Below are 72,089 nucleotides of genomic sequence, written 5' to 3'. Positions count from 1 at the left end.
TGACTACCAATTCTAGTAAAAATTTTCAAAATTTTCAATTAAATGAATTCAAAATCATGTTTATACATATTTATGAACGATAAAACTAGGTGTTAACACCGAAATTATTGTTACCTCGGAAAGGACATAAATTGAGAAACAAACCAAAATGTTAGAATTCATTTAAAATGGAATAGAGGACAATAAAAAGGAAAATAAAAGCCAAGTGTAGGAAAATTTTACCAAGTTCTTTAAAACATATATCACATATTTTTGTACAAATAACTGAAGATGCTTTTGTTTTGGACTAAATTGACTGTTTTACCAGTAATATTATAATAAAGATAAAAGAAATGATGGATCTACATGATGAATCAATTCCATCATTAAAAGGAAGTAAAGTCTTCCGAAAAAGACACGCGCTTCTTGATTTAGGTCAGGAAGTTGTCGTCCAGACCAGCTGTGTAACATCCCGCCTTTTTCCATTTACTTTTCCGTTTAACTATTTAAGTTCCGTTATATGTTTATAACACATCCCGTTAATATGCGTTGAATTATCTCGTTTAGGTAATTCCCGCACCCGGTTTAAAGTTGAGGGACCAAACTTGCCAAAGGTTGAAACATTTGACTAGGTCAAAGAGTCAACCCTTATTCTCATCCATTCATTCATCCCTTTCATTCTACTACTTCACCTTTTCTCTCAAAACCCTCAAACCTTCAATCATCATCCAAATTCGTTCAAGAAGGATTCGATCAAAACAAATTGCATATTTGAATTCCTCGTGATCTCCTCTTCGTTTCCATACCGATTTCATCAATTTTGGGTAACTTTCTAAAATCACTAATTCTTGTGTTCTTGAGATTTTTAAGTTATAAGGTTGTTAATTAGTGTCTATGGCTCGAGTCTAGTTTGTTTATGTGATTTGTATGCTCGTTTTTGATATTTTGATGTAACTAGTTCATATTGAAAGATGACATGCTTAATCTTGAAATTTGAGTGTTCATATGTTGTTTGATGCTAAGAGTTCATGTTTTAATTGTGTTTCTAGTGTTACTAGCTTCATTATGATGTATAGTTTGATTAATGAAACCTCCTAAACTTGATTATGAAATTTGGTGAATTTAGGTTAAGGTTTCATGAACTTAAAATGGACTTTTAATGATTTGAATGACATGGAATGTTAGTTGTAAGTGTTAGGTTGTGTTGTATGCTTAATCACCTTCGAAACGGCATATTGTTCATGTAATTTGGTTACCGAATCATTAAATGGCATTTGTGACTTGTATACATTGAATGAGGAACATTGATGGCGGTTTTTGGTAGTTGTAAGTGGAATTTTGATTAATGAAAAGTGCTTAGTTATGTTCCTCGTCAAATTACCTTTCCGATGATATAAGATACATATCTTGATTGTTTGCGGGTCATGAAATGTGTTGGTTTGTGTTTTGATTCGTGCACTTAGGAAATACAGCAAACAGGGCCTGGAAACCCCCTTGGACGCCGTCTAGCTCCTCAGGACGCCGTCCCACCTTTTGAACCGGGACGCCGTCTAGCTCCTCAGGACGCCGTCCCACCCTTAAAACCTGGACGCCGTCCAGCTATATGGGACGCCGTCCCGTTTGCCTAAAACTGGCTGTTTGCTTGATCTTTTGACGAAAAATGTTTGGCATGTTCTAGACCTCCAATTTACATGTAACTTATTTTAAAATGCTTATATATGAATAACTAGCATAGAAAATTTGTCCGAGACCCGACCCGAATGTGTTGACTTTTTGTTGACTTTGACCGACCAAAGTTTGACTTTTTGTCAAACTTAACCAATTAATTATGCAATCTTCCTAACATGCTTTTATACTTGTATCTTGCATGAAACTTGACAATTTGCTTCACATGCTACATAATCGAGTCGTGTCGAGCCATAGGACTAATTGAACAACTTTGACCCTTCGTGACTATCGTTATTGATACAACCTAATTGTTTAGGTCGAGACTAGCGTTGTCCTTTGCGCACATTACTTGTTGAAGTACTTTTTGTTCGTGCATACAAGGTGAGATCATAGTCCCACTTTTACTCTTTTTGAACTTACTTTTGGGATGAGAAAACATAAACGTTCTTTTAAACTACGTGAACACAAGTACAGGAAAAACAAACATTCTACATACGAGTTTGAACACAAATCCTCAATTCGATTATCATTAGTTACATCAGATGGTGTAAGCGAGAACTTATGTTATATGGCCATATGGGTTTGACAAACCCTCATTCAAACGGTTCGCTACCGTTTACGAATGAAATATATTTTCGGGAACAGTGTTGTTCTAGCACTAATTGATGGGGTATTCAACGGATGGAACGTTAAGCTTTGATAATTGGGTGCTCGTGAATATTAACTTTTAGAATGTACTATGGCTTTATCGATGTTGCAAATCTTGTGGTTCAACTTACTATTACTCATTTACTTATTTAAACCTATGATTTCACCAACGTTTTCGTTGACAGATTCTCTATGTTTTTCTCAGGTCCTTGAACTTAGGTGATACATGCTTCCGCTCATACTATTTGATACTTGCATTGGATGTCGAGTATACTTGCATACGTGGAGCGTCTTTTTGACTACTTTTAATCGTGTCGCACGTGTTTCATACAAACTTTAAACATTGTTATGTACTTGCTATGGAAACTACTTTTGTAAACTTTGAAACACCCTTATTTATGAAATGAATGCGACATACTTTTCGGTCAAACTTTGTTATAAAGACTTACGACCATGTAATGGGACCATACGTAGATGACGCCGTCATTTGACGATTTGTCGGGGTCGCTACAAGTGGTATCAGAGCTTTGGTTGTAGGGATTTAGAGTTCATTGGTGTCAACCCCGAGTCTTAGGGTACATTGGTGAGTCTAGACTACAACCGGCATATAGACTTGACGTAGGAATTACTTGACTATTTGTGCATTTATACTCGAACTCTCTTACTCATATCTACTCTTATCCTATCTAAATCTTGCGTTGTATAATTTAATTGACACGCAACCTTGACTATATGATGTAATGTCGAATGCACATATGAATTAGGGTAATATAATTCCCGGAAATTATATTACGGTGACTCATATGAACATACCGACATTATGACATAAAGAATTTAAGGCGGGTCAAGGATAATTTTCTCTCTATCTTTATCCCATATCACGGTTAGTATTATTTAGAATACTAACCAACGGTATTCTTTTGTTTTGAAGGAACAATGGCTCCTCGTCGTGTACGCCGCAATGAAACTCCCGAACAAGCTCTCGAACGGATGATAGCTACCGCCGTAGATGCGGCCATGGCCGGTCACTCTTCCAACAACAATAACAATAACAACAACCACAACAACAACAACAACAACAATGGGGCCGGTAACTCAAACGAGGGATGCTCCTACAAAGCTTTCATGGGGTGCAAACCTCACACTTATGATGGAACCGGTGGACCGGTTGTGCTTACTCGTTGGTTTGAACAAACCGAGGCCGTCTTTAGCATAAGCGGTTGTCGGGATCAAGACAAGGTCAAATACTCCACCCACACGTTCTCCGGTGTTGCTCTCACTTGGTGGAACACCTATGTTCAATCGGTGGGTACCGATGAAGCTCATGCCCTCTCTTGGGCCGATTTGAAGGAAAAGATGATTGTCGAATACTTTCCGTGCGAAGAAACCCGAAAGCTCGAGGAAGAACTAAGAGCTTTGAAAGCGGTCGGAAACGATCTTAAAGCTTATAATCAACGCTTCGCCGAACTATCCTTGATGTGTCCTAATCTTGTTAACCCCGAATCTCAAAGGATTGAGCTCTACATGCTCGGTCTTCCAAAAAGCATCAAACAAGGGGTGATGTCATCCAAACCCGCTACTCATCAAGCCGCTATGAACATGGCTCGTCAATTAATCGAAACGGTTGACGAAATCGTAGTGCCGGCTCCTAAGGCCGAGGACAAGTCAGGTGGCAACAAAAGGAAATGGGAAGCCACTCCATCAACCAACTACAACAACAACACCTTCACCAAAAAGCCTTTCAACAACGACGGCAAGAAGGGTTATGTCGGAAACTTACCTTTTTGCAACAAATGCCACAAGCATCATCACGGCGAATGTAACAAGCTAGTTTGTCACCATTGCCAAGGTGTTGGTCATAGGGCCAACAATTGCACAAGTGCCGCCCCCGTTGCTCGAAAGGGGCCCAATCCTCCAAAAACGGTCACTTGTTACGAATGTGGCCAAACGGGCCATTATAAGAACGAATGCCCGAAAAAGAAAACCAACCCCAACAACCGAGGCCGAGCCTTTAACATCAACACCGAGGAAGCCCGAGATGACAATGAACTAGTCACGGGTACGTTTCTTCTCAACAACACTTATGTTACTTGCTTATTCGATTCGGGTGCCGATAAATGTTTTGTGTCTAAGACTTTGGCTCCTACTCTTTGCACTCCACCACACCCCTTAGATACTACTTATTCTATCGAAGTGGCCGACGAAAAACTCTTAAGTGCCGACACATATTACCGGGGGTGTACTTTAAACATTTTGGGTAATGAATTTGAAATTGACTTGATACCCATGGAACTAGGGAGTTTTGATGTAATAATCGGTATGAATTGGATGGTCAAAAATAAATCTCACATTCTTTGCGATCTTCACGCAATCCGAATTCCTATCGAGAATGGTGAACCATTGATTGTCTATGGCGACAAAAATTGCACCGGACTCAATCTCGTATCGTGCCTTAAAGTTTGAAAGCTACTTCGCAAGGGTTGTTTCGCGATTCTTGCTCACGTTAAGAAAGTCGAGGCCGACGAAAAGCGCATCGAAGATGTGCCAATTGTTAGTGACTTTTCCGATGTATTTCCCGACGAATTACCGGGTCTTCCACCTCATCGACCGGTTGAATTTCAAATCGATCTTATTCCAGGAGCCGCACCCGTAGCGCGTGCACCGTATAGACTCGCTCCATCCGAATTACAAGAATTACAAAGTCAAATCCAAGAGTTACTTGACCGTGGTTTCATTCAACCTAGCCATTCACCATGGGGCGCTCCGATTTTGTTCGTCAAGAAGAAAGACGGATCCCTACGAATGTGCATTGATTATCGTGAACTAAACAAATTGACGGTTAAGAACCGATATCCCCTTCCTCGCATTGATGACCTTTTTGATCAACTACAAGGTTCTCGTGTATACTCAAAAATCGATCTCCGTTCGGGTTATCATCAACTAAGGGTTAAGGGGGAAGATGTCTCCAAAACCGCTTTCCGGACTCGTTATGGTAGTTATGAGTTCCTTGTCATGCCTTTCGGTCTCACTAACGCACCGGCGGTGTTCATGGATCTCATGAACCGCGTGTGCAAACCTTACCTCGACAAATTCGTTATCGTGTTCATCGATGATATTTTGATCTATTCTAAAAACGAAGAGGAACACAAAGAACATCTCCGACTCGTGCTCGAGCTCTTGAGAAAAGAGCAACTATATGCCAAGTTCTCCAAGTGTGAATTTTGGTTAAAGGAAGTTCAATTTCTTGGTCATGTTGTAAGTGATCAAGGCATTAAAGTCGATCCCGCAAAAATCGAAGCCATTAGTAAATGGGAGACTCCTACTACTCCTACTCAAATTCGTCAATTCTTGGGTCTCGCTGGATACTATCGTAAATTCATCAAGGATTTCTCCTTAATCGCTCGCCCTCTAACCGCGTTAACTCACAAGGAACGAAAATTCGTTTGGACATCCGAACAAGAAACCGCTTTTCAAATCTTGAAAACTAAGCTAACCACCGCTCCTATCTTGTCACTTCCCGAAGGCAATGATGATTTTGTTGTATATTGTGATGCCTCGAAAAACGGTTATGGGTGTGTATTAATGCAACGAAAGAAAGTCATTGCTTATGCCTCTCGACAACTCAAAGTCCACGAACGAAACTACACGACACATGATCTTGAACTCGGTGCCGTCATCTTTGCACTTAAGTTATGGAGACATCATCTTCTTGGTACCAAAAGTACTATCTTTACCGATCACAAAAGTCTCCAACACATCTTCGATCAAAAGCAACTAAACATGAGACAACGAAGGTGGATTGAAACCTTGAACGATTATAATTGCGAGCTTCGTTACCACCCCGGGAAGGCAAATGTAGTGGCCGATGCCTTAAGTCGAAAAGAAAGAGCGGTGCCTCTTCGTGTCCGAGCTTTAAACATCACCATTCACTCCAACCTTAATAGCCAAATTCGTGTAGCCCAAGAGGAGGCTCTTAAAGACAACAACATCGCACGCGAACTTTTAAACATTCTCGTCTCCCGATTCGAAGTTAAGGAGACCGGACTTCGATATTACGCCGGAAGAATTTGGGTGTCTAGATATGGCGACTTACGAAACCTCATCCTAGACGAAGCCCACAAATCGCGATACTCGATTCATCCCGGCGCCAATAAGATGTACCACGACCTTAAAGAACGATATTGGTGGCCGAACATCAAAAAGGAAGTCGCTACTTACGTTGCCAAATGTTTGACTTGCGCTAAAGTCAAAGCCGAACACCAAAGACCGTCCGGGTTACTTCAACAACCCGAGATCCCGCAATGGAAGTGGGAAAGGATCACGATGGATTTTATCACCAAACTACCGAAAACGTCGGGCGGTTATGATACAATTTGGGTCATTGTTGACCGTCTCACCAAATCCGCGCACTTTCTCGCCATGAAAGAAACCGACAAAATGGAGAAACTTGCACGACTTTACATTAAAGAGATTGTAGCCCGACACGGAGTACCGTTATCGATTATCTCCGACCGAGATGGTCGTTTCGTTTCTAGATTTTGGCGTACGTTACAAGAAGCGTTGGGAACGCGTTTGGACATGAGCACCGCATACCATCCCCAAACCGATGGGCAAAGTGAACGTACAATACAAACCTTAGAGGATATGTTACGAGCCTGCGTTGTTGATTTTGGAAAAGCTTGGGACAATCACTTACCTCTCGCCGAATTCTCTTACAATAATAGTTATCACGCGAGTATTAAGGCCGCACCTTTTGAAGCGTTATATGGTCGAAAATGTCGCTCTCCTCTTTGTTGGGCCGAAGTGGGTGACGTGCAAATTTCCGGGCCCGAACTCATTCACGAAACAACCGAAAAGATTCTTCAAATCCGAGATAGGCTTCGGACGGCCCGGAGTCGTCAAAAATGCTATACCGACAAAAGACGCAAAGACCTCGAATTTCAAGTCGGTGACCGCGTCATGTTAAAAGTCGCACCTTGGAAAGGTGTCATCCGTTTTGGGAAACGGGGGAAACTAAACCCGCGGTACGTTGGTCCTTTCGAAATCTTAGAGCGTATTGGAACCGTTGCTTATCGTTTAAACCTTCCGCCTCAACTAAGCTCCGTCCATCCTACTTTTCATGTATCTAACTTGAAGAAGTGTCTCGCCGAGCCCGATATCATCGTCCCTCTCGAGGAACTTACTATTAATGACAAACTCCATTTTGTGGAGGAACCGGTTGAAATTGTGGACTACGTCGAGAAGGAATTAAAACAAAGCCGGATCCCGATTGTTAAGGTCCGATGGAACGCCAAAAGGGGACCCGAGTTTACTTGGGAAAGAGAAGATCAAATGCGAAAGAAACACCCTCATCTATTCTCGGTCCCGGAAACGTCAGATTCCGAGGAAGAAACAACGACTACTACGCCTACCTAAATTTCGGGACGAAATTTCTTTTAAGGTGTAGGTAATGTAACATCCCGCCTTTTTCCGTTTACTTTTCCGTTTAACTATTTAAGTTCCGTTATATGTTTATAACACATCCCGTTAATATGCGTTGAATTATCTCGTTTAGGTAATTCCCGCACCCGGTTTAAAGTTGAGGGACCAAACTTGCCAAAGGTTGAAACATTTGACTAGGTCAAAGAGTCAACCCTTATTCTCATCCATTCATTCATCCCTTTCATTCTACTACTTCACCTTTTCTCTCAAAACCCTCAAACCTTCAATCATCATCCAAATTCGTTCAAGAAGGATTCGATCAAAACAAATTGCATATTTGAATTCCTCGTGATCTCCTCTTCGTTTCCATACCGATTTCATCAATTTTGGGTAACTTTCTAAAATCACTAATTCTTGTGTTCTTGAGATTTTTAAGTTATAAGGTTGTTAATTAGTGTCTATGGCTCGAGTCTAGTTTGTTTATGTGATTTGTATGCTCGTTTTTGATATTTTGATGTAACTAGTTCATATTGAAAGATGACATGCTTAATCTTGAAATTTGAGTGTTCATATGTTGTTTGATGCTAAGAGTTCATGTTTTAATTGTGTTTCTAGTGTTACTAGCTTCATTATGATGTATAGTTTGATTAATGAAACCTCCTAAACTTGATTATGAAATTTGGTGAATTTAGGTTAAGGTTTCATGAACTTAAAATGGACTTTTAATGATTTGAATGACATGGAATGTTAGTTGTAAGTGTTAGGTTGTGTTGTATGCTTAATCACCTTCGAAACGGCATATTGTTCATGTAATTTGGTTACCGAATCATTAAATGGCATTTGTGACTTGTATACATTGAATGAGGAACATTGATGGCAGTTTTTGGTAGTTGTAAGTGGAATTTTGATTAATGAAAAGTGCTTAGTTATGTTCCTCGTCAAATTACCTTTCCGATGATATAAGATACATATCTTGATTGTTTGCGGGTCATGAAATGTGTTGGTTTGTGTTTTGATTCGTGCACTTAGGAAATACAGCAAACAGGGCCTGGAAACCCCCTTGGACGCCGTCTAGCTCCTCAGGACGCCGTCCCACCTTTTGAACCGGGACGCCGTCTAGCTCCTCAGGACGCCGTCCCACCCTTAAAACCTGGACGCCGTCCAGCTATATGGGACGCCGTCCCGTTTGCCTAAAACTGGCTGTTTGCTTGATCTTTTGACGAAAAATGTTTGGCATGTTCTAGACCTCCAATTTACATGTAACTTATTTTAAAATGCTTATATATGAATAACTAGCATAGAAAATTTGTCCGAGACCCGACCCGAACGTGTTGACTTTTTGTTGACTTTGACCGACCAAAGTTTGACTTTTTGTCAAACTTAACCAATTAATTATGCAATCTTCCTAACATGCTTTTATACTTGTATCTTGCATGAAACTTGACAATTTGCTTCACATGCTACATAATCGAGTCGTGTCGAGCCATAGGACTAATTGAACAACTTTGACCCTTCGTGACTATCGTTATTGATACAACCTAATTGTTTAGGTCGAGACTAGCGTTGTCCTTTGCGCACATTACTTGTTGAAGTACTTTTTGTTCGTGCATACAAGGTGAGATCATAGTCCCACTTTTACTCTTTTTGAACTTACTTTTGGGATGAGAAAACATAAACGTTCTTTTAAACTACGTGAACACAAGTACAGGAAAAACAAACATTCTACATACGAGTTTGAACACAAATCCTCAATTCGATTATCATTAGTTACATCAGATGGTGTAAGCGAGAACTTATGTTATATGGCCATATGGGTTTGACAAACCCTCATTCAAACGGTTCGCTACCGTTTACGAATGAAATATATTTTCGGGAACAGTGTTGTTCTAGCACTAATTGATGGGGTATTCAACGGACGGAACGTTAAGCTTTGATAATTGGGTGCTCGTGAATATTAACTTTTAGAATGTACTATGGCTTTATCGATGTTGCAAATCTTGTGGTTCAACTTACTATTACTCATTTACTTATTTAAACCTATGATTTCACCAACGTTTTCGTTGACAGATTCTCTATGTTTTTCTCAGGTCCTTGAACTTAGGTGATACATGCTTCCGCTCATACTATTTGATACTTGCATTGGATGTCGAGTATACTTGCATACGTGGAGCGTCTTTTTGACTACTTTTAATCGTGTCGCACGTGTTTCATACAAACTTTAAACATTGTTATGTACTTGCTATGGAAACTACTTTTGTAAACTTTGAAACACCCTTATTTATGAAATGAATGCGACATACTTTTCGGTCAAACTTTGTTATAAAGACTTACGACCATGTAATGGGACCATACGTAGATGACGCCGTCATTTGACGATTTGTCGGGGTCGCTACAAGCTGTAGGTTGACGAAAAATCTAGAAAAGTCATCTCTAAAATCAGCAGGAAATCCACAGACCTCAGCATCAAACAGGGTCGCCAAGTGGTCAGACTTATCCTAACCATGAGAGGATCTGTCTCGTAAAATGGGGAGGACGTCGTGCAAATTAGCTTGATAAGACTAATGAATCAGACCCCCAGAAAGGATAATCTCCTTAAAGATTAAAAATCAACTTTTAAGACTAATATTACTCAATCCTAGAGATTGACCTTAAAGATTGAGAATTACAAACTCATGGAATTCGATGATATCTAAACTCGAGCTTGAACAAGAAAATATTTTGATCAAAATTACAAACCGATTTGTTTTCTGAAAACCCATTTTCAATGCGTTCATCACCATTGAACGTAAAATCCTATGAATTCACCTGGAATTCATTAGGTCACTTGAACCAAATCGGGTGTCAACCGTAAGAACGGTGGTTGCATAGTATGGTCAAAGACAGGACCTTGTGCCAGACCGAAAAAAATATAGGGTGAGCTTTACTATTGCTCCTACATAGGATAGTAATTGCATCTGACACGTTATAGACCATAATTAAAAGCATGTCAGGGGACATTGCCTTAACAGTTGCTTGTTCAACGCTTTCCTTTACAACCGGACGGTAGTTTACCGAAAGGTAATATACGGAGCAAGTATACTGGACGTGTTGCTTTCCCAATACAAGGTTAGCAAGTGGGTGACACAAAACCATAAGTTTTGAGCTAAAATTTTCAAATCTGAAACCCACCAAACCCACAAAAACATTTTGCAACACCGGTGAAGGGTTATTCCGAAAAACCTGTCTAGGGTAAAATCTAGCTTGAATTTTCAAAAGATCAAATGTTTTTATAAAGATCCAATTTCCTTAAGGATCTAAATTTTTATAGTCATGTGGGACTGTAAACCACAACGTTACAACCATTGTTCATACCGCCGTATAGAAATCACTGATGTACAAAGTGTGAAGAATAAAGAAGTGATTCTAGTATTTTTATTTCAAGACTATATTGCTTGAGGACAAGCAACGCTCAAGTGTGGGAATATTTGATAATGCTAAAAGCGAACATATATTTCATAGCATTATCCCTCAAGAAAGACAAGCTTTTAGTTGCAATTGTTCAACGTACAAGTGATATTCGTTTAAATAATAAAAGGTGAAGACAAAAGACAAATTTGACGAATTGAAGACGCAAACGACCAAAAGCTCAAAAGTACAAAATACAATCAAAGTGGTTCCAATTATTAATGAGAAACGTCTCAAAATTACAAGAGTACAAGACGCGAAACGCAAAATACAAGATATTAAATTGTACGCAAGGACGTTCGAAAATTCAGAACTGGGACCAGAGTCAAGTCTCAACGCTCGACGCAACGGACTAAAAATTATAAGTCAACTATGCACATAATATTTAAATAATTCTTAAAATTATTTATATATTATATATTATATTTAAAACCGTCGGCAAGATAGAAACAAGCTCATGTGAGCTGGAAAAAGAGGCCATGCGATCGCTTGGCCTGGAAGCTATAATTCCATGCGATCGCATGGCAGTAGGTAGCAGGCCACATCTATAAATTTCGCGTGTTTTGGCTCAGTGTTATATACCATCTATCTATCTCTCACTCGTAATATATATATATATATATATATATATGTGTATATATATATATATATATATATATATATATATATATATATATATATATATATATATATATATATATATATATATATTATTTTAATTTTAATTTTAAATTTAAATTCTAATAATAAGGGTATGTTAGCGAATGTTGTAAGGGTGTAAGTCGAAATTCTGTCCGTGTAACGCTACGCTATTTTTAATCATTGTAAGTTATGTTCAAACTTTTTAATTTAATGTCTCGTAGCTAAGTTATTATTATGCTTATTTAATGCCGAAGTAATCGTGATGTTGGGCTAAATATTAAAATTGGGTAGTTGGGTTTTGTACCATAATTGGGGTTTGGACAAAAGAACGACACTTGTGAAAATTAGACTATGGGCTATTAATGGGCTTTATATTTGTTTAATTAAATGATAGTTTGTTAATTTAATATAAAGATTTACAATTGGACGTACCTATAAATAACCATATACACTCGATCGGACACGATGGGCGGGATATTTATATATACGAATAATCGTTCATTTAACCGGACATGGGAATGGATTAATAGTTAATAGATTTATTAAAACAGGGGTGAATTATGTACAAGGACACTTGGCGTAATTGTTAACAAAGTATTAAAACCTTGGGTTACACGCAGTCGATAACCTGGTGTAATTATTAAACAAAGTATTAAGACCTTGTTACAGTTTAAATCCCCAATTAGTTGGAATATTTGACTTCGAATATAAGGATAATTTGACGAGGACACTCGCACTTTATATTTATGACTGATGGACTGTTATGGACAAAAACCAGATGGACATATTGAATAATCCAGGACAAAGGACAATTAACCCATGGGAATAAACTAAAATTAACACGTCAAACATCATGATTACGGAAGTTTAAATAAGCATAATTTATATATTTCATATTTAATTGCACTTTTAATTATCGCACTTTTATTTATTGTCATTTTATTTAATTGCATTTTTAATTATCGTACTCTTTAATTATCGCAATTTTATTTTATCGCACTTTTATTTATCGCAATTTCATTATCGTTATTTACTTTACGCTTTAAATTAAGTTATATTTATTTTTAATATTTTACATTAGGTTTTAACTGCGACTAAAAGTTTTAAAATCGACAAACCGGTCATTAAACGGTAAAAACCCCCCTTTTATAATAATAATACTACTTATATATATTTTTGTATTTTTGCAATTATAAGTTAAAACTAATATAGCGTTAAACTAGTTTAAGTCTCCCTGTGAAACGAACCGGACTTACTAAAAACTACACTACTGTACGATTAGGTACACTGCCTATAAGTGTTGTAGCAAGGTTTAGGTATATCCACTCTATAAATAAATAAATTACTTGTGTAAAATTGTATCGTATTTAATAGTATTTCCTTGTAAAAAATATAACTATTTTATACACCACCTCGCACACATCAATTACACCCAAAGATCCTAAGGTGATTATAACTCACCTTCTTACCTTGCCATTCTTCCTCGGGAATTCAAAAACCCAACGGTGTTGAGGGTCCCCTATTTATCAAATAAGCCGCCGTATTAACCGCATCTGCCTAAAATATCTTAGGCAAACCGGCATGTAATCTCATACTCTTAGCCCTTTCATTTAAAGTACGATTCATACGTTCGACGACCCCATTGTGTTGCGGTCTCCGGTACCATTTTCAACATTCTAATACCGAGCTTTGCACAATGGTCTTTAAACTCAAGACTACCATATTCTCCTCCATTATCCGACTTCAAGCACTTGACTTTCAAGTTAGTCTCATTTTCTACCATAGCTTTCCACTTCACAAAAGTATTAAATACATCGGATCTAGCTTTAAGAAAATAAACCCATACCTTTCGAGTGGAGTCGTCAATGAAGGTGACATAATAGCGAGAACCTCCATGTGATTCTACATTTGTTGGACCAAACACATCCGTATGAACGAGCTCTAATTTTTCCAACTTAGGTGCATTCCCCGATTTCCCAAAAGTCACCTTCTTTTGCTTCCCATATACACATGGTTCGTAAAACCCAAGTTCTACCTTTTTTAAATCCGAAATTCTCCCACTCGAAACAAGCATCTTCATACCCTTCTCACTCATATGCCCGAGTCTTCGGTGCCATAGAGTTGATTCGGACTCAACATTAACCGTAGCAACCACCGTGTCTTCATCAAACACTTCAACCATATAAAGTGTTCCCCTTTTATGTCCACGAGCCACAATACTACTACCCTTAACCACCTTCCATTGGCGGTTTTCAAAAGTAACCGCGTTACCTTCATCATCTAATTGACTGATAATGCTAAAAACGAACATATATTTCATAGCATTATTCCTCAAGAAAGACAAGCTTTTAGTTGCAATTGTTCTAGTTACAAGTGATATTCGTTTAAATAATAAAAGGTGAAGACAAAAGACAGATTCGACGAATTGAAGACGCAAACGACCAAAAAGCTCAAAAGTACAAAATACAATCAAAGAGGTTCCAATTATTGATAAGAAACGTCTCGAAATTACAAGAGTACAAGATTCAAAACGCAAAGTACAAGATATTAAATTGTACGCAAGGACGTTCGAAAATCCGGAACCGGGACCAGAGTCAACTCTTAACGCTCGACGCAACGGACTAAAAATTACAAGTTAACTATGAACATAAATATAATATAATATTTAAATAATTCTTATAATTATTTAATATATTATATTTATTTAAAACCGTCGGTAAACAAAGAGCCAAACTCCTCTGAGCTGTAATTTCAAACTCCGCGACTCGCGGAGTTTGAAGGCAAAATTGGCCGCGAGTCGCGGAGCCCCAAAATGAGAAACTGCCTATAAAGCCAACCGAATTCTGATCATTTTAATCATCTTTTTCTTCTTCTCTCATAATACTACGTAAATATTTATATTTATATTTTAATTTTAATTTTAATTTTAATCCTAATAATAAGGGTATGTTAGCGAATGTTGTAAGGGTGTAAGTCGAAATTCTGTCCGTGTAACGCTACGCTATTTTTAATCATTGTAAGTTATGTTCAACCTTTTTATATTAATGTCTCGTAGCTAATTTATTATTATGCTTATTTAATCCGAAGTAATCATGATGTTGGGCTAATTACTAAAATTGGGTAATTGGGCTTTGTACCATAATTGGGGTTTGGACAAAAGAACGACACTTGTGGAAATTAGACTATGGGCTATTAATGGGTTTTATATTAACTAAACAATACCTTGTTAATTTAATATACAAACTTATAATTTGACGTATTTATATATAACCACATACGCTTGACTGGGTACGGTGGGCGGGATATCTATAAATACCAATAATTATTCATTTTACCGGATACGGAACTGGATTAATAGTTAATAAACTTGTTGAAACAGGGGTGAATTACATTCAAGGGTAATTGGTGTAATTGTTAACAAAGTAGTAAAACCTTGGTTTACACGCAGTCGATAACCTGGTGTATTCATTAAACAAAGTATTAAAACCTTGTTACAATTCGAATCCCCAATTAGTTGGAATATTTGACTTCGGGAATAAGAATAATTTGAAGAAGGCTTTCGCTCTTTATATTTATGACTGATGGACTATTATGGACAAATCCGTATGGACATATTAAATAATCCAGGACAAAGGACAATTAACCCATGGGCATAAAACTAAAATCAACACGTCAAACATCATGATTACGGAAGTTTAAATAAGCATAATTCTTTTATTTCATATTTAATTTCCTTTATTTTATATTTAATTGCACTTCTAATTATCGCACTTTTATTTATTGTTATTTAATCGCACTTTTAATTATCGTACTTTTTAATTATCGCAATTTTATTTTATCGCACTTTTATTTATTGCAATTTCATTATCGTTATTTATTTTACGCTTTAAATTAAGTCTTTTATTTATTTAATATTTTACATTAGGTTTTAACTGCGACTAAAGTTTTAAAATCGACAAACCGGTCATTAAACGGTAAAAACCCCCCTTTATAATAATAATATTACTTATATATATATATATATATATATATATATATATATATATATATATATATATATATATATATATATATATATATATATATATATATTTCTATAAAAGTAAACTAATATAGCGTTAAGCTTTGTTTAAAAAGATTCCCTGTGGAACGAACCGGACTTACTAAAAACTACACTACTGTACGATTAGGTACACTGCCTATAAGTGTTGTAGCAAGGTTTAAGTATATCCGTTCTCTAAATAAATAAATATCTTGTGTAAAAATGTATCGTATTTAATAGTATTTCCTGCTAAAATTTAATAGTATTTTATACCCCTCTGCTAAAACATCAAGTATTTTTGGCGCCGCTGCCGGGGACTCTCTTAAAAGCCGGAAGCGCAACGCTAATATAAAAAAAAATTATGTATTTTTAAGATTTTGTTAAATATTTAAGTTTTATAAAGTTTCTTTATTTTTATATAAGTTTTATTTAAGTATTTTGTTTTTATTTAAAAACATATAAAAAATATATATATAAATCTAGTTTTAAGATTATTTATTTATAAAATTATAAAGTAATTCTATTTTTATTTAAGTTTTAAATATAAGTTTTTATTATACACATATTTTTTTTTATATAAACAGAAAAAAATTAAAAACAGAAAATAAAAAAAAATAAAAAAAGAAAAAACGCGTAAATTTTAAACTATTTCAGAGTTGAATTTCTGAACCCCGCGACTCGCGGGGTTTACTGCCTTGAATACCGCAACTCGCGGAGTAATTCTGACACGCTACAGAAACCCTAAAACTGCATTTATGACGGATAATTATTAATTATAATTATTATTAACCCTAATTATTATTATTATTATTATTATTATTAGTTTTATTTTAATTTAAGTTTTATTTAATTTATATTTTAGTTTTTTAAAGTTTAATTAAATTGTAAAATTAATATTTTTAATAAATAATTAATATAAAAATAATATTTTTATAAAAATTGTACTTTTTACAACTTTTTGTATATTTTTATATTTTGTCCCTTTTTCAATCGTTTTAGCGTAATATTTGTATTTTTCACTCGTATTTAGTTTTAAACTTAGTTTTTGCCATAGTTATTTTTACTTCTAGATTTTTAGGCTTTGCCGTAGAATTCCTTAAGTGCTTTTTCTTTAGACTAAGATTTAGGTACTTTAGAATTTTGCGACGTCTTTTTAAGTTTTAGTTTCTTTTTAAGTTATTTCCATTTGGGATATAGTTTTTCCTGTAAGTTTTAATATTTTTAGACACCTTTTACTATGTACCAATTATCATTCCAATTAGTAATCTCAATTTGCGATTATAATTTTAAGTTAGTTGTAGTAATAAGGTTAGGTTAGTCAAGTACTTTTAAGTTTTATAAGTTTCTTTAATTTTTCCGTCACCTTTTATTTTTCAACCATTTTTCTTTTTCGATCTTTTTCGACGAACTCTTTTTCTTTCTTATTTCTCGCTATTCTAGTTTTTAGGACATAGATTTTTATTCTACTTCTTATCTAAATTTCTTAAAATTACGAAAATTTATTTTAAGTGGTTAAATTGATAGACATCAAAATTTTCTGGTTCGTAGTAATAGTTGGATTTGTACGTGGACCGGGTTATTGGAGCCAAACAGTCCTCAATTATATTGAGACCAAACGAATCCTGCCCCTCTGCTGCATCTTTTGGCTATTCGAAACGTGGGCAAAATCAGAAAAGTCTATTGATTGGATAACTTATTATAATTTTTCTTTCCTTTTAAAAACTAATAGGATATTCAGTGAATGCACCGAGCAAGACGTTCACCACCTTTTGTACGTTCACCACCTGTAACTAGATCAAGACATTTAGCAAATATTACTGCCGTTGATTTTTCTTTAGAATCGTCATCCAGTCGACCAAGTACTTCAGTTCAAATTTCCGATAATTCATTTTTTGAACCCGACCTCACAATTGAGAATCCGGAGAATATTCAGGAACGGTTCGTAGATCCTGAACCACTAAACTTTCCTCCGGAACCACCAATCATTCAAACAGAGATTGTTGAGGAACGAACCATTAAATCAGAATCCTCTAGTGATTCCGATTCAACAAATTCAATTATGGAGAATCTGGAACCTTTAAGTATGGAAGACCGAATGAGAGCTAAATGCACTGGCCAAGGTCACGCAATTACTCATCCAGACATTAATGCGCCAGATTATGAAATCAAAGGACAAATTCTAAACATGGTGACTAATCAATGCCAATTTAGTGATGCGCCGAAGGAAGATCCAAATGAACATCTACGTACCTTTAATAGGATCTGCACACTATTTAAAATCCGAGAAGTGGAGGATGAACAGATATATCTCATGTTATTTCCCTGGACTTTAAAGGGAGAAGCCAAAGATTGGTTGGAATCGTTACCTGAAGGGGCGATTGATATATGGGACATTTTAGTTGACAAATTTCTTAAACAATTCTTTCCTGCATCTAAAGCCGTAAGACTTCAAGCAGAAATTGTTACGTTCACACAAAAACCGAATGAAACTCTATATGAGGCATGGACTAGATATGGAAAGTTATTAAGAGGATGTCCGCAACATGGTTTAGACACCTGTCAAATAGTACAAATATTCTACCAAGGATGCGACATCACTACAAGGAAAGACATAGATATAGCAGCTGGTGGTTCTATTATGAAGAAAACCGAAACTGATGCTTACAAAATTATTGATAATACTGCTTCCCACTCACATGAGTGGCACCAAGAAAAAGATATCGTTAGATCATCTAAAGCAGCTAGAGCCGATTCTAGCCATGACTTAGATTCCATTTCCGCAAAGATAGATGCTGTGGAGAGACGAATGGAAAAGATGACTAAAGATATTCACTCAATACAAATTAGTTGTGAGCAGTGTGGAGGACCACATTTGACAAAAGATTGTCTCAGTATTGAATTAACAATGGAACAAAGAGAGAATATTTCATACATAAACCAAAGGCCTGGAAATAATTATCAGAATAGTTATCAACCGCCAAGACCAATTTACAATCAAAACCAGAATTATAACCGAAATATTCCATACAACAACCAACAAGGTCCTAGCAATCAACAAGTATCTAATAATACTTACAATCAGCAAAGACCTAATTTTCAAAACAAACCACCACAACAAACCGATGATAAAAGGCCGAATTTAGAGGATATGATGACGAAGCTAGTTGAAACTCAAACGCAGTTTTTCACATCTCAAAAACAAACCAATGAACAAAATGCTCAAGCATTTAGAAATCAACAAGCTTCTATTCAAAATCTGGAACAAGAAGTAAGTAACCTAGCAAGGTTAATAGGTGAAAGAAAACCGGGAAGTCTACCTAGTGATACAAATGCTAACCCCCGGAATGAAACAGCTAAAGCTATTACCACAAGAAGTGGTACAACACTTAAACCACCTGAAATACCTGTAATTTCTGATGAAGCTATTCCTACTCCACAAGAACCACAACCTGATCAAGATAAGGAAAAAGAACCGGTAGTTGAAAAGGTTAATGAAGATAACACAGTTAAGGCTAAACCTTATGTTAAACCATACCAACCACCACTTCCTTACCCGAGTAAAATGAAGAAAGAGAAACTTGAAGCCGAGCAATCCAAATTCTTGGATATGTTTAAACAGATAAATGTAAATCTTCCTTTCATTGATGTGATTTCAGGAATGCCTAGATATGCTAAATTCTTAAAAGATCTAATCTCAAATAGAAAGAAAATGGAAGAACTCTCGGCTGTTACTATGAATGCTAATTATTCAGCAGTGCTGTTGAATAAGATACCAGAAAAACTATCTGATCCAGGAAGTTTCACAATTCCATGTTTTCTGGGTAGTCTTAGTTCAATAGAAGTATTGGCAGATTTAGGTGCTAGTATAAATCTAATGCCGTATTCACTATACGCTAAACTAGACCTTGGAGAATTGAAACCAACCAGAATAAGCATACAACTAGCCGATAGATCAATAAAATATCCTAGAGGAATAATGGAGAACATGCTAGTTAAAGTTGGTACTTTAGTATTTCCAGTAGATTTTGTTGTTTTGGACATGGAAGAAGATTCTCAAGTTCCTCTCATATTAGGAAGACCATTCTTAAACACGGCTAAAGCAATGATAGACGTGTTCGGTAAGAAACTGACCCTAAGTATAGAGGACGAGAGTGTTACCTTTTCAGTTGATAGAGCAATGCAACAACCACAATCTGCAGATGATACATGTTATTATATTCAAACTATAGATGCACATGCAGAATTATTAGAAGAATTTCCAGAATTACAAGGAACAGGAGAATGTTCTTTAGGAGAAGGTAATGAACCAATTGATGAAGCTGAAATGTTAGCTACACTAATAGCTAATGGATATGAACCAACAACAGAAGAAATTCAAATGCTAAAAGAAGAAGACAGATATCGATACAAATCATCGATAGAAGAACCTCCGAAATTAGAGTTAAAGCCACTTCCAAACCATTTGAAATACGCTTATTAACATGGTGAATCTGAATTACCTGTAATAATATCGTCTTCTCTTACTGAAAATGAGAAATCACAACTCATTTCTGTGTTGAAAGCTCATAAACCAGCCATTGCATGGAAGATTCATGATATTAAAGGAATAAGTCCTTCGTATTGCACACATAAAATCCTTATGGAAGAAGGTCATAAAACGTATGTGCAACGCCAACGAAGACTAAATCTTAATATGCAAGATGTAGTTAAGAAAGAGATTATTAAACTGCTAGATGCAGGTTTAATTTATCCAATCTCTGATAGTCCATGGGTAAGCCCAGTTCAATGCGTACCTAAGAAGGGTGGCATGACTGTCATTACAAATGAGAAAAATGAGCTTATTCCTACTAGGACTGTAACAGGATGGCGTGTATGTATTGATTATAGAAAATTAAATGACGCCACCAGAAAAGATCACTTTCCCTTACCTTTCATAGATCAAATGTTGGAAAGATTAGCCGGAAATAGTTACTATTGTTTTCTAGATGGATTTTCCGGATATTTTCAAATTCCAATAGCACCCGAAGATCAAGAGAAAATCACATTCACGTGCCCTTATGGTACTTTTGCTTACAAACGCATGCCATTTGGACTTTGCAACGCCCCTGCAACCTTTCAAAGGTGTATGATGGCAATTTTTCACGACATGATAGAAGAATGCATGGAAGTTTTCATGGATGACTTTTCAGTCTTCGGTGATACATTTGAATCATGTCTAGTTAATCTGGAACGAATGCTTATTAGATGCGAACAATCAAATCTAGTACTTAATTGGGAGAAATGCCATTTCATGGTAAAAGAAGGCATCGTTCTTGGACATAAAATTTCAAAAGAAGGAATTGAAGTGGATAGAGCTAAAGTAGATGTAATAGCTAAACTTCCACATCCCACCAATGTTAGAGGAGTTAGGAGTTTTCTAGGGCATGCCGGTTTTTACCGACGTTTCATAAAAGATTTTTCTAAAATTGCCACTCCTATGAATAAACTCCTAGAAAAGGATGCGCCATTCATCTTTTCAGATGAGTGTATCAAATCTTTTAATATTCTTAAAGAGAAACTCACTAATGCGCCGATCATGATCACACCAAATTGGAATCTACCATTTGAACTAATGTGCGATGCAAGTGATTTTGCAATGGGAGCCGTTTTAGGACAAAGGATTGAAAAACGATTTCAACCTATATATTATGCTAGTAAGACGTTACAAGGAGCACAAACAAACTATACAACTACTGAAAAAGAACTCCTTGCTATTGTCTTTGCTTTTGACAAATTTAGATCATATCTCGTTCTAGCAAAAACGGTGGTCTATACCGACCATTCTGCTCTTAGATACCTATTTTCAAAACAAGATGCTAAACCAAGATTAATCCGTTGGATCTTACTCTTACAAGAGTTTGATATTGAAATCCGAGATAAAAGAGGAGCAGAAAATCTCGCCGCTGATCATCTTTCTAGGCTTGAAAATCCCGAATTAGAAGTTCTAAATGAATCGGCCATACAAGACAACTTTCCTGATGAATATTTATTGAAGATAGATTATAAAGAAATCCCATGGTTTGCAGACTATGCAAACTATTTAGTATGTGGATTCCTTGAAAAAGGATTATCGTACCAAAGACGAAAGAAATTCTTCAGTGATATAAAACACTATTTTTGGGAAGATTCACATCTGTTTAAAAGTTGTCCCGATGGAATAATACGCTGATGTGTATTTGGAGATGAAGCTAGTAAAATATTAAACCATTGTCATACAGGACCAACAGGAGGGCATTATGGGCCTCAACTAACAGCAAGAAAAGTTTATGAAGTTGGATTCTATTGGCCTACAATTTACAAAGACGCACACCTTCTTTGCAAATCCTGTGATGCATGTCAAAGGGCCGGAAAAATAAGTCAACGTGATGAAATGCCACAAAATGTCATCCAAGTATGTGAAGTATTTGACATTTGGGGTATTGACTTTATGGGTCCATTTCCAAAATCTCATAATAATCTATATATACTCGTAGCCATTGATTATGTATCTAAATGGGCGGAAGCACAAGCTCTCTCAACTAACGATGCACGAGTTGTAGTCAACTTTTTAAAACGTCTTTTTGCAAGGTTTGGAACACCGAAAGCTTTAATAAGTGATCGGGGTACTCATTTCTGTAATAATCAACTTGTGAAAGTTCTTAAAAGATATGGAGTAACTCATAAAATCTCCACCGCATATCATCCACAAACAAGTGGACAAGTTAAAAATATCAACCGAGCTTTAAAACGTATTCTAGAGAAAACCGTAGGATCAAATCCGAAGGAATGGTCCATTAAATTGGAGGATGCACTCTGGGCTTTTAGAACAGCCTACAAAACTCCAATTGGAACCACACCTTTTAGACTTGTTTATGGAAAAGCATGTCATCTTCCAGTAGAAATTGAACACAAAGCATTTTGGGCTTTGAAAACATGTAATCTTGATTTACATGAAGCTGGACGTCTACGATTAAGTCAACTAAACGAATTAGAAGAATTAAGGCATGAAGCATACGAAAATTCGTTAATCTATAAAGAAAGAACGAAGAAATGGCATGATAAAAGAATCAGAAGTTCAAAAGAATTTAAAGAAGGAGACAGAGTTCTTCTTTTCAATTCACGATTCAAGCTATTTCCTGGAAAATTGAAATCAAGATGGTCTGGACCATTCATAGTCAAAAGAGTTTTCCCATACGGAACGATAGAATTAATAAATTCAAATGGGATTGAATTTAAAGTTAATGGTCACAGAATTAAACATTACATACATGGTCCGATGGAAGTTGACAATGAAGTTAATCATAATTTCACCACCCAAGAAAACCTTCAAAATGAAAACATAAATATGTTATCAACAACATATGAAAAATCAAAACTGGAATATAGGGAGGATTCAAATTTGAGTGATGAAGAAGAATTCCTATACAAACCTCCCATTCCAAGAAACGAAGAAAAATGTGAACAAGAAATTCAACTAGAAATGAAAGAACCAAGGAAAGAACACCCGAAAAAGGTTTACAAACCAACTCGACTTACTAAAGCGGGAGACCCGGGTGAATTTATCATTTCTTGCTTACTTAATGATGGTGCTGTATATAATGGACTCGCAGATTTAGGAGCAAGTGCAAATATTATGCCTCTTTCCTTATACAAAAGATTAGGTATGGGTAAATTAAAACCAACCAAAATAGGTGTTCAATCATTTGACCAAACCATTAAACACCCGGTTGGAATAGCAGATAATTTACTTGTTAAAGTGGGAAGTTTGACCTTTGTTGCAAACTTCATAGTGATTAATATGGAGGAAAACCTTGATATTCCTCTAATTCTAGGTCGCCCATTTTTAGCAACCACCAAGGCATTCATTGATGTAAGAGAAGGTAGAATAACACTTAGGGATGGTGATACATCGATCACCTTTGTGAACCGAAAAGTTTAGATCTCCACAAACCAAAACTGTTAGACCAATAAAAACACATAAGTGTGGGGAAGATGAAGAAACACTTAATGATGATCCAATCACAAAGAATGCCGTTGATGATACGAAATTAGATGAATCCATTTTTAACAGTTCAACGAAGAAACTTTATAAACGGGTTCACGATGCTAAGATTAAAGGAAACTTTAAGTTATATAACCGATTAATATCCAATTTATCGTCAAAAGAAAAGGCAATGTTAGTTGAATTTGTGAAAGTTACGGAGGAAATCAACAAATGGATTGAAGTAAAAGTCAAAGATATACAAGTTGTTGATGATTCAATTGAAAATTAATGTTAATCACAATTTCGATACCACAACCAACTAAGTGTGGGGAGAATCAAGGGGTTTATGTATTTCTGTTAGAGTTAGATTGTCTGTTTTCGTGTAGTTATCGAAAATGGAACCCAAATGGTCTTTCCCTAGCAGACCCTAAAGAACTAGTCTTCTCCCCCCATTCTGAATTTTTATTTTTTTAGGTTTTTACAAAATGAAGACTGCCTGTGAACTAAACCATGGTCTAATGCTACACGCTTTGATCACTAAACGTAATAATGACATACTACCGAGTGAACTAGTATCAGTAATCAGAGAAAGAATGAACGGAGTTAGAAAAGAATTCAGATGCGAAGATAATAAGTTACAATTTAGTAAAGGAAAATCAAAATCCGCAGCGAAAAGAAGAGCACGACACTTAGAAAGATGTCACAAATGCGGAAAATGGTCACATGGAGGTAAATGTTCAAATAATCAAACCTATTCAAACACCGAATTTGTTACTTTATGCAGAGACGGACCATTCATATGTTTAGAAGAAAAGACACTAAATGCTCGAGGTTACGCCTATGTAGCCATGGAAAACCAATTAAACCGACTATCTTATGAATGGGATAGATCATATAACTAAGAAATCTATTTCACAGGTATGTCTGTACAGTTTTTATTTTTATTTTTATTTTTAACCTTTTGATAATAAACGCTAATTTGTTCGCTAAAAAGTATTAAATTGGTATTGAATAAAATTAGGTTTGGCGACCGAAATTATTGATATCATACAAAAATTTATTACATCACTGCGAAATTTAACGTTTATTCTTAAGGTATAAATATCTTTAAACAATCAACCCAAAATATTTCAAAAATTCGTCATGAGTTAAATTAGGTCTTGGAACCAAAATTACTTTACCGAAAAGAGGGGCGCATATTTTTGATAATATTTGATTGATTAAAGTGGGATAAAAAGCCAAAAAGATTTTTAATTTTATTTTTACCATGTTTTTAAAATTAATATTTAAATCTTAAATTAATATTGTAAACTTTATAAAAACAATATATTTAAAATTGTAAATATTTGAACTATAATATAAGTTTGGTGTGAATTTATAATATGAATTTTTTAATTAAGTTTGGTGTGAATTTTTAAAATATGAATTTTTAATTTTATGCATTTTAAATTTTAAGTTTGGTGTGAATTTTTAATATTAATTTTGAATTTCATATTTAAGTTGTGTGAATTTAAAAATAAAAATTTACTTTATCTCATTAAGTTAAAAATATGATTTTTAAAATTCGTCGTAAGTTGAAGACTAGGTCTTTGAACCGAAATTGCTTTATCCGAGGGAGGGACGAGAACTTTTATTATCATTATTTTTAATCTTATTGAATTAAAGTATGCCAAAAACACAAAAAAACCAAAAATCTTAGCTTTTAAAATAATCGCTACAAAAAGACAAATTTTAAAATTTTGTCGAGGGACAGACTAGGACATCGATCCGAAACGACCTCGTCCTCAATAATAAGGAAAACAAAATTTTAAAAATTATTTACTTAATTGTTTTATAAGTTAATGATTATAAAAAAAAAAAAAAAAAAAAAAGCAAACTCCGCGACTCGCGGAGTTTGAAGGGTAATTCACCGCGAGTCGCGGAGGGACCAAAACCCAGAAAAAAAATAAAACGTAAAAAAACAGATCAGTTCACTCCCCACAAAAACATACTGCGAAGAACACGGCGAAAAAACACCGAAAATACACGCAAAAACACCCCCAAATTCACAATTTTTGACCTTTAATCACCAAATCTTTTACTAAAATCATGTTGAGAAGGATGCTATCTAGGAATTACTCAAGAAAAACGGTAAATTTCTACACCTAAACACCATTTAATCCGAAATTAGTGTTCTTGAGCAATTTTTTTCCCAATTTGATTTTGATGCTTTTTAGTGTAATTAGGCTTAAATTGTTTATGTATTATGCTTGTATAACCTAGATTGATGCTATTTAACATGATTAGAAGCCTTAAACTTCAAATTTTGAGTAATCTAGGGTTTGTGTTCTTGAGCAAATTTGGGGCTTTTTGATATAAACAGGTTATGGCCAATTTTTGTCATGAATTGTTGCTAAATTAAGTAGTGTAACATGTCTAGGTAGTTAAATGATCCAAACTTTGAGCCTAAACATGATTTTGAGAATTAAAGTGGACTTTTTCAAGTCTAAAAATTCATGAACTTGAATTTTTGAAAGATAATGCCATTTGAGACTTGTTTAATTGCTAGTAATGATTATTTTGACATGTTATTTGAGTTGAATGCTTATGAACTAGGCGAACATTTTCGTATATGCTTATTTGAAAAAGTGTAGATTTGATAAAAATGTGAAAATGAGCTTAAGTTTGATATAAATTGATCATGTCATTGTAATTATTTTGATTGATGATTTTGCTGACACTAATGCATATTTGAATGCACAAAAATTGTGTTTGATGTGTTTTGCAGACTGAAAGGGGTGAATCTTCATCCCAAGCCTGCAATGCTCCTGCTGAGAATGCGGAACAACAGGAGGTGGATAACTACTACAAGCAGGATATACCTCATCCAGTCATGACCTTTTCTGATATGCACTTGGAAGAGTTGCACCCGAACCTGAGATTTGACAGACTTTGGATAGATTATCCAAAATATCAAAGGGGTTTGCATACTCTTCATTCTAAGGTTGTTGAGGTACCAAGGGTCATAGAATGGGGACCCTTAGAAGCTGTAGAATTGGCCGGGCCAATTAGAGAATTACTTGTACAGAGGTATGGTAATTCTACTTTTAATGACTGGGTACGTCTATTCACCATGCGTAGACCTGTATATAAAGTATGGTGTGAAGAATTGTTATGTAGTATAGAGTTGAATGATCGGGTAGCTAGTTTAACCGATCGATCTTTTATTAGATTTTTGTTAGGCGGTTCGATGCCCCACATGTCTTTACTAGACATGGCTCAGGCTTTACGTATATATACGCCGGAGGAGTTAGCATCTGTCGATTGTAGAGGGTTGATACTAAACGGTAGAAAGATAGATGAAAATTTTGATACACACGGTGTGTGGAGTCAAATGACAAGCCATCACCGTTTCAAAGGGGGAAATTACTCTTATTTGGATATAGATAGAGCTGAATTAAGAGTGATTCATAGGTTTTTAGCTAATTCGATTACACAAAGGGGTAAGAACAAGGAAAAAGTAAATGAACAGGATTTGTTTTACCATATGTGTATTCGAGACCCACAAAGCGCTGTAAGTATACCGTATTGTGTGGGTTATTATTTATCAGCTATGGTTCGGGGGATGCGACCACATAGCATAATAGGAGGTGGTATTTTTATTACTTTGATTGGTGAATATCTCGGTGTGGATATAAGTCGGGAGGGATTATTAGTAGAAGAACCAGAACCCCGCGATACTATAGGTTTAAATGTATACCATGGTGCGAAAGTTTTGAAGAGGCGAAATAACGCCGCAGTACCATACCATGGTAGACATCCACAGGTTGAGAGAAACCAACAGCAAGGTAATGTAGGAGGGGGGAATGAGATGCAAGAAATGCAAAGGTTTATAGCTTCTCAGGAGTACGAAAATGCTAGACAGAGAGCATTTGAGGATTGGCAAGTTCATCAGAACCAAATCATAGCTCATTGCCAACATATAGGTAGAAACTATATTCCTACACCGAAACCCATATTCCCTCCCTGGTCTATAGAGATGCAGCCACCGTATCCTACGTATAACCCTACCGAAGCATTCTATAGCACCTATGGTTATGCCTGGAACCCCTATTGGTACCAGTATCATCCCTAGTATACTTAGTTTTAATTATTTTGTAATTTGTAATGATTGATACGTTTAATACTTTTGTTAATATTGTAATAGTTTTTATAATTGTCTAACTTTTATTCTTAGATTTTAATAATTTTTGAATGTGGGGTAATATACCAAACTTCAAAAATATGTATATATGTTTGCAGTTTATCTTATGTACACAACAGGGTAAAACAACGCATTTTCAAAGACTGGCATTAAGTTCAGCAAAAGCAACTAATTTTAACGACAAGATGCAAAATATATGTGAAATAACAACAAGATGGAATGAACAAATGATGTGCACCATTTATCATTCAGCAAACAAACGCCAATATATTTGGAAACTTTGGTAAAAATTTAATCATTTTCACACAAATCACCCTCAATAATTATTATTACTGATTTCTTGCAAATGAGGGCATTGCAAGATCTTAAGTGTGGGAAGGGGTTAAATTCTTTCGGATTTTAAAATTTTTATCTTAAACACTTGGTTACCATTAAAAATACTAGTAAAACAGTAGTTGTATTAGAATCTAGTGCTCTCTGATAAAAAAGAACAGCCCTAGTCTTATATACTGACTACCCAATTCTAGTAAAATTTTTAAAAATTTTCAATTAAATGAACTCAAATTCATGTTTATACATATTTATGAACGATAAAACTAGGTGTTAACACCGAAATTATTGTTACCTCGGAAAGGACATAAATTGAGAAACAAACCAAAATGTTAAAATTCATTTAAAATGGAATAGAGGACGATAAAAAGGAAAATAAAAGCCAAATGTGGGAAAATTTACCAAGTTATCTTAAACATATGTCACATATATCTGTAACAAATAACTGAAAATACTTTTGCTTTGGACTAAACTAAACTGTTTTACCCGATGAAAGAAAAGAAAGATGGATCTACACGATGAATCAATTCCATCATTAAAAGGAAGTAAAATCTTCCGAAAAAGAAACGCGCTTCTTGATTTAGGTCATGAAGTTGTCGTCCAGACCAGCTGTAGGTTGACGAAAAATCTAAAAAAGTCATCACTAAAATCAGCAGGAAATCCACGGACCTCAGCATTAAACAGGGTCGCCAAGTGGTCAGATTTATCCTAACCATGAGAAGGATTTATCTTGTAAAATGGGGGGGCACCATGCAAATTAGCTGGATAAGACTAATGAATCAGATCCCCAGAAAGGATAATCTCCTTAAAGATTAAAAATCAGCTTTTAAGCCTGATATTACTCAATCCTAGAGATTGACCTTAAAGATTGAGAATTCAAACTCATGGAATTCAATGATATCTAAACTCGAGCTTGAACGAGAAAATATTTTGATCAAAATTACAAACCGATTTGTTTTCTGAAAACCCTATTTTCAATGCGTTCATTACCATTGAACGTAAAATCCTAGGAATTCACCTGGAATTCATTAGGTCACCTGAACCAAATCGGGTGTCAACCGTAAGAACGGTGGTTGCATAGTGGTCAAAGACAGGACCTTGTGCCATACCGAAAAATTATAAGGGTGAGCTTTACTATTGCTCCTACCAAGGATAGTAATTGCGTCCGACACGTTATAGACCATAATTAAAAGCATGTCAGGGGACATTGCCTTAACAGTTGCTTGTTCAACGCTTTCCTTTACAACCGGACGGTAGTTTACCGAAAAGTAATATACGGGACAAGTAAACTGGACGTGTTGCTTTCCAAATATAAGGTTAGCAAGTGGGTGACACAAAACCATAAGTTTTGAGCTAAAATTTTCAAATCTGAAACCCACCAAACCCACAAAAATATTTTGCAAACACCGGTAAAGGATTATTCCGGAAAACTTATCTAGGGTAAAAACTAGATTTAATTTTTAAAAGATCAAATGTTTTCATAAAGATCCAATTTCCTTAATGGATCTAAATTTTTATAGTCATGTGGGACTGTAAACCATATCGTTACTATCATTGTTTATACCGCCGTAAAGAAATCACTGATGTACAAAGTGTGAAGAATAAAGAAGTGATTCTAGTATTTCAAGACGATATTGCTTGAGGACAAGCAACGCTCAAGTGTGGGAATATTTGATAATGCTAAAAACGAACATATATTTCATAGCATTATTCCTCAAGAAAGACAAGCTTTTAGTTGCAATTGTTCTAGTTACAAGTGATATTCGTTTAAATAATAAAAGGTGAAGACAAAAGACAGATTCGACGAATTGAAGACGCAAACGACCAAAAAGCTCAAAAGTACAAAATACAATCAAAGAGGTTCCAATTATTGATAAGAAACGTCTCGAAATTACAAGAGTACAAGATTCAAAACGCAAAGTACAAGATATTAAATTGTACGCAAGGACGTTCGAAAATCCGGAACCGGGACCAGAGTCAGCTCTTAACGCTCAACGCAACGGACTAAAAATTACAAGTTAACTATGCACATAAATATAATATAATATTTAAATAATTCTTATAATTATTTAATATATTATATTTATTTAAAACCGTCGGTAAACAAAAAGCCAAACTCCTCTGAGCTGTAATTTCAAACTCCGCGACTCGCGGAGTTTGAAGGCAAAATTGGTCGCGAGTCGCGGAGCCCCAAAATGAGAAACTGCCTATAAAGCCAACCGAATTCTGATCATTTTAATCATCTTTTTCTTCTTCTCTCATAATACTACGTAAATATTTATATTTATATTTTAATTTTAATTTTAATTTTAATCCTAATAATAAGGGTATGTTAGCGAATGTTGTAAGGGTGTAAGTCGAAATTCTGTCCGTGTAACGCTACGCTATTTTTAATCATTGTAAGTTATGTTCAACCTTTTTATATTAATGTCTCGTAGCTAATTTATTATTATGCTTATTTAATCCGAAGTAATCATGATGTTGGACTAATTACTAAAATTGGGTAATTGGGCTTTGTACCATAATTGGGGTTTGGACAAAAGAACGACACTTGTGGAAATTAGACTATGGGCTATTAATGGGTTTTATATTAACTAAACAATACCTTGTTAATTTAATATACAAACTTATAATTTGACGTATTTATATATAACCACATACGCTTGACTGGGTACGGTGGGCGGGATATCTATAAATACCAATAATTATTCATTTTACCGGATACGGAACTGGATTAATAGTTAATAAACTTGTTGAAACAGGGGTGAATTACATTCAAGGGTAATTGGTGTAATTGTTAACAAAGTAGTAAAACCTTGGTTTACACGCAGTCGATAACTTGGTGTATTCATTAAACAAAGTATTAAAACCTTGTTACAATTCGAATCCCCAATTAGTTGAAATATTTGACTTCGGGAATAAGCACCTATAACATCACAAGTTCCGTCAGTTCAAAAATCGCCGTGGACGTCATCATTGATCAATAACGAGTATTTTGTATCAACGAGTTATGAAGTATTAACTCATTCTTCTGAAGAAATTATATATATATATTTTATATATATGAATGCTGAAACTATAAAAATCTTTCGTACTAAGCTATTGAATATGAATTGAAAAAGGGTAGATACTACCCAGTTAAATTCATATTACTAATATGCTATGATGTACATCCTTCGTTAACAACCTAACCATCGTAACTACAATATTTGATTCAATTAAATGAATTCGGTTTCATAATAAACCAAGTGTATCATTCAATAAGATGTTTAATTTTACACTTTCATCTTCAATGTACTCGAAACTTACTGAAAAACAACATTCGTATCTTGTGAAGTTAGCAAGAGTTCTATGAGCATCAGCATAATTCACTAAGGAAATATCTATAAGAATAAATATTGAAGTATTGATTACATTAGTGAAATACTCCGCGAAGATTATGTAATCTCTAATGTTTTAGAGATTATTCTTTACTAATCTAAGCTGAAAATCAAATGAGCTTAATATGATATTAACTCATTAAATCTGTATTACATCTGAAGAAAATATACATACATATATTTTAATAAAGACTGTAATGAAAAATTCTTGTTCAAAATATTATTTGTGACATTTTTTTTAACGGGTAGGTAATACCCGAGAGATATATAAATGCACAATTAATATATTACATTCTTCGATTCTAATTCAGTAAATCATCAACTACACTCCCTATTTTCACAACAGTATACCTTCTTTTATAAGAAATCAAAACAACCAAACTCATTCAAATTCAATCACCTATTCTGATTTTTGAAATCTGAGAATGCAACTCGAGATATAAGCAAAACCATCACTCTTAGATCCTTACATTTTTTCAAAGCTATACTTTGACTTCAAAACTGTGATAGAACATCACTTTTAATTGTAACACTCAAAAGGATACGAGAATCAATCGAGATTTATGACGAATTTATCCTTTGCATATTGACAATGACAAGCTGCATTTAAAATGCTTTAAAATTTAGGAAGACACTTCAAATAAGGAACAATCGAGATGATGATCCAATCACACATTACCAGAAGTCTTGTACCTGAAAAACTCTTGAACCCAAAGTCATAGTTTAACAAGTACCCGCGTTGAATTCTTTAGCATTTATTAGCAAAAACAACCTTACGATTCTTTTCAAAGTAGCCAGTTTTGTCACAGCTCCAACAAGTCAACTTCGACTTTTCAGTAAAACTAATTTTATTATAACTTCGATAGATACGCTGCCCTTTCACCATCGTTACTGGGGAACCTTTCATATCTCACCACATTAGCAGTAAACTTATCAACAACTTCATTAACCTTCGACTTAAATCTCTCCGAAAAGTCACTATACTTATTCATTGAAACTCCATCTCTTACTCATCTGCATCTTGCAACAAGAATTGCCATACCAATTACTGAAAATCAGCAATCAGTATTTTGAAATCTCGCAGCATTTCTACTTCAATAGTTATATATACATATAACGTCTATCTCCTAAACTTACACACTTCGAATGTGAAGTTTCTGAAAAACATCTCAAACTGTGAATTAGTTCTCGAAATGCTAATGAAGCATCAGAAACTGTAAATGACTTTAACAGTCAAAAGTTTGATGACAAAGAATAATGTGTTGGTAAAGCCCAGAAAAAGAGAAGAGTTGGTACTGAACAATGGATTGAGCAGACCGTGAAGGAGACCAAGGACAAATACAAGGACCAAAGTATGTATTTAAAGAATCTTGATGATTCTGTTTCTGACGAAGTCATTACCGAATACCTTGCTCCTGACTCTAAACCTTTGCGGACCTTATTCTTCATCATCATCTTATCTTAAATATTATAAAATATCTTCGTATCTCTCATTATACATATTCTCCATATTTCTGGAGATATTTTCACTACTATTCTTATCTGTGATCATTTATCTCTCCATAATATCTGCAACATAAAAGAAACTGTGTTGGTTTCTAAATTCTGAAAAAAATTCAAATATGAATGTTTTGAAGTAGTGTTGGGAACTGAAGCATTAGTTAGTATAATATAATGACACTTGATCAATGTGATTATATTACAGTAATTCATGCTGAGTTTCTAATGGAACGTGATGATTCACAGAACATACCGTCATCATGTGCCATTTACACGACTCTTACATTCTACCAAATCTCTAAACATATTAAGAACATATCTTCTTGATAGTTCTATCTTTCCGGATATTCTGGTAATTTGCCAAATCAAGATCGTACCATTACGATTTCCTTCTTAGAACATTAACTATGTTCATCCACAACTTCATTCCTACTAATTCTGGACCATTATTCGCTTGACTTAAAGCCGGGAAGAGACAACAAAAGTATGAAACTCCGAAATGTAAGGGAGAATATAATGTCCAATAACAACACATAAATTACAAACCGTGTATATCAATGTTTATCGCAACATAAAGACACGGGAGAATTAAAAACACTATAACCCCAAGGGAGAAGTAGAAGAAAACAGATTCCTCTGGTGGAAGTTGGAAAAGGAGAATGATTGTTGCGATAGTAAGGATAAGGACAAGGATTAGAACTGGATTAAGCATTTTCGCAATCTTTTGAAATTGGAATTGAGTATAGAAGTGGTAAAAACTAATGGAATGGAAAAGGTAAATATCAGACGTAGTAATCGGGACAGATCATCGCATTTAATAAAAGAGATCCTAATTTCCTTAAATCTCGAAGAAACGGATCTTATAGATTTCCAACATTTTTTTTTGAATTCCGGAATTCAACCATGACTACGTAAAAAATTATGACGAAACTTATTTTCCTCATTCCACTATTTTGTGATAGCTTCACTCATACGCTTCGAGTAATCGAATTATTTTATCCATATTACTCTATGGTAATAAAATCCTATTTATCAACACATATCCGTCATGAAAACATTTTTATGGTTAGCCATGACGACCTCGATCAAATTTCGGGACGAAATTTCTTTAACGGGTAGGTACTGTGACGACCCGAAAATTTCCGACCAAATTTAAACCTAACCTTTATATGTTTCCGACACGATAAGCAGAATTTGTAATGTTGAATCTCAAAAAGTTTGGAACTACATTCATGTAATCAATTACCCTTTGACCGTGTTCGACGATTCACGAACAATTATGTGTATATAGATATGTATATATAATATATAATATTAACTGAAAACATTAACAAAGTATTAGATATATGATACTTTACATGAACGTATTTGTTTTGATATATTTATCGACAGAATTAAGAGATAATATCAAATGATTGAATTATCAGATACATTATGATATGATTACGGGCCAATGTTATGAGGTCCACTGTGATTTAAGAAATCTATTCTTTTTGACAATATTCGGAAAATGGTAAAGTGATCTATAAGTAAGAACGTGGAGTGTAAATAACTTAGATGTTGGATATCGACAAGATAAGTAACTCGACATTTTTCATTAAGATGATTTCATACGTTTATTAAACCTTTGGACTTTATCCCATGCTTCACAAACAGACTGTAATTTAAAAACTTGAAACCTATTATGAATATATATAATTCTACTTTTTTAAAATGTTTTATAATATAATGATTTAAAATATATTTATACGCATATTATACGTACATAGTTTTATACTTTTACTATACTTTAACTTTACCTTTACTTTACTTTTACTTTACTTTTACTTTACTTTAACTTTAATAATTCACTTTAATAATTCACTTTAATAATTCATACTTTAATAATTCACTTTAATAATTCATACTTTAATAATTCACTTTAATAATTCATACTTTAATAATTCACTTTAATAATTCATACTTTAATAATTTACTTTAATAATTCATACTTTAATAATCCACTTTAATAATTCATACTTTAATAATTCACTTTAATAATTCAAGAATCTATTATAAATAGAATTCAATAGGTTTCATTATTTCATAGAAACTTGAAAATATATTTCTCTAAACTCTCTCAATCGATATATATATATATATATATATATATATATATATATATATATATATATATATATATATATATATATATATATATATATATATATATATATATTTGCTCTGTATTATTTCAAGATATTATTAGTATACATAAAATATTACGACGGAGTGATGTCCGAGTGATTTCAAAATATTTTTTTGAATGAGTCGAAGCTAAGGAAATTATGGGTTATAGCTATGGAGGTGATGGGTATGGTTCATGGGTATGCTCGTGAGGTCAATCTAGTGTTTATCATCTCCGTTGCGTCTACGTACTTTCCTGCAATATTGAATCTCAATATTGATACGTGAGCACTCATAACTTAACTTTTATATATCAATAGTGTATCCCTGACTAGTGCTCGAAAATATAGGATTATGCATGCTTGTACATTCGATATTGTCCTTAGATAGGTTTGTTGAATCCTGAATTAGATACATATGCTACTGAGATAGGGTATATGATATGCATATCATTGGAAAGCTAGAGAAAAATTAAGAACTTTTCATTTAGATATCGAATGGTTTCGATGAACGGATTAGAAGTTATAGTCAACTGAATTTTAGTATTATTGTTAAAATGATTATTATTACTATCGTCGTTATTATTTTAATAGAAATATCATTGTTATTATAAAATATCATTATTACTATTATGTTAGTATTATCATTTTATCATAATACCATTTTTAGTAAATATAAATATTGTTATTTTTTTATAGAATAATAATAATTATTATTACAAAATAATACAACTTTTACTTATTATTATTATGATCAATATTATTTTATCAAATAAATAGGGGATATAAAGATATTTTTCACCACGCGTAATATAATTACATTAATAATACTTACCACTATAGTTTTACGATATTAAGTGAACTTTATAAATTTTACTACTTAAGATATATAAAAGTATATTTTATCATATATAAACGTTAATATAAATTTTTATTAATAAATGACTTTTATTATTATAAAATCTAATAAATATATTTAAATATATAAAACGACTATAGTTATATATAATAAACACGTATAAATCTTAGAAGTCATTTTGGGTCAAGTTGACTTTTGTTGACTTTTGCATATTAGTCTCGAGCATTAGGATTGTGGTACACTATGACTTGACCAAAGATTGTTAGACAAATATTGACCAACATATAAATATATATAATTAATATAGGTTCGTGAATCCGAGGCCAACCTTGCACTTGTTAAATGACGTTATATGTATTTTTACTACGAAATACAGTATGGTGAGTTTCATTTGCTCCCTTTTATATATATTTTTGGGACTGAGAATACATGCGCTATTTTTATAAATGTTTTATGAAATAGGCACAAGTACTAAAACTAATTCTACGTGGGTTTAAACCAGAAATATACCCTTAGCTTGGTAACATTAAACTATTTATCTATGTACGGTAGGCGCGAATCCTAAAGATAGATCTATTGGGCCTGACAAACCCCATCCTGACTATGGGATGCTTTAGTACTTCGAGGTTATTTTAAACACACCTGATCTGGTGTACTTCAGAGGGTAAAACATGAACGTTAAGGCTTGTTACCGGGTGCCTACAACTTATAGAATACTTTTATACACTTGCGAGTGTACATATATTTATAAACGGAAATCTTGTGGTCTATTAATATATTGAAATGATTGTTATGATAAACCTATGAACTCACCAACCTTTTGGTTGACACTTTAAAGCATGTTTATTCTCAGGTATTAAAGAAATCTTCCGCTGTGCATTAGCTCATTTTAAGGATATTACTTGGAGTCATTCATGGCATACTTTGAAAGATGTTGCATTCGAGTCGTTGAGTTCATCAAGATTAATATTAAGTCAATTATAGTTGGATGTAATATGAAATGGTATGCATGCCGTCAATTTTTGATGTAAAGAAAGTTTGTCTTTTAAAAACGAATGCAATGTTTGTAAAACGTATCATATAGAGGTCAAATACCTCGCGATGTAATCAACTATTGTGAATCATTTATAATGTATATGAACGGGTCCTTTCAGTTGGTATCAGAGCGGTGGTCTTAGCGAACCAGGTCTTGCATTAGTGTGTCTAACTGATAGTTGTTAAGATGCATTAGTGAGTCTGGACTTCGACCGTGTCTGCATGTCAAAAAGTTTGCTTATCAATTCTAGTCGAAAATCCTCTACTTATCATCCTTAGGAAATTACCTGCTTATCATCTTAAGTCTAGATGCATTTTCCTGTATTTATTGCATAATAGTGTATAGATGGATTCTTATCTTAGCACATCTATTACTGTGAACTTTGATTGACATCTTTTCAAAGATTCTCCGTAATTTACGGAATTTTAGTATTATATATACATATGCAAATTATGTAATTGAAGAATACCAAATCTAAATTCTACAATCTATTTCATACCAAAAATTCTTTCCCTGATCCTACGAGATTGATCCCTCAACCAGTTCGAATTCCTCAGATTCCGACAGCTATTCCGATATGGATATCTACTTGAGCTCCGAAAGTAGCATCACCGAAATTGATCACCCAATTTCCCATCATCTATTTTGGATGAATTGGGGATGGGTCCGTAGTCAACTCAACCATTGGAGACAAGAAGAAGGTAATCCCTTCCATCCACCACATTGCCCTCTTGGCGATGAACCTGAAGCACTTACCGGCGAACCAGTTCGAGATACCATTTTCTCACTCATTGCTAGAGTATCTCATCATGATTATATACTATCCCATATTGCAAATCTTATTCATCCGCTCGTTTCAACCGCCAATCATCCCGGTGTACTAGCAGAAATTAACGAACTTCGAGCCCGAGTAGTGGCTTTGGAACACATGGTGCAAGGATTACAAACACCATCAGCAGCACCAGCAGCATAACCAATACCGCCAGTAACATCTACATCGCAAGCCTCAATACAACAAGCTTCAGCAGCATCACCAGCAGTTACCGACAGTATCATCAGCATCAACAATATCGTCAGCACCACCATCACCGTCAGTACTGTCAGCATCATCAGCACTAGCAGCACCTATAACATCACAAGTTCCGTCAGTTCAAAAATCGTCGCGGACGTCATCATTGATCAATAACGAGTATTTTGTATCAACGAGTTATGAAGTATTAACTCATTCTTCTGAAGAAATTATATATATATATTTTATATATATGAATGCTGAAACTATAAAAATGTTTCGTACTAAGCTATTGAATATGAATTGAAAAAGGGTAGATACTACTCAGTTAAATTCATATTACTAATATGCTATGATGTACATCCTTCGTTAACAACCTAACCATCATAACTACAATCTTTGATTCAATTAAATGAATTCGGTTTCATAATAAACCAAGTGTATCATTCAATAAGATGTTTAATTTTACACTTTCATCTTCAATGTACTCGAAACTTACTGAAAAACAACATTCGTATCTTGTGAAGTTAGCAAGAGTTCTATGAGCATCAGCATAATTCACTAAGGAAATATCTATAAGAATAAATATTGAAGTATTGATTACATTAGTGAAATACTCCGCGAAGATTATGTAATCTCTAATGTTTTAGAGATTATTCTTTACTAATCTAAGCCGAAAATCAAATGAGCTTAATATGATATTAACTCATTAAATCTGTATTACATCTGAAGAAAATATACATACATATATTTTCATAAAGACTGTAATGAAAAATTCTTGTTCAAAATATTATTTGTGACATTTTTTTAACGGGTAGGTAATACCCGAGAGATATATAAATGCACAATTAATATATTACATTCTTCGATTCTAATTCAGTAAATCATCAACTACACTCCCTATTTTCACAACAGTATACCTTCTTTTATAAGAAATCAAAACAACCAAACTCATTCAAATTCAATCACCTATTCTGATTTTTGAAATCTGAGAATGCAACTCGAGATATAAGCAAAACCATCACTCTTAGATCCTTACATTTTTTCAAAGCTATACTTTGACTTCAAAACTGTGATAGAACATCACTTTTAATTGTAACACTCAAAAGGATACGAGAATCAATCGAGATTTATGACGAATTTATCCTTTGGATATTGACAATGACAAGCTGCATTTAAAATGCTTTGAAATTTAGGAAGACACTTCAAATAAGGAACAATCGAGATGATGATCCAATCACACATTACCAGAAGTCTTGTACCTGAAAAACTCTCGAACCCAAAGTCATAGTTTAACAAGTACCCGCGTTGAATTCTTTAGCATTTATTAGCAAAAACAACCTTACGATTCTTTTCAAAGTAGCCAGTTTTGTTACAGCTCCAACAAGTCAACTTCGACTTTTCAGTAAAACTAATTTTATTATAACTTCGATAGATACGCTGCCCTTTCACCATCGTTACTGGGGAACCTTTCATATCTCACCACATTAGCAGTAAACTTATCAACAACTTCATTAACCTTCGACTTAAATCTCTCCAAAAAGTCACTATACTTATTCATTGAAACTCCATCTCTTACTCATCCGCATCTTGCAACAAGAATTGCCATACCAATTACTGAAAATCAGCAATCAGTATTTTGAAATCTCGCAGCATTTCTACTTCAATAGTTATATATACATATATCGTCTATCTCCTAAACTTACACACTTCGAATGTGAAGTTTCTGAAAAACATCTCAAACTGTGAATTAGTTCTCGAAATGCTAATGAAGCATCAGAAACTGTAAATGACTTTAACAGTCAAAAGTTTGATGACAAAGAATAATGTGTTGGTAAAGCCCAGAAAAAGAGAAGAGTTGGTACTGAACAATGGATTGAGCAGACCGTGAAGGAGACCAAGGACAAATACAAGGACCAAAGTCTGTATTTAAAGAATCTTGATGATTCTGTTTCTGACGAAGTCATTACCGAATACCTTGCTCCTGACTCTAAACCTTTGCGGACCTTATTCTTCATCATCATCTTATCTTAAATATTATAAAATATCTTCGTATCTCTCATTATACATATTCTCCATATTTCTGGAGATATTTTCACTACTATTCTTATCTGTGATCATTTATCTCTCCATAATATCTGCAACATAAAAGAAACTGTGTTGGTTTCTAAATTCTGAAAAAAATTCAAATATGAATGTTTTGAAGTAGTGTTGGGAACTGAAGCATGAGTTAGTATAATATAATGACACTTGATCAATGTGATTATATTACAGTAATTCATGCTGAGTTTCTAATGGAACGTGATGATTCACAGAACATACCGTCATCATGTGCCATTTACACGACTCTTACATTCTACCAAATCTCTAAACATATTAAGAACATATCTTCTTGATAGTTATATCTTTCCGGATATTCTGGTAATTTGCCAAATCAAGATCGTACCATTACGATTTCCTTCTTAGAACATTAACTATGTTCATCCACAACTTCATTCCTACTAATTCTGGACCATTATTCGCTTGACTTAAAGCCGGGAAGAGACAACAAAAGTATGAAACTCCGAAATGTAAGGGAGAATATAATGTCCAATAACAACACATAAATTACAAACCGTGTATATCAATGTTTATCGCAACATAAAGACACGGGAGAATTAAAAACACTATAACCCCAAGGGCGAAGTAGAAGAAAACAGATTCCTCTGGTGGAAGTTGGAAAAGGAGAATGATTGTTGCGATAGTAAGGATAAGGACAAGGATTAGAACTGGATTAAGCATTTTCGCAATCTTTTGAAATTGGAATTGAGTATAGAAGTGGTAAAAACTAATGGAATGGAAAAGGTAAATATCAGACGTAGTAATCGGGACAGATCATCGCATTTAATTAAAGAGATCCTAATTTCCTTAAATCTCGAAGAAACGGATCTTATAGATTTCCAACATTTTTTTTTTGAATCCCTTGAATTCCGGAATTCAACCATGACTACGTAAAAAATTATGACGAAACTTATTTTCCTCATTCCACTATTTTGTGATAGCTTCACTCATACGCTTCGAGTAATCGAATTATTTTATCCATATTACTCTATGGTAATAAAATCCTATTTATCAACACATATCCGTCATGAAAACATTTTTATGGTTAGCCATGACGACCTCGATCAAATTTCGGGACGAAATTTCTTTAACGGGTAGGTACTGTGACGACCCGAAAATTTCCGACCAAATTTAAACCTAACCTTTATATGTTTCCGACACGATAAGCAGAATTTGTAATGTTGAATCTCAAAAAGTTTGGAACTACATTCATGTAATCAATTACCCTTTGACCGTGTTCGACGATTCACGAACAATTATGTGTATATAGATATGTATATATAATATATAATATTAACTGAAAACATTAACAAAGTATTAGATATATGATACTTTACATGAACGTATTTGTTTTGATATATTTATCGACAGAATTAATAGATAATATCAAATGATTGAATTATCAGATACATTATGATATGATTACGGGCCAATGTTATGAGGTCCACTGTGATTTAAGAAATCTATTCTTTTTGACAATATTCGGAAAATGGTAAAGTGATCTATAAGTAAGAACGTGGAGTGTAAATAACTTAGATGTTGGATATCGACAAGATAAGTAACTCGACATTTTTCATTAAGATGATTTCATACGTTTATTAAACCTTTGGACTTTATCCCATGCTTCACAAACAGACTGTAATTTAAAAACTTGAAACCTATTATGAATATATATAATTCTACTTTTCTAAAATGTTTTATAATATAATGATTTAAAATATATTTATACGCATATTATACGTACATAGTTTTATACTTTTACTATACTTTAACTTTACCTTTACTTTACTTTTACTTTACTTTTACTTTACTTTAACTTTAATAATTCACTTTAATAATTCACTTTAATAATTCATACTTTAATAATTCACTTTAATAATTCATACTTTAATAATTCACTTTAATAATTCATACTTTAATAATTCACTTTAATAATTCATACTTTAATAATTCACTTTAATAATTCATACTTTAATAATTTACTTTAATAATTCATACTTTAATAATCCACTTTAATAATTCATACTTTAATAATTCACTTTAATAATTCAAGAATCTATTATAAATAGAATTCAATAGGTTTCATTATTTCATAGAAACTTGAAAATATATTTCTCTAAACTCTCTCAATCGATATATATATATATATATATATATATATATATATATATATATATATATATATATATATATATATATATATATATATATATATATATATATATATATATATATTGCTCTGTATTATTTCAAGATATTATTAGTATACATAAAATATTACGACGGAGTGATGTCCGAGTGATTTCAAAATATTTTTTTGAATGAGTCGAAGCTAAGGAAATTATGGGTTATAGCTATGGAGGTGATGGGTATGGTTCATGGGTATGCTCGTGAGGTCAATCTAGTGTTTATCATCTCCGTTGCGTCTACGTACTTTCCTGCAATATTGAATCTCAATATTGATACGTGAGCACTCATAACTTAACTTTTATATATCAATAGTGTATCCCTGACTAGTGCTCGAGAATATAGGATTATGCATGCTTGTACATTCGATATTGTCCTTAGATAGGTTTGTTGAATCCTGAATTAGATACATATGCTACTGAGATAGGGTATATGATATGCATATCATTGGAAAGCTAGCGAAAAATTAAGAACTTTTCATTTAGATATCGAATGGTTTCGATGAACGGATTAGAAGTTATAGTCAACTGAATTTTAGTATTATTGTTAAAATGATTATTATTACTATCGTCGTTATTATTTTAATAGAAATATCATTGTTATTATAAAATATCATTATTACTATTATGTTAGTATTATCATTTTATCATAATACCATTTTTAGTAAATATAAATATTGTTATTTTTTTATAGAATAATAATAATTATTATTACAAAATAATACAACTTTTACTTATTATTATTATGATCAATATTATTTTATCAAATAAATAGGGGATATAAAGATATTTTTCACCACGCGTAATATAATTACATTAATAATACTTACCACTATAGTTTTACGATATTAAGTGAACTTTATAAATTTTACTACTTAAGATATATAAAAGTATATTTTATCATATATAAACGTTAATATAAATTTTTATTAATAAATGACTTTTTTATTATAAAATCTAATAAATATATTTAAATATATAAAACGACTATAGTTAAGTTATATAATAAACACGTATAAATCTTAGAAGTCATTTTGGGTCAAGTTGACTTTTGTTGACTTTTGCATATTAGTCTCGAGCATTAGGATTGTGGTACACTATGACTTGACCAAAGATTGTTAGACAAATATTGATCAACATATAAATATATATAATTAATATAGGTTCGTGAATTCGAGGCCAACCTTGCACTTGTTAAATGACGTTATATGTATTTTTACTACGAAATACAGTATGGTGAGTTTCATTTGCTCCCTTTTATATATATTTTTGGGACTGAGAATACATGCGCTGTTTTTATAAATGTTTTATGAAATAGGCACAAGTAGTAAAACTAATTCTACGTGGGTTTAAACCAGAAATATACCCTTAGCTTGGTAACATTAAACTATTTGTCTATGTACGGTAGGCGCGAATCCTAAAGATAGATCTATTGGGCCTGACAAACCCCATCCTGACTATGGGATGCTTTAGTACTTCGAGGTTATTTTAAACACACCTGATCTGGTGTACTTCAGAGGGTAAAACATGAACGTTAAGGCTTGTTACCTGGTGCCTACAACTTATAGAATACTTTTATACACTTGCGAGTGTACATATATTTATAAACGGAAATCTTGTGGTCTATTAATATATTGAAATGATTGTTATGATAAACCTATGAACTCACCAACCTTTTGGTTGACACTTTAAAGCATGTTTATTCTCAGGTATTAAAGAAATCTTCCGCTGTGCATTAGCTCATTTTAAGGATATTACTTGGAGTCATTCATGGCATACTTTGAAAGACGTTGCATTCGAGTCGTTGAGTTCATCAAGATTAATATTAAGTCAATTATAGTTGGATGTAATATGAAATGGTATGCATGCCGTCAATTTTTGATGTAAAGAAAGTTTGTCTTTTAAAAACGAATGCAATGTTTGTAAAACGTATCATATAGAGGTCAAATACCTCGCGATGTAATCAACTATTGTGAATCGTTTATAATGTATATGAACGGGTCCTTTCACAACACGTCAAACATCATGATTACGGAAGTTTAAATAAGCATAATTCTTTTATTTCATATTTAATTTCCTTTATTTTATATTTAATTGCACTTCTAATTATCGCACTTTTATTTATTGTTATTTAATCGCACTTTTAATTATCGTACTTTTTAATTATCGCAATTTTATTTTATCGCACTTTTATTTATTGCAATTTCATTATCGTTATTTATTTTACGCTTTAAATTAAGTCTTTTTTTTATTTAATATTTTACATTAGGTTTTAACTGCGACTAAAGTTTTAAAATCGACAAACCGGTCATTAAACGGTAAAAACCCCCCTTTATAATAATAATATTACTTATATATATATATATATGTATTTCTATAAAAGTAAACTAATATAGCGTTAAGCTTTGTTTAAAAAGATTCCCTGTGGAACGAACCGGACTTACTAAAAACTACACTACTGTACGATTAGGTACACTGCCTATAAGTGTTGTAGCAAGGTTTAAGTATATCCGTTCTCTAAATAAATAAATATCTTGTGTAAAAATGTATCGTATTTAATAGTATTTCCTGCTAAAATTTAATAGTATTTTATACCCCTCTGCTAAAACATCATTGACCAACCGAAATAAGTTTCCTTTTCAATTTAGGAATGTACCTTACGTTCTTCAAAGTCCAATTAGAACCAAGAGTAGTCTTCAAAACAACATCTCCAATGCCCTCTATGTTGAGTTGCTTGTTGTCCGCCAATCTCACCTTGCCTTGGTATGAACGAAAATTCTTCATCATGCTTTTGACATGAGTAGCATGAAACGAAGCTCCCGAATCCAAAATCCAAGACTCCATAGAATTTTCAACACTACACAAAAGTGCATCATCACTTTCCCCTTCGGCCAAGTTTACACCTTTCGTGGAACCATTTTTGCAATTCCTTTGAAAGTGCCCTTTTTGATTGCAACCCCAACAAACAGCTTCACTTCTATCTTTCGATGGATACCTCTTCTTAGACTTCTTTCTACCCTTCTTCTCACCGCGATCAAATTTCCTACCACAGTTGTCGGTACTTAACAAGGAACCGGATGTCGATTCCCCCGAGTTTTTCCTACGAGTATCTTCACCAAGAATCAAATCCCTTATTCCTTCAAACGCTAGCTTAGTAGTTCCTGTAGAGCTACTAACTGCGGTAACCGTACCCGACCAACTTTTCGGTAATGATGAAAGCAAGATTAGTGCCTTTAACTCATCATCAAACACAATATATACCGATGCTAACCTCGATATGATGTTGTTGAACTCGTTGATATGATCCGTTGCACTCGTACCTTCCTTCATCTTCGTATTGAACAATTGTCGCATGAGAAAAACCTTATTAGAAGCGGTAGGTTTCTCATACATGTTAGAGAGTGCTTTCAAGCAAGCAAACGTCGTCTTCTCATTCACAACGTTGTATGCAACGTTCATAGCAAGTGAAAGACGAATCGCACCCAAAGCTTGACGATCCAAAAGCGTCCAATCGGCATCGCTCATGCTTTCGGGCTTGGTCTCTAACAGAGGTTGATGTAGCTTCTTTTGATACAAGTAATCTTCAATTTGCATCTTCCAAAAGCCAAAGTCTCTCCCATCGAATCGATCGATTCTAAACTTTCCGTCTTCCGCCATCGTACCCAAAGTCGAAACCTTGAGCTCTGATACCAGTTGTAAGGATATTAGGACCCAAAACAACGCAAGTGATTCAACAAGATCACTCGCCGATAGTAATTCTACAAGATTACTAACCCACCTAATGAACGAAAGATTATAAATGCAAGAAATGTAAATCGACACAAGAGATAACGTGGTTATATGCAATCGTTGTGATTGCTTTAGTCCACGGACCAACTAGAGAATGTATTTACTGAATATTTGTGGTGTGTATACAATGAGTTACAAAAGGGTCTATTTATAGAATGATATAAGGAGTAAGCTAAAAAGAATTCCTTGAAGCTTCATGTGAGTTTCGTGACAGCTTCATGGAGGCTACATGTGAGTTTCCTGACAGCTTCGTGGAAGCTACATGTGAATTTCCTCACAACTTCGTGGAAGCTACATGTGAGTTTCCTAACAACTTCGTAGAAGCTACATGTGAGTTTCCTAACAACTTCGTGGAAGCTTCGTGTGAGTTTCCTGGAATATTCCCTATAATTGTTTAAAGTTCTCCATATCTCCAACAGGGACAAGGTACTCAGTTGTGGAAGGGCGGACCTCTGTATCGACTGAATCATTCTAAGGGTGTAATCGGTGGAACCGGTGAAACTTCTAGGAAAAAACTTCGACTTGGCAAAATATGGAGGTTTTTAGACAAAATTTGAAGATTTTGAGACATATTTTGGAGAATTTTGGACAAAATCTGAAGGTTTTGGAGCAAAAAATATAGGTTTTTAGGTAAAATATGAAGGTTTTGGGGGGAAAAATGGAGTTTTTTTTGGGAAAATATGGAGGTTTTTGGACAAAATTTGAAGGTTTTAAGGCAAGTTTTGAAGAATTTTGGGCAAAATATATATGTTTTGGGGCAAAAAAAAAATATTCACTGGAGGCAAAGTCGAAAAAACTAAAAAATTTTCCATTAAAATTTCAAAATCGACTGGACAGGAGCCCCCCTTATCCCCAAGTAACTTCGCCACTATATAGACCATAACAAAACATAATCTAGAGGCCGAGCATGTGGCATTGAGTGAATCCAAACCCAATTGAAGATTAGCACCACTAATCGCGTTAGAAATTCCATTTGGAACCAAGTTATTTACCAAGCACAAAAAATTTTCCACAAAGGGATCATGTAGGAGCATGAAGTTATCGATAACAAAAGGGGCAAAACACACAGTGCCGGTCCTAAGAATTTAAGTACTTAGAACGAGGTGGGAAAAAAGGCCTCTAAAATATACTCCGTAACACTGATTGTGAATTTGTGATTAATTATAACAAATTTATCGATGTTGGGACCAATTTATATTCAAGAAACATAATATTAAATTCAAACCTTTAGGATAAGCCGCTTGGATAAATTTAACAATTGTTTAGAACATTTTGCAAATGTTTGAGTTGTATTTTTATAGGATCTTACCTCAAAAAGAGGAAAATATATGTACTCCGTATATTATATATTAAAAAAAATACGTATTGATATAAAAGAATTTTAAAATGAAATCTAGAAAATATGTCAACTGATCGTACGTTGACATGTGGGGCACGTATCTTGTTGATTATATGTGACAATGGGCCCATTGGCTAAACGTAATATGGATCGAAATATACTCAGTAATTTTATTTATACACATTTGTAATATGGATTAAAGTATTTTTGGGCCCCATGAAAGGCTAGGCCCTGTACAGTTGTACAGGTTGTACTACCTTTGAGCCGGGCATGAAAACACACATCTAAGACCAACATCTCTTGCAATAAGGTTGGAAGCTTGTTCATAGACAACCTCCAAATAAAAACATTGAGTGTTTTTTTAAATACATGGCAACCGATAACATACATGTTAAAGATATACTCCGTATGTTTTTTATTACTCTGTATTTACTATAACTAAAAACAACGTACTTCTATGTTGTATATTGGATTAAATGTGCGTTTGATAAAACTGGATAATTAAATTCTGGTTCATAATTTGAATGATTTAACGCTTATTAAATGAGTTGAATATGAATAAGAATAATTTGTTTAATAATCATTTTGAATAAACAATATAAATAATTTAAAATTACCTTATTAACTTTTTGCACGAATAAAAAAATATTATATTTGTTTAATAAGTGTTCTTGATATAATTCAAAGAGAATATCAAATAAAATTTAGGTACTTAATGGTTAAGATCTAAGGTATTTCAAATTTGAATGATTCAACATTGAATGATATATTATTCAAATATAAAAAACAAACGTGTTGAATATTAAATACTTGAATATAATATTCATCGCTATAATATTCATCGCTGAATTATTCAATAAGTAATTAAACTCACCTAAGATTAATCTCAACATGGCAACTGGTGTATACCTAATAAAAAACATGCAACTGGCAAGATAGATGTAGTTTATCATTTATATATAATCTCAATTGTCATTGTTTCTCTAATTTGTAACATATTTCTCTTTCATATTTTATATTATTTACCATTCAAAATATCTAAATATACTGCGTCTATTTGAGTAAGATACTCATGTTTACCGGGAAATTGTAAACATAGAAAACTTTATCCGTTGATTTAAAATACAACTTGAAATAGGACAAAATACTCAGCATAATTCTCCTCTCATCTAATAAAGTGTCCACAATATAATTTTGAGATATCAAATAAATAAATATTTACTTTGTATTCTAACCAATGAAAAGAGTTCATTGCGAAAAAAGAATATGAAAACTAAAAATAATCGTAAAAAAAATTAATTTTCATAGACGAATTAAGAGTATCTAGCTCTACTCGCATTATAACGAATATTTTATCTTATTCAAAGACTCTGATGGTCTGATATGACTCATGATGATAACATGAGAAGATTCTTTTTTTTTTTATGAGAAGATAAGAATAATCATAATAACCCAATTGTCACATATTCCATCCGACTTAACTTAAAAGGGAATGAATGGAAAAAAGTAAAATAGTAATGTGGTCACAAAAATAAAGGTGAAAATTAGCATAACAAAAAGCCATGTTTACACTTGTTTTTAGATGCTTCATTGAAGACCCCTATCTTATTCTTCTTATATATATACCCCAACACACCATACCCACTCATACATCTTATAATAATCTAGCTAGTTCAATTCAAGTTGCAGTACCAAGTCATGAGCCACATCGATCAACAAAACATTCATCGTGAGTTTATTGATACTCTTTATCAGTCTATCATAATCATATGATTATGTTTTTTATTAGTATGTGAAATGTGAAATTATGATTTGATATGCAGCTGCCTACCCTCCTACCATGGAGAAACAAGGACCAACGCTGACAAAACAAGGACCAACGCCACTAGCACCTGTTGGATACCCAACAACTGCGGTAACCGAAAATGAAGTTCCCACGCACACGACGAGCAGGGGCGATGACTTTTGGAAAGGCTGGTAATTAACAAACATAACTTCTTCTTAATACTCCATGCATGATTGTTTCTACCCACATTTTCTTGAAATTTGACTCAATATATGTTGGTTTGCAGTTGTTCAGCATTATGTTGTTGCTGCGCATTGGATGCCTGCTTCTGAAATCCATATTTGGGTCCGAGTGTTTATGTATTTAGACAGGGCTTGATTAGTTAAACTCTATGTATCTGTAACAGAATAGGCTTGTTTTGCACATTATGGTTTCTGTAAGCGTCTTCGTTTGTACCTACCTGTTCACCGTTTATGAATGAGACAGTTTGGTTATCGTTGAACAACAAATCCTACAATATTAACCATAAAATCTTTTAAAAATGACATTGTCACGTCACGATCATTCCATTCAAAAACACTCAAATGATTTCACGTCACCGTTACGGTAACAGGTGGTCTTAAACGAATAAAGAGAAGAATGAGGAAGAAAAAAATGATATAGTAATCATTTTGTATGTTTTTTCTTTTCGAACAGCAACTCCGACGGGTTATACTAGCAAGGAACTAGTATAGACCCGCGAAAAAACCATTAAAACGGTTTTATGCGCCACTCGTTCCAATTTACATACTTGTTACTTCTACTTCTAAACCGATTAAAAGAAAATAGACAAATCGAATCAAACAAAATACGACGTTTTAACGGACGTTGTTGAAACAATAAACTATTCCTGAATCTCCAAATGTGCCAAAGTGTAGAAGCATGACATACAATCTTGATTTGATATCTTCGAACTGCCGTCAATCTTCGAACCAAGCTATCCAATCTGTCCATTCTGTAAATCGAGGGAGCGATAAACCTGTCCATATTCTTATCCTTCTCCACAACTCGGACGCCACCTCGCATTCAAACATGACGTGGTGTATAGCTCAATGGCGTGGCTGCAAATCACGCATCCAATCGACTCAATATCCAAGCAACGACGTGATAAATTGAGGCGAGTAGCAAGCCTATCTAATGCTAATCTCCATATGAAAACGTTGATTTTTGTGGTACTTGATTGACCCACATAGTGTATAAATGTGAGGACGGGAGCGCAATATCATCAATATGATAACGTGTTTTACTAATCGAAAAGCCTGCATTATCTAAAAGCGACCATATCCAAGATTCCTCACTTGTACCTAAAACCACCTTGTTGATTTTTCGACATAAATCGTGATGGAGAGAAGTATTGCGAGCACCGATTGCAGCTCGAATCCAAATCCATATCCAAACGCCATCAACCATTCTATCGGCAATGGCACAGTTTTCATCCACGTCCAACCGAAAAAGCCTTCTGAATTTTTCTTTAAGAGCCCCGTCACCTAACCAATTATCCTTCCAAAATCGCACATTTGAGCCATTACCTATCTTCATTCTTAAGACGTCCAGCGGAATCAAACCAGAAAATTTTGACTTATTAAAAACAGAAACTATATTTGGCCAAATACCTGCACCCTTGACCGATGAGTCCAATTCAGCACCATAAATTGACTTGATTACAGTAGCCCATAAAGCATTCGGATTGTCCACAAAACGCCACACCCACTTGAAAATAAGACCAATATTAAATGACCGTAAACTCCCTATATCGAGGCCACCTTTCTCGCGAGAAGCTAAAGCTAAATCCCGACGTACCCAATGTAACTTCTTGTAAGAAAAAGTTGCAAGTTTTGTATGTTGCCAGTAAGTTTTTTTTTTCTTCTTTTTTTTCTTTTTTTTTGTTTTTTGTTTTTTGTTTTTTTTGTAAGAGAAAGCAACGTGCTTTTGGATCTAGATTAAGGGTGAGATCACGTCATCACGAGTAATCTAATTAGAGTTATATTTCATATTGATAATAATTGATTGATAATTGATTGCTTAAATAAGACATACAGTAATAATTGTATGAAAGGAATCGAGATTTGAGTTTGCTTTCAATTCTAATTAAAGTAAAAGTATAACATAGAATAATTAGGAAAGTAAAATCACAGGTTGAAATGAAATATTCTCATGCATGGTTAATTTCCATCTTATCAACTTCGTGCATCTTTTTATATCTTTACCACAAAAGCTCTTCAAACTTTTTTTATTCCATTAGTAGATGTAAACATGCAATTTTTGTTTTTTGTTATATGTTCTATATAAATACGAGTATGAACGAATCGAAGATCAGTTTCAAATTCTTTTTGAAAGGCTATATTATTAATCACCCAAAAGGCCCAGAGGGCTTACAAAGAAACATGCGAAGTCTGCAATTTTAAGGATAGGCTATCACATGGCAGCTAGAAAGAAATCAACATACACAGTCTTGAAATAAAATACAACATCGGCCTACATTATAAACTCCCATAAACACCAATTACGCTAATAATAGATCGTTGAGACGCATGTGATTATCCTTCTATTCTTGCAAAGTGATTTGACCATTTTCTCTTTCGGCTACTCATCCATAGGTGGGACAGCAGCTCGGACAATGCAAGAATATCTTCTCTTAGAATTGCAGCCCGACGATCAATACCATTGTGCACAAATTTATTTCACCATTTTCATATATAGACCATAATAAAACATATCTAGAGGCCAAGCATGCGGCATTGAGTAACCGAATTCAATTGAAAATTAGCACCACTAATCACATTAGAAACTCCATTCGGAACCGAATTATTTAACCCCCACCAAGCACAAAATTTTTCCCATAAAGGGATTACGTAGCAGCATGAGGTGAAAATGTGATCCACATCTTCACTGTATCGATAACAAAAGGGGCAAAACACACAACACCAACACCTCTTACAATAAGATTTGCTAAAGTTGGAAGCAGCCTCCAAATAAAAACATCGAGTTATTTTGGAATACATGGCAACCGGCAAGATATATGTTAAAGATATACTCCGTATGTTGTTTATTACTCCGTATTTAATATAAGTAATTACAACGTACTTTTATGTCGTAATTTGTATATTGGATTAATGGTGCGTTTGATATAACTAAATATCTAAGTTCTTTTTTTAATGCAAATTTATTAGAACTCAAGGTAATTTACATTGTATGACCCAACAATTCTGGGCCCAATAACTACACGAATTAAATCACGAAACCTAAAGAAATCAGGTTGCAAAGCATGTAACCTTATACATCCAGACTCGAATTACAACATAGACCATAATCACGACATGATGAGATATTTCTTTTGGAGATGTATGCCATTTGAGCCACTCGAATTTTTTCCTTTTTGACCTAAAAGCAATCCATTTTAACGATGTATTTTGTATCTCATTTAAAGCCATCGAGGTGTTCCAAGATTTACCTTGAAATACCGTTTTGTTTCGATCTTTACAAATAAGATACAATGTAGTCCACTTAATGGCTTGCCATAAAACTTGACACGACTTCGACTTGGTGCAGGCCCGTTACCATTGATGATATCCATAAGGTTTAAAGAAGTGCAATTTCCTAGCCCCCATTAATTATAAACTCGATCCATATTTCCAACGCATGCTTACACGAAAATAAAACATGATCCACCGATTCTAGGTTGTCATCACATACGGGACAACGTACACTCTGTAAGTCAATTCCTTTCTTGTCAAGTTCAACCTTTACCGACAATCGTTTTTTAGATCGCCAAGTAAAGATTTTGACTTTATTCAGAACAAGATTATTACATAAAGTACTACCTTGAGACGCGAATGGACCAAGAATCTGTGAATCGATTTCAAATGATAGTTTTTTCACAGTGAAAAGCCCATTTGGAGTTAGGGCCCAAGACCATTTATGATGCCCCGTACAAAACCATCGTGTACGAATCATCAACAACAGGATCATTACAAGGTCAAATACTATATGCGGTTTCAAAAAGAGTTTGCATTCATGATAAAAGGTGACGTTTTAACCAACGTCAAATGTTTAACCTCCGAAAGTATGCTTCAATGAATAGCAAGCAAAAATAATAGTACGTGACCCGTAGGTCGTTACAATTACATCGTTTCAAAAGTAATATAGTTTGAATACAAATTAAACGTTTCATGCGGTGACATCTCTAATAAGCTCAGCGGGTGTCTAAAAAGCATGACTAGTACAGCGGAAGCAAGCAAACCTTAAGCACATGAGAAAAACATGCTTAAAAACGTCAATACAAAGGTTGGTGAGCTATAGTTTAAGTATAACAGTAATGTAAGGTAGGCCACGAGATTTCAGTGCTTCAACAGTGTTTCAAAACAGTATGAAAAGTATATGTATAACCGTGGGCACTTGGTAACTAACTTAACGTTTATTACCCCCTAAAAGTACACTTGGCAAGTGCGTATGTTTATGAAGTATTAAACACCCGTTAAATGCTAGCGCTACTAGTCCTAGTGGGGATGTCAAACCCTATGGATCCATATCTAAGATTCGCGTTCACCGGTTCAAAGACCAATGACTAAACGTTACCGAGCTAATGGGAAAGTTTATGCCGTTGTATAACCCACACATATATAAAGTTTAAGTACTCATGCCTAGTATGTAAAACGTAAAATGCACATGTATTCTCAGTTCTCAAAATAGTTAAAGTAAAAAGGGATGCTATAACTCACAGTGGAAAGTAGTAAAAGTCGATACGCGGGAATAGTAAGCAAGTAGTTTGGTACGAAAGGTCCTCAACCTAAGTCAAAAGTTACTAAGTCAGTAAATCGTTCCCAAAGGTTTAAAAGTATGTAAATTAGGTCTTAAGTATCATCATCATTCATCTTTAAACAAAAAGTATAAAGTAAGTTTCGTTCAAGAAAAGAGTTTGAAACAAAGGCTGACTTCGTTCAGTCACCACGACCTCTATACAAACTGAATTGAGGTGAGACCAGTGGCCATGGCTCCGTATATGAGTCCCCTAGGTGCTGACAAATTTCCAGAACCGAAATCGTCTTTGTTTGACCGTGGTGACGGTTTAAGTACGAGTAGGTCAGAATTTTCAGCACAACGTTAAAAGGACATAGTGACATTCGGAGGGCCATAAATCCTAAACCGTAACTCGGATTAAGACGAGTCTAAAAATGAAAAGTCATCTACACGAACTGAGAAAACTGAAAATCATCTTTACAGTAGCCCAGGTTGTACCGACCCGACCAAAACGTCATTGACGGCGCCGTCTACTTAGGTCCCGTTACGTGGTCACAAGTCTTTAAAATGACGTTTGACCAAAACATGTCGCATTCATTTCAAATGTAAGGATGGTTCAAGTTTACAAAAGTAGTTCTATAACGAGTTACGTTACAAAGTTTATAAGTACAAATGAAACCCATGCGACACAAGTAAAAGTAAAGTCAAAAGATGCTCCATGTATACTCGACATCCAAGCAAGTATCAAAAGTGAGCGGAAGCATGTATCATATATCATTCAAGAACCTGAGAAAACATATAGAAAACTGTCAACGAAAAATGTTGGTGAAATCATAGGTGTATTAATAAACATTGTTTTTGAACCACAAGATTTTGTATTCCCATAACGTAGATTATCCAAAACATTTGCATTCCAAAAGTGTTGTTATACGCGAGCACTCAATTATCAAGACTTAACCAACGTTACCCCATCACACAATGTTAGAACCTACACTAAAACACGAAAATATATTTCATTCGCATAACGGTAGCGAACCGTCCGAATGAGGGTTTGTCAAACCCATATGGATCCATACAACATAAGTTCTCGCTTACACCCGGCAAGTGTAACTAATGATAATCGAATTGAGGCATTTCGTTCTAAACTCGCACGTGGAATGTTTGTTTTCGTACTTGTGTTCAAAGCATAAAAGTATGTAGTATAAAACTGTATATGTTTCTCATCTCATGATTTAAAAGTATAAAAGTTGTTGAAAGATGGGACTATGATCTCACCTCGAGTGCACGAGTAATAAAGGTACTTCACAAAGTAAACGTGTGCATGAAAGTTGTTTAGTCTTGACCTAAACAATTAGGGTTGTATCAATAACGGTAAACACGATCGGTTAAAGATATTCAATTAGTCCTATGGCTCGTTACGACTCGATTATATAGCATGCGAATCAAATTGTCAAGTTTCATGCAAGATACAAGTAAAGAATCATGTTAGAAAGATTGCATAATCATTTGGTTAAGTTTGACAAAAAGTCAAACTTGAGTCGGGTCAAAGTCAACGAAAAAGTCAACACGTTCGGGTCAGGTCCCGAACTATTTTTCTGTGCTAGTTATTCATATATAAGCATGTTAGAACAAGTTACATGTGAATCGGAGGTCCCTAGCATGCCACACATTTTTCGTATAATGTACAATGGAAACAGAAATCTGGAGACGCCTAATGTCGCGCCGCGACATAGGCTGGCCGCGCCGCGGCACTTAACGTGTGCTGGTACCTGGTCAGTCTCAAATGGCCAAGTCCCAATTCAAAACTCAAACAAACACAAAACACAAACCGTAAACACTTAGAACGCATATCTTATATCGTTGGAAAGCTCTTTTGACAAGGGATACAACTAAACACATCTCATCAAACAAAAACATCATTTTCAATAACCGATTTCTAGTCAAGTGGTCATTAAAAGTCTATTTTCAAAGTGTCAAGTTCTCAAAACTCATTTTAAGATTCGGGAATCCAATTCACACATATGGTATGCCGTTTTGAAGGAAATGAAACATACATTACAACTAAACACTTACTAATAACATTTCATGGCATTCAAAACATCAAAAGTTCGTTTTAGGCTTATCAAACCCTAACCAAAATTCACAAAAATCACTAATCATGTATTTGAAGTTTTCTTAATCAACCTACGCATCAAAACGAAGCTAGTGATACTAGTAACGCAATTAAAACATGAACTTAAACAATTTAACAACATCAACTCATCCAAAATCAAAGATTAAGCAAAACTATTTTCAAGTTCATGCTAGTTACTCCAAAACAAAAAATCGAGCATACAAATCATATATTCATGTTAGACTTGAGCCATAGACACTAATTAACAACTTTATAATTCAAAAATATCAAGAGCACAAAATCTAGTGATTTTAGAAAGTTATCCAAATGAGGTGAAATTGGTATCGAGTTGTAGAGGATGAAGAGAGGATTCCAAATATGTAATTTATTTTGTTGCTAGCCTCCTAATCAGAATTTAGATGATGAATTCTTGTTTTGAAGATTGAGAGAAAAATGGTGAAACTATTTAAGAAAAGGGAAATGAAATGGAAAATGAAAGAAGGAGGTGGGTGTTGACCACTTTGACCTAGTCAAAGGTTTGGTCTTTTGGCAAGTCTATCCCTCTAGTTTATAAGCGGGTGCGTGAATTACCTAAACGAGATATTTTAGATACGCACATTAACGGGAGATGTTATAATCCAATAACGAAAATTATTAAGAATGTTAGCTAATGGAGGATACGAATCTAGTCACGAAGGATATTATTTAAAATAAAAAGACGGGCGTTAAAATAATTTAACGGAAAAATGCGGGATGTTACATTACCCACACCTTAAAAGAAATTTCGTCCCGAAATTTAGTTGGAAGTAATAGTCGATGTCTCTTACTCGAGACCTAGCGTTGTCAATCCTACGAATGAGTGAAGGTACTTCCTTGGGCGTTTCCACGATTCTGGATAGTCGGGGTTTACATCGTATTAAGGCTTGGTTTTACGATCCACAATTTAAACCGGTCTTTCTACGAAGAGGAGTTTGTCATCGATAGTAAGTTTATCTAGAAGAGTAGCACGTTCCAGTTCCGCATGACACGTCTCTAAGTTTGTTACATGGAACGTAGGGTAAACGGAAACTTAATTGACTCATAAGTTCTAAACGGTAGGAAGCGGTTCCAATACGCCTCAAGATTTCAAAAGAATCAATATTGCGGATATGACTCTCCTCGATTTCCCGAAACAGATTACACCTTTCCGAGGTGCGGTTTTTCAATATTACACGGTTACTGACTTGGGATCCGGAAGGTTTACATCTAACATAGGCATAGTCCTTTTGGCGACTACGGGCCGTCTTGAGCCCTTCTCGGGCTTGAACTATCTCAACGGTTATTTCTTGGATGAATTTCGGATCTGATGATTTGCTTGTCACCTACTTCGGTCCAACGAATAAGAGAACAACAATTGTGGTGCTGTAAGGTTTCGAAATGTGCGGCGTTAATATACGAGGATCGAAACCCACAGGTGGGCCCATAACCCACAGGTCCCAAATCAGAGTGGCACAGCGGAAGCGTGGTGGGCCCATAACCCACAGGTCCCAGAATCAAAGCCTGGCTCTGATACCACCTGTAGCGACCCGACCAAAACGTCATTGACAGCGCCGTCTACTTAGGTCCCGTTACGTGGTCATAAGTCTTTAAAATGACGTTTGACCAAAACATGTCGCATTCATTTCAAATGTAAGGATGGTTCAAGTTTACAAAAGTAGTTCTACAACGAGTTACGTTACAAAGTTTATAAGTACAAATGAAACCCATGCGACACAAGTAAAAGTAAAGTCAAAAGATGCTCCATGTATGCATGTATACTCGACATCCAAGCAAGTATCAAAAGTGAGCGGAAGCATGTATCATATATCATTCAAGAACCTGAGAAAACATATAGAAAACTGTCAATGAAAACGTTGGTGAAATCATAGGTGTATTAATAAACGTTGTTTTTGAACCACAAGATTTTGTATTCCCATAACGTATATTATCCAAAACATTTGCATTCCAAAAGTGTTGTTATACGCGAGCACTCAAATATCAAGACTTAACCAACGTTACCCCATCATACAGTGTTAGAACCTACACTAAAACACGAAAATATATTTCATCCGCATAACGGTAGCGAACCGTCCGAATGAGGGTTTGTCAAACCCATATGGATCCATACAACATAAGTTCTCGCTTACACCCGACAAGTGTAACTAATGATAATCGAATTGAGGCATTTCGTTCTAAACTCGCACGTGGAATGTTTGTTTTCGTACTTGTGTTCAAAGCATAAAAGTATGTAGTATAAAACTGTATATGTTTCTCATCCCATGATTTAAAAGTATAAAAGTTGTTGAAAGATGGGACTATGATCTCACCTCGAGTGCACGAGTAATAAAGGTACTTCACAAAGTAAACGTGTGCATGAAAGTTGTTTAGTCTTGACCTAAATAATTAGGGTTGTATCAATAACGGTAAACACGATCGGTCAAAGATATTCAATTAGTCCTATGGCTCGTTACGACTCGATTATATAGCATGCGGATCAAATTGTCAAGTTTCATGCAAGATACAAGTAAAGAATCATGTTAGAAAGATTGCATAATCATTTGGTTAAGTTTGACAAAAAGTCAAATTTGAGTCGGGTCAAAGTCAACGAAAAAGTCAACACGTTTGGGTCGGGTCCCGAACTATTTTTCTGTGCTAGTTATTCATATATAAGCATGTTAGAACAAGTTACATGTGAATCGGAGGTCTCTAGCATGCCACACATTTTTCGTATAATGTACAATGGAAACAGAAATCTGGAGACGCCTAATGTCGCGCTGCGACATAGGCTGGCCGTGCCGCGGCACTTAACGTGTGCTGGTACCTGGTCAGTGTCAAATGGCCAAGTCCCAATTCAAAACTCAAACAAACACAAAACACAAACCGTAAACACTTAGAAGGCGTATCTTATATCGTTGGAAAGCTCTTTTGACAAGGGATACAACTAAACACGTCTCATCAAACAAAAACATTATTTTCAATAACCGATTTCTCGTCAAGTGGTCATTAAAAGTCTATTTTCAAAGTTTCAAGTTCTCAAAACTCATTTTAAGATTCGGGAATCCAATTCACACATATGGTATGCAGTTTTGAAGGAAATGAAACATACATTACAACTAAACACTTACTAATAACATTTCATGGCATTCAAAACATCAAAAATTCGTTTTAGGCTTATCAAACCCTAACCAAAATTCACAAAAATCACTAATCATGTATTTGAAGTTTTCTTAATCAACCTACGCATCAAAACGAAGCTAGTGATACTAGTAACGCAATTAAAACATGAACTTAAACAATTTAACAACATCAACTCATCCAAAATCAAAGATTAAGCAAACCCATTTTCAAGTTCATGCTAGTTACTCTAAAACAACAAATCGAGCATACAAATCATATATTCATGTTAGACTTGAGCCATAGACACTAATTAACAACTTTATAATTCAAAAATATCAAGAACACAAAATCTAGTGATTTTAGAAAGTTACCCAAATGAGGTGAAATTGGTATCGAGTTGTAGAGGATGAAGAGAGGATTCCAAATATGTAATTTGTTTTGTTGCTAGCCTCCTAATCTGAATTTAGATAATGAATTCTTGTTTTGAAGATTGAGAGAAAAATGGTGAAAGTATTTAAGAAAAGGGAAATGAAATGGAAAATGAAAGAAGGAGGTGGGTGTTGACCACTTTGACCTAGTCAAAGGTTTGGTCTTTTGGCAAGTCTAGTCCCTCTAGTTTATAAGCGGGTGCGTGAATTACCTAAACGAGATATTTTAGATACGCACATTAACGGGAGATGTTATAATCCAATAACGAAAATTATTAAGAATGTTAGCTAACGGAGGATACGAATCTAGTCACGAAGGATATTATTTAAAATAAAAAGACGGGCGTTAAAATAATTTAACGGAAAAATGCGGGATGTTACACAGGTGGTTGGACCAGTTCCAGAAACAGTAGCTAAAGGTGTTCCGGTGGGTTCTTGGTGCTTGATGCTCATCACGGTTCTCATCCTCGATGCTTGTAGCTTCATGTGTACAACTCGTTGATGGGTTTGCATAATCTTTACCAAGTTTTGACCATCATAACACTAGTGTATGTCTAAGATATGTAGCACAACTCAATTAAGTGTTGTAAGTAGTTTGATGAACCAAGGTTACATCAAGATCTTAGATCCGACACATTCATGAGTTCTAAATGTAATATAAAGCTATAAACTTGAAAGTTAACTAACTAAACAAGATCTTAAGTTGTAGAACATAGTTCTTAGTTAGATCTTGAAGATCCTAGACCCAAAGTCTAGATCTAAAGTTCTTAAGTTAGATCCTAAGTTACAACACTTGAATCTTTACTTTAATGAAACCATAAGTTATGAAACTTAGATTTTCATCTTGTAAAGTGTATATAAGCTTACAAGATTTTGTTTACAACAAAATAAGTAGACCACAAGCTATAGAAACTTAGATCTTTCATAAGTATATGAAGTTATAACTAGAAAGTTATACTTCCATGTTCTTGAACTTATAAAGTTAACTTTAGTTTCAAGAAGTATGAGATCAAGATTAACTAGTAACACTTGACCAACCACCACAAATCACGAATTCAAAGTGCAAGGAAATGAAGAAATAAACTAATCTACAAGTAATAAATTAATGGTTGTTCATACTTAGAAAGATTCAAGCCAAGGCTTTGATCTTTTAAGAAAGTAAACTTTAAGTTTACAAACATGAACACAAGTATGATTTTAAAATTCATGAACTTTCTTTTAACAATTTTTATGGAGAAATCAAACTATGAACTTGATTCTCCTTAGCTCTTGTATGTTCTTGTATGAACAAGATGATATGAAGAATAAACTAGAAAGTTTGATTCTTAACCACAGAGACGGATCTTGAACGACTTTAGTGGGAGGGCCAAAATCATTTCAAAAACTTATATAAGAAAAATTCTAAAATCTTGGAGGGGCTATTATATAAAATATTTATATTTTACATCCCAGGAAATAAAATTTACGCTAAGAGAACAAATTTTTGGAGGGGCCACTGCCCACCCCTGCCACCCTAAAGATTCGTCCCTGCTTAACAACAACAAACAACAACAAATAATTAAACAACAATAAACAACAAGTAACTTAAACAAGCAAATGATGATGATGATGTGAGTTTATGTTTCGGTTTCAAAGAGAAAAAGAGAGGAGAAATAAGGTTTGTAACTTACAAAGTTAGAGAGAAAATGCTTGGAGAAAGAAAGTGTAAGTAAGTGTGTGTGTAAAAAAATGAGGAATACTAGTAAATAAGTATCACAAAAAAGAAAATGGAACCCCTCTTTTACCCATCAAAATCGACGGCTCCAAGGGGTGCCAAAAAGAGAAAAAGTCCACTAGTTACTTGCATGTATTTAGCTCAAAATGGTAATAAGGTTAAATGGTGTGGGAAAGTGTTGTAAGTATTCTTGTAACTAGTCTTTCATTCACCAACTAAACTAGTTTAAGCCTAAATGAAATACTTGTAACAAAATGGGATCCTAATTAATCCATTAAGAGAGTAGGGTGGGCTTCCAAGTCCATTAATCATGAGTCCATTAATAAAAGTCCAAGTCTAAGTAAGTCACAATTAATCCAATAAAGCCCAAGTAATTAACTACTAACACTAGTTAATCAAAAATGATTAATAATAAGTAATCATGAATGCAAATAATATTCGAAATATTATTCATGAAAAGTTCGTGTGTCACAAAGACGAGTCGGGCCATGTAAAGTCAATCACGGTGACAAGTAAATGTAATAAAATACATTCATTAAAGCGCAAGTATTAATAATAAATATTATTAATAAAAGATGGAAAAACCAGGGTCGTTACATTACCCACCTGTTAAAGAAAATTTCGTCCCGAAATTTTAAGCTGAGGGAGATGGAGGAGCTGGGAAAATGTGAGGATACTTCTGCATCATTTGATCCTCTCGTACCCATGTAAACTCAGGTCCTCGTTTGGCATTCCATCATACTCGGACGATCAAAATCTTGTTGTGTTTCAAAGTTTTGACCACACGGTCCATAATTTCGACAGGCTCTTCCACGAAGTGGAGTTTGTCGTCAATCGTAAGTTCCTCCAATGGTATGACATGTTCCGGTTCAGCAAGACACTTCTTCAAATTCGATACATGAAAAGTAGGATGAACTGAGCTCAATTGAGTTGGAAGATCTAAACGGTAAGCAACGGGTCCCACACTCTCCAAGATTTCGAAAGGACCGATGTATCGCGGGTTGAGCTTCACACGTTTTCTAAAATGAATCACACCTTTCCAAGGCGCGACCTTCAATATTACACGGTCACCCACGTTGAATTCGAAGTCCTTACGTTTAAGGTCGGCATAACTCTTTTGACGATCATGGGCCGTCTTAAGTCTTGCTTGAATTTGGACAATCTTCTCAGTTGTTTCATGGACTATCTCGGGTCCGGTGATTTGCGTTTCGCCTACCTTGGCCCAACAAATAGGAGATTGGCACTTGCGGCCATACAATGCTTCAAAAGGTGCGGCATCAATACTCAAATGATAACTGTTGTTGTAAGAGAATTCGGCTAGCGGCAAATGCCTTTCCCAAGCCTTTTCGAAATCAATGACACATGCACGCAACATGTCTTCTAAAGTCTGAATTGTGCGTTCGCTTTTCCCGTCGATCTGTGGATGATACGCAGTGCTCATGTCAAGACGGGTTCCCAAGGCTTCTTGCAAAGAACGCCAAAATCTGGAAGCAAAACGAGGATCGCGATCTGAGATGATCGATAAGGGTACACCATGACGAGATACCACCTCTTTTATGTATAGTTGAGCGAGTCTCTCCATCATATCCGTTTCCTTCATGGATAAAAAGTGTGCAAATTTAGTAAGACGGTCAACGATAACCCAGATGGTATCGTATCCGCCCACCATCTTTGGTAGCTTCGTAATGAAATCCATCGTTATCCTTTCCCACTTCCATTGCGGGATTTCCAGTTGCTCAAGTAACCCAGAAGGCTTCTGATGTTCGGCCTTAACTTTCGAGCAAGTCAAACACTTACCAACATAAGTTGCAACATCCTTCTTAAGATTAGGCCACCAATATTGTTCCTTGAGATCGTGGTACATTTTACCGGCTCCTGGATGAATTGAATATCTCGACTTGTGGGCTTCATCTAGTATAAGGTTCCGTAAATCCCATAACGAGGTACCAAAATTCTTCCGGCATAGCATCGGAGTCCAGTCTCCTTAACCTCGAATCGTGAGACGAGAATGTTCAAGTGTTCCTGAGATATATTCTCCTCCTTGAGAGCCTCATCTTGGGCTGCTCGGATCTGGTTATTGAGGTTCGAATGAATGGTGATGTTCAGTGCCCGAACACGAAGGGGTGCCATCCTCTCTTTTCGGCTCAAAGCGTCAGCTACAACATTGGCCTTGCCAGGGTGATAACGAAGTTCACAATCATAGTTGTTCAGTGTCTCGATCCATCGACGCTGTCTCATATTCAGTTGCTTCTGATCAAAGATGTGTTGGAGGCTTTTATGATCGGTGAAAATAGTGCTCTTAGTTCCATAAATATAGTGTCTCCACAGTTTTAATGCAAAGACAACGTCTCCAAGCTCGAGATCGTGCGTTGTGTAATTTCATTCGTGAATCTTCAGTTGCCGAGAGGCGTAAGCGATAACCTTCGTGCGTTGCATCAGTACACAACCAAAACCACTTTTCGAAGCATCGCAATAAACAACGAAATCGTCACTGCCTTCAGGAAGTGATAAGATAGGTGCAGTGGTTAACTTCTTTTTCAAGGTTTGAAATGCAGATTTTTGTTCGGGTTCCCAAATGAACTTCTTCCCTTTGTGAGTCAGCGCGGTCAAAGGACGCGCAATCAGAGAGAAACCTTCAATAAATCTTCGGTAGTAACTGGCGAGGCCTAAAAATTGGCGGATGCAAGTTGGAGTAGTGGGGGTTTCCCACTTGCTGATAGCTTCGATCTTTGCGAGATCAACTTTGATACCTTGATCGCTCACAACGTGACCCAGAAATTGGACTTCTTTCAACCAAAACTCACATTTGGAGAATTTTGCATAAAGTTGCTCTTGTCTTAAGAGTTCCAAAACTAGGCGAAGATGTTGTTCATGTTATTCTTCGCTTTTGGAGTAGATGAGGATATTGTCTATGAAGACGATAAAGAACTTATCCAGGTATGGCTTGCAGACACGATTCATGAGATCCATGAACACGGCACGTGCGTTGGTTAAACCGAATGGCATTACGAGAAACTCATAATGACCATAACGAGTTCTGAATGCAGTCTTCATCACATCGCTCTCTTTCACCCTCAACTGGTGATAACCGGATCGCAAATCGATCTTAGAGTAAACGTTCGATCCTTGTAGTTGATAAAAAAGATCGTCAATTCGAGGAAGAGGATACCGATTCTTAATCGTCAATTTGTTGAGTTTACGGTATTCGATACACATGCGGAATGATCCGTCCTTCTTCTTCACAAATAAAACAGGTGCGCCCCAAGGCGAGAAACTTGGTTGGATAAATCCACGGTCTAGCAGTTCTTAGTTCTTGTAGTTGGCTCTGCAACTCTTGCATTTCGGAAGGTGCGAGTCGATAAGGTGCGCGAGCTACAGGTGCATCTCCTGGCACTAAATCGATCTGAAACTCTGTAATGACCCGAACTTTTCCATGTTTATATATATTAATTGAGATTGATATTTACATGATTAAATGTTTCCAACATGTTAAGCAATCAAACTTGTTAAGACTTGATTAATTGAAATAGGTTTCATATAGACAATTGACCACCCAAGTTGACCGGTGATTCACGAACGTTAAAACTTGTAAAAACTATATGATGACATATATATGGTTATATATATAGTTAACATGATATTATGATAAGTAAACATATCATTAAGTATATTAACAATGAACTACATATGTAAAAACAAGACTACTAACTTAATGATTTTGAAACGAGACATATATGTAACGATTATCGTTGTAACGACATTTAATGTATATATATCATATTAAGAGATATTCGTACATCATAATATCATGATAATATAATAATTTAAAATCTCTTTTGATATTATAAACATTGGGTTAACAACATTTAACAAGATCGTTAACCTAAAGGTTTCAAAACAACATTTACATGTAACGACTAACGATGACTTAACGACTCAGTTAAAATGTATATACATGTAGTGTTTTAATATGTATTCATACACTTTTGAAAGACTTCAAGACACTTATCAAAATACTTCTACTTAACAAAAATGCTTACAATTACATCCTCGTTCAGTTTCATCAACAATTCTACTCGTATGCACCCGTATTCGTACTCGTACAATACACAGCTTTTAGATGTATGTACTATTGGTATATACACTCCAATGATCAGCTCTTAGCAGCCCATGTGAGTCACCTAACACATGTGGGAACCATCATTTGACAACTAGCATGAAATATCTCATAAAATTACAAAAATATGAGTAATCATTCATGACTTATTTACATGAAAACAAAATTACATATCCTTTATATCTAATCCATACACCAACGACCAAAAACACCTACAAACACTTTAATTCTTCAATTTTCTTCATCTAATTGATCTCTCTCAAGTTCTATCTTCAAGTTCTAAGTGTTCTTCATAAATTACAAAAGTTCTAGTTTCATAAAATCAAGAATACTTTCAAGTTTGCTAGCTCACTTCCAATCTTGTAAGGTGATCATCCAACCTCAAGAAATCTTTGTTTCTTACAGTAGGTTATTATTCTAATACAAGGTAATAATCATATTCAAACTTTTGTTCAATTTCTATAACTATAACAATCTTATTTCAAGTGATGATCTTACTTGAACTTGTTTTCGTGTCATGATTCTGCTTCAAGAACTTCGAGCCATCCAAGGATCCGTTGAAGCTAGATCCATTTTTCTATTTTCCAGTAGGTTTATCCAAGGAACTTAAGGTAGTAATGATGTTCATAACATCATTCGATTCATACATATAAAGCTATCTTATTCGAAGGTTTAAACTTGTAATCACTAGAACATAGTTTAGTTAATTCTAAACTTGTTCGCAAATAAAAGTTAATCCTTCTAACTTGACTTTTAAAATCAACTAAACACATGTTCTATATCTATATGATATGCTAACTTAATGATTTAAAACCTGGAAACACGAAAAACACCGTAAAACCGGATTTACGCCGTCGTAGTAACACCGCGGGCTGTTTTGAGTTAGTTAATTAAAAACTATGATAAACTTTGATTTAAAAGTTGTTATTCTGAGAAAATGATTTTTATTATGAACATGAAACTATATCCAAAAATTATGGTTAAACTCAAAGTGGAAGTATGTTTTCTAAAATGGTCATCTAGACGTCGTTCTTTCGACTGAAATGACTACCTTTACAAAAATGACTTGTAACTTATTTTTTCGACTATAAACCTATACTTTTCTGTTTAGATTCATAAAATAGAGTTCAATATGAAACCATAGCAATTTGATTCACTCAAAACGGATTTAAAATGAAGAAGTTATGGGTAAAACAAGATTGGATAATTTTTCTCATTTTAGCTACGTGAAAATTGGTAACAAATCTATTCCAACCATAACTTAATCAACTTGTATTGTATATTATGTAATCTTGAGATACCATAGACACGTATACAATGTTTCGACCTATCATGTCGACACATCTATATATATTTCGGAACAACCATAGACACTCTATATGTGAATGTTGGAGTTAGCTATACAGGGTTGAGGTTGATTCCAAAATATATATAGTTTGAGTTGTGATCAATTCTGAGATACGTATACACTGGGTCGTGGATTGATTCAAGATAATATTTATCGATTTATTTCTGTACATCTAACTGTGGACAACTAGTTGTAGGTTACTAACGAGGACAGCTGACTTAATAAACTTAAAACATCAAAATATATTAAAAGTGTTGTGAATATATTTTGAACATACTTTGATATATATGTATATATTGTTATAGGTTCGTGAATCAACCAGTGGCCAAGTCTTACTTCCCGAAGAAGTAAAAATCTGTGAAAGTGAGTTATAGTCCCACTTTTAAAATCTAATATTTTTGGGATGAGAATACATGCAGGTTTTATAAATGATTTACAAAATAGACACAAGTACGTGAAACTACATTCTATGGTTGAATTATCGAAATCGAATATGCCCCTTTTTATTAAGTCTGGTAATCTAAGAATTAGGGAACAGACACCCTAATTGACGCGAATCCTAAAGATAGATCTATCGGGCCCAACAAGCCCCATCCAAAGTACCGGATGCTTTAGTACTTCGAAATTTATATCATATCCGAAGGGTGTCCCGGAATGATGGGGATATTCTTATATATGCATCTTGTTAATGTCGGTTACCAGGTGTTCACCATATGAATGATTTTTATCTCTATGTATGGGATGTGTATTGAAATATGAAATCTTGTGGTCTATTATTATGATTTGATATATATAGGTTAAACCTATAACTCACCAACATTTTTGTTGACGTTTTAAGCATGTTTATTCTCAGGTGATTATTAAGAGCTTCCGCTGTCGCATACTTAAATAAGGACGAGATTTGGAGTCCATGCTTGTATGATATTGTGTAAAAACTGCATTCAAGAAACTTATTTTGTTGTAACATATTTGTATTATAAACCATTATGTAATGGTCGTGTGTAAACAGGATATTTTAGATTATCATTATTTGATAATCTACGTAAAACTTTTTAAACCTTTATTGATGAAATAAAGGTTATGGTTTGTTTTAAAATGAATGCAGTCTTTGAAAAACGTCTCATATAGAGGTCAAAATCTCGCAACGAAATCAATTAATATGGAACGTTTTTAATCAATAAGAACGGGACATTTCAGTTGGTATCCGAGCGTTGGTCTTAGAGAACCAGAATTTTGCATTAGTGTGTCTTATCGAGTTTGTTAGGATGCATTAGTGAGTCTGGACTTCGACCGTGTTTACTTGAAAAATGATTGCTTAACAAATTTTGTTGGAAACTATATATTTTTAACATGTGAATACTATGTGATATATTAATCTCTTAACGCGTTTGATATTATGTGATAGATGTCTACCTCTAGAACAAGTCCCATTGACTCACCTAATAATAATGAAGAGTCAAATGTAAATTGGAATGATTCGTGGACTGATTCACAAGTTCCCGAAGAGGAACCGGAAGAAGAGTCGGAACCGGAAGAAGAATCAGAACCGGAAGAAGAATCGGAACCGGATGAAGAAATAGAACCGGTGGGGGAAATAATAAAACTGTTAAGTAAAAGAAAATCCTCAACCAACCGACCAAGGTTAATTATGGTCAATGGTGTTTCCGCCAAGGAAGCAAAATATTGGGAGGATTACCAATTCTCCGATGAATCGGATTCCGACGAGAATTCCGATGATGTTATAGAAATTACCCCAATTGAATTTAAAAAGGCAAAAGAAAATAATAAAGGAAAGGGCATAAAAATAGAGAAATCTAATTCCAACCCCGATGAACTTTATATGTATCGTAAACCCCCGAAGTCCTTAAGTTGTAACAATGACCCGGGAACCTCTAAACCACCAGGTTTTTCTAAACCAATGTGGACAACGACGGCTCGTATTAGGGGAACATCATATATCCCTAGAAACTTGGCAAAACGATCCAAAACCGAAGAAGAAGAAACAAGCGAGTCGGAATAAGATAGTTGTATTCGTGTGGTGTAATATATGTAATATAGTGTGCTTATGCTTTATGATATATGTAAAAATTGCTTGTATTAATAAGTATTTTTTTTTTATGAATCTAACTCTTGTCTATTTTACAGTATAAAAACACAAAATGGATAGACAACCCAATATTTTAAGAGACCTACCCGGAGACATGATTGATGAAATCTTGTCTAGAGTCGGTCAGAATTCTTCGGCACAACTATTTAAGGCGAGATCAGTTTGTAAGACATTCGAAGAACGTTCCAAGAATGCCTTGGTTTATAAAAGGCTTTCGTTCGAAAGATGGGGGATATCACATTGGGAAATCCATAAGTTACGATGTGTTTACTTTGACGCATATATTGCGGGGAACCCAAATGCTATTTTACGCAACGGGTTAAGAAATTATTTTGACTCAGTATATCCGAATATAGGACTTCGTGAGTTAGAAAAAGCGGCTAACATGCAACATAAAGAAGCATGTTATGCTTACGGATTAGTAATGTTCGCTTCTCACCAAAGTGAGAACAAGAACATCGGGCTACAACTATTAAACAAAACGTTCCCACAAGTGACGGAGTCGGTAATTGGGGTAAGAAATGAAGTTTTTAGATTGTTACGGGACTGTTGGACATTACGTAACCCTCATCCCTTTGACGACGTTACAACACGCTGTTTTATCAACGGCCATAACGGTTATGTTCCACAAGACCAAGGATGGGAAGTAATCCTAGTAAAACCAGAATGCATGACTTGTTTCTGGACGTATGAATTACGTGTCTTTATTGCCTTTGCTGAACGACTTGTGTACTAGCTAGAATTATCTTCACAACCATCTTGTATCAAATTTATTGTGTGCTATATTTCATGCAATATGAAATATAAGCGGTATTGTAAGTTTGTAAAATATTGTGTAAAAGTTTGAACGCGAAATATTATTATAATCAGTTTTTCATATAGAATTGTAGTAGTTGAATTGTATATTAGCTACTAAGTATGAACTTAACGGGTAGGTACTACCCGAATTTAAACTTATAAAACGCTAATATGAAGAAAAAACTTTTATAAATGAGTTCATATTATGCTACGAAATACTATTAACTACTCTTAATATTCTGTATGATTAACTTGTTCCATTTGACTATTTTGAAGGAAATGGCACCGACTACTCGACACATCGTGAATATGAATGAAGAGGAATTCCGTACTTTTCTAGCTTCAAACATAGCCGCAGTACAGGCTGCGCTACATACCAACAATAACCTTGGATCTGGCAGTACAGGAAATCGTGTAGGATGCACCTACAAAGAATTCACTGCCTGCAAACCTTTGGAATTTGATGGAACCGAAGGACCGATCGGATTGAAACGGTGGACCGAGAAGGTCGAATCGGTGTTTGCCATAAGTAAGTGTACTGAAGAGGACAAAGTGAAGTACGCTACGCATACCTTCACAGGTTCTGCGTTAACATGGTGGAATACCTATCTAGAGCAAGTGGGACAAGATGATGCTTACGCACTACCGTGGTCAGCATTCAAGCACTTGATGAACGAGAAGTACCATCCCAGAACCGAGGTCAATAAGCTCAAGACAGAAATTAGAGGGTTACGAACCCAAGGATTTGATATTACCACGTACGAAAGACGATTCACAGAATTGTGCCTATTGTGTCCGGGAGCATTCGAAGATGAGGAAGAGAAGATCGACGCGTTTGTGAAAGGATTGCCGGAAAGAATCCAAGAAGATATAAGTTCACACGAGCCCGCCTCCATACAACAGGCATGTAGAATGGCTCACAAACTAGTGAACCAGATTGAAGAAAGAATTAAAGAACAGACTGCTAAAGAGGCCAATTTGAAGCAAGTCAAAAGAAAGTGGGAGGAAAACGGTGATAAGAATCACCAATACAACAACAACAGCAATTACAACAATAATCGCAACAATTATCCCAACAATCGCAACATCAATCGCAACTACAACAAACGGCCCAACAACAACAACAACAACAACAACAACAACAACAACAACAACAACAGCAACTACAACAATCATCCCAACAACAATAATAACCGCAACAACAACAACAACAATCAGAAGCAGCTATGCCAAAGGTGTGAAAAGTATCACTCGGGGTTCTGCACCAAATTTTGCAACAAGTGTAAAAGAAATGGTCATAGCGCGGTGAAGTGTGAGGTCTACGGACCAGGGGTTAATAGAACGAAAGGAACAAATGGTGTCAGAACGAGTAACGGCGGAGCAAGTAGTGTCGGAGCAAGTTATGCCAATGTAGTTTGTTATAAATGTGGAAAACCGGACCACATTATTAGAAATTGCCCGAACCAGGAGAACACGAGTGGACAAGGCCGCGGAAGAGTTTTCAATATTAATGCAGCAGAGACACAGGAAGACCCGGAGCTTGTTACGGGTACGTTTCTTATTGACAATAAATCTGCTTACGTTTTATTTGATTCGGGTGCGGATAGAAGCTATATGAGTAGAGATTTTTGTGCTAAATTAAGTTGTCCATTGACGCCTTTGGATAGTAAATTTTTACTCGAATTAGCAAATGGTAAATTAATTTCAGCAGATAATATATGTCGGAATCGAGAAATTAAACTGGTTAGCGAAACATTTAAGATTGATTTGATACCAGTAGAGTTAGGGAGTTTTGATGTGATAATCGGTATGGACTGGTTGAAAGAAGTGAAAGCAGAGATCGTTTGTTACAAAAATGCAATTCGCATTATACGAGAAAAAGGAAAACCCTTAATGGTGTACGGAGAAAAGGGCAACACGAAGCTACATCTTATTAGTAATTTGAAGGCACAAAAACTAATAAGAAAAGGTTGCTATGCTGTTCTAGCACACGTCGAGAAAGTACAAACTGAAGAAAAGAGCATCAATGATGTTCACGTCGCAAA

General features: G+C 34.6%; 1 protein-coding gene across 1 annotated transcript; it reads left to right on the top strand.

Annotated features, from left to right (window-relative positions):
- The first annotated feature begins 49,355 nt into the window (after positions 1-49,355).
- On the top strand, positions 49,356-50,008 carry LOC139891259 (protein CYSTEINE-RICH TRANSMEMBRANE MODULE 4-like). The gene is made up of 3 exons (XM_071874210.1): positions 49,356-49,451; positions 49,546-49,699; positions 49,795-50,008. The coding sequence occupies exons 1-3, from the start codon at positions 49,421-49,423 to the stop codon at positions 49,838-49,840; spliced, it is 231 nt and encodes a 76-aa protein (XP_071730311.1). The 5' UTR covers positions 49,356-49,420; the 3' UTR covers positions 49,841-50,008.
- Positions 50,009-72,089: the final 22,081 nt, after the last annotated feature.

Source organism: Rutidosis leptorrhynchoides, chromosome 2 (genome assembly GCF_046630445.1).
Source record: "Rutidosis leptorrhynchoides isolate AG116_Rl617_1_P2 chromosome 2, CSIRO_AGI_Rlap_v1, whole genome shotgun sequence".
NCBI classification, from domain to species: domain Eukaryota; kingdom Viridiplantae; phylum Streptophyta; class Magnoliopsida; order Asterales; family Asteraceae; genus Rutidosis; species Rutidosis leptorrhynchoides.
This window is presented reverse-complemented; position numbering and strand designations above follow the sequence as displayed.

What these genes read in the sequence shown, in the direction of transcription:
- LOC139891259 (XM_071874210.1), top strand. Translation starts at nt 49,421, where the DNA reads ATGAGCCACATCGATCAACAAAACATTCATC. An exon ending in CGATCAACAAAACATTCATC is followed by an intron (nt 49,452 to 49,545) that starts GTGAGTTTATTG and finishes TTTGATATGCAG; the next exon opens with CTGCCTACCCTCCTACCATG. An exon ending in GATGACTTTTGGAAAGGCTG is followed by an intron (nt 49,700 to 49,794) that starts GTAATTAACAAA and finishes GTTGGTTTGCAG; the next exon opens with TTGTTCAGCATTATGTTGTT.